Raw genomic sequence first — 72,089 nt, 5'->3', positions numbered from 1 at the left:
GTAAATTTCACTCTTAGGTTACAGGGTGTGGGCCTATTCTTATTGATTTTGAGGGGCGTTCTCTGAACCTCCTGAATTTTGATGCTCATTCCCTTTGCCATATTGGGGAAATTCTCCCCAATAATTCTCTCCAGTATACCTTCTGCTCCCCTCTCTCTTTCTTCTTCTTCTGGAATCCCAATTATTCTAATGTTTCGTCTTATGGTGTCACTTATCTCTCGAATTCTCCTCTCGTGGTCCAGTAGTTGTTTGTCCCTCTTTTGCTCAGCTTCTTTATTCTCTGTCATTTGGTCTTCTATATCACTAATTCTTTCTTCTGCCTCATTTATCCTAGCAGTGAAAGCCTCCATTTTTTATTGCACCTCATTAATAGCTTTTTTTATTTCAACTTGGTTAGATTTTAGTTCTTTTATTTCTCCAGAAAGGGTTTTTATATCTCCCGAGAGGGTTTCTCTAATATCTTCCATGCCTTTTTTAAGCCCAGCTAGAACCTTGAATTGTCATTCTGAACTCTAGATCTGACATATTACCAATGTCTGTATTGATTAGGTCCCTAGCCTTCGGTACTGCCTCTTGTTCTTTGTTTTGTGGTGAATTTTTCTGCCTTGTCATTTTGTCCAGATAAGAGTATATGAAGGAGCAAGTAAAATACTAAAAGGGTGGCAACAAGCCCAGGAAAATATGCTTTAGCCAAATCAGAAGAGATCCCATATCGTGGAGGGGGAGTAAGGGGACAAAAAGAGTTTCAAAAAGAAAGAAAGAAAAAAAAGAAAAAAAAAGAAAAGAAAAGAATTAAAACAAAGAAAACGAATAAAGAAAAATATAAAAAAGAAAAAATATATATATTAGATAAACTAGTTAAAAAACATTAAAAAAGAATAGGGTAAAAGTTAAAAAAAATTTTTTTAGCAGAAGAAGAGAAAAAAAAATAAAAAAGAAAAAATAAATAAATTAACTGCAGGACAAAAAAAATCACCGAGAGAAAGCCATGAGTTCCGTGCTTTGCTTTCTCCTCCTCTGGAATTCTGCTGCTCTCCTTGGTATTGAAACTGCACTCCTTGGTAGGTGAACTTGGTCTTGGCTGGATTTCTTGTTGATCTTCTGGGGGAGGGGCCTGTTGTAGTGATTCTCAAGTGTCTTTGCCCCAGGCGGATTTGCACCCCCCTTACCAGGGGCCGGGCTGAGTAATCCGCTTGGGTTTGCTTTCAGGAGCTTTTGTTCCCTGAGCGCTTTCCGTAGAGTTCCGGAGGAACAGAATACAAATGGTGGCCTCCTGGCCTCCAGCCTGGAGGAGCCTAGAGCCCAGGGCCCCACTCCTCAGTGCACCCTCAGAGAACAGCGCCCAGTAACTCCCGTCTGCCTGACCTCTGGCTGCACCGAGCTCACCGAGCCTGCGACCGGTTCATGGTAACCCCCCGAGCTGGGAGCTTACTGTCGGCTCTGTGTCTGTAGCCGGTTTTTTCCGTTCCAATACCCGCAAGCTCTGCGACACTCAGACACCCCCGATCTCTGTGACCCTGTGGGTCCTGACGCCACGCTGACCCCGCTTTGCCACGGTTTAGCCTCTGGAGCGACGTCCCTCAGTGGAACAGACTTTTAAAAGTCCTGATTTTATGCTCTGTTGCTCTGCCGCTTGCCGGGAGCTGGCCCCTCCCCCCAGGGTCTATCTTCCCGTCGCTTTGGATTCACTTCTCCGCGAGTCCTACCTTTCAGAAAGGGTTGTTTTTCTGTTTCCAGAATTGCTGTTCTTCTTCTCTTTGATCTGCCGATGGATTTGCAGGTGTTTGCAATCTTTATATAAGCTATCTAGCTGATCTCAGCCTGCTACTTCTCTGCCATCTTGACTCCTCCCTCCCCCCAATATCATTTATTGAGGAGAACACCCTTTCCCCATTTATAAGATTCTTGGTTCCTTTGTTGTAAATCAGTTGAGCATATATGCATGGGCTTATTTCTGGGCACTCTATTCTGTTCCATTGATTTATTTTCCTGTTTTTATGACAATACCATACTGTTTTGATTACTGTAGTTTGTAACATAGTTTGAAAACAGGGATAATGATGTCTCCAGGTTCGTTCTTTCTCAAGATTGTTTGCACTATTTGGGATCTTCTATGGTTCTATACACAATTTAGGATTGTTTTATTTTTGTGAAAAATGCCATTGGAATTTTGATAGCAATTGCATTGAATTTGTACATTGCTTTGGGTAGTAGGGACATTTCAACAATACTAATTTTTCCAGTCCATGAGCATGGAATATCTTTCCATTTATTTATGACTTTCAATGTCTTTCATCAACATCTGTAAGTTTTCAGTATACGGGTCTTTAACCTCCTTTGTTAAATTTATTCCCTCTTTCTACCTCTTCTTTCTCAGTGCTTGAATTTGCCAGGCAGCTACTTGTTGGTGCTAGCGATTAGGTGAGGATGCATGGGGCTTTCTATCCAGCAAGTCCAGGGAGCGAACAGGATCCAGGGAAGTTAGGGAAGCAGGGCTAGGTGAGAACGATGATCCCAAGTATAGCATAGTGTCTGTCTCACAGATTTTCCTCTCATTGGTTCCCTAGGCTCAGGCCTGAGTAATATTAAGCAGGTGCTGTATGAAAAGATTAAGAAAACAAGAAGCTGTGCCACTATGGCTGCTATGGGCATCACGAGCATTGGTCCCAGTGGCCCAGCAGCATTTAGAAGTACCCCTGGAGCCATGCAGTGACACCTGGTTGCTGGTTCTGCAGTCTCTGAAGATAGTAACAGCAGGGTTAGCAGTAGTAGCAGACAGTGCCTGGGGATCGACCACCGTAACTTTGACAGGAGACATGAATTAGTCTCCTTGCTGGAGAAGGCCTGTGTGTCAGCTGTAGGGGCTGGGGCTTTGGCAGTCTGGGTGGCATGGCTGCTCTGGACTGGGACTGCAGAAGGAGACAGAGCTGTGGGGAGTCTAAGTGGGTGGGGGGCCCAAGTGGATGGAGCACTCTGCAAGGGAGACTGACTGGTGTCCTCACCATACTTGACCCTTCAACAGGGTAGTTCTACCCAGTGGAAGGATTTTGCATCTTGCTATCAAAGAATGGATCTATTAAGGTGAATCAGGAAGAACTCTCTTGACCCCAGCAACCCAGATCCATTCATCCTCCCAGAAATTAGATCTTTAACTGACAAGGAAATTCAGCATCGACAAGAAGAAATACGGATTTAAACTTCAACATGTCAAATCCCTGTTTCTCTTCTTTGACCTTCTTGTAGTGCAGTTTCTGCATGATTTGGCCTTATCTTAGCATTGACCTTATTAGTCAGAGACACTGAAGAAATAGTGCCGATTCATTACATTTTCAGATAATTCCCAGCTCTTTGAAAAGAGGTTCAGAGGTTACTGACATGGAGAAGCAATTCTTTTTTTTTCTTAAAGGAATTTCATAGTCAAAAGGAGATGGGCATTAGGAGTAACTGGTTGAATTTACTCAAAGTCATACCCAAGAACAAGTAATCTTTAGACATGAAGCAGACTGTTCCATAATATTTCATCCTCTTATTCCAGATCTGGATCAAGATGTGGGACACTTGGAGAGATGTGCAAAGTGCAAGCTGCCAGGAGATAAAGGCACTGAACTACTTTGGAAATGTCCCAATGGACCAGTGTACTTGTCAGGACTCCTCAAGGATGCTGTGATGCATGGCCAGGACATGCACATCACCACATCACCTTCTCTCTTCTTCACTTTGATTCTCCATTAGATAAATGTAGAGGAGCAACTACTGAAAAGGAAGTAAGATGGCTGCCCTGGGCTTGCCCACTCTCACCTCACCCCCCAAGCTACCAGGCCGAGCTGATTCTGGCCCCTCCAGTCTGTCCTCCAGAGGCCAGCTATGGCTTTCCACCAGCCTGCTCTGACTCTTCTTACCCAGCCTTGCAAGACTGCATCTCCCAAAGTTCTTGTCATCTCACCTCCATGTTCCCAACCTCCATTGATCTCCCACTCACAGCTCAACCAGTTCTACAGTGTCTAGAACCTACCCCCACCACCATTTTAACTTTCTTTTCTGTTACTTCCCTTCTGTAACCCTATTCTGATCAAATCAGAATACTTGCTATTTGCTGCACACTATGTGCATTGGGTTTTGTGGTTGGCTCATGAAATGCCCTCAGGTTACATTGCTCTTGGTCCTTTTCCCCCTCACCCCACCCCTGCATTCCACATCTGAATCCATCCCCAACTCCCTTTCACCTCCTCCACAGAGTCTTCCATTTTCTACCACGTCTAACAACTGGACTTCAGGGACATTTCAGCTACACCAATCCCAAGGGATAGAATGTTGTATAGGTTGTGTCATAGCTGATTGATGTTTATCTTATCCCCCCTGTAAAAGGACTGTCAATTCTTGGAAGCTCCCCCAGTAGCCATGCTTTACTTCCTGGTACCCATCTACACCAGTATTTGTAAGGCATCTCACTCCTACTATGGGAGGAATGTTGACAATTAAAAAATATTTAAGGGGCATCTGCATGGCTCAATCAATTAAATGTTTGCCTTTCGTACAGGTCATGAACCCAGGGTCCTGGAATTGAGCCCTGTGTTGGGCTCCCTGCCTCCCAGTGGGGAGCCTGCTTCTCCCTCTCCCTCTGCTGCTCCCCCTGCTTCTCCTTTTTCTCTCTATCAAATAAATTTTTAAAAATAGTTATTTAGGGTGCCTGGGTGGCTCAGTTGGTTAAGCAACTGCCTTCAGTTCAGGTCACGGTCCCAGAGTCCCAGGATCGAGTCCCGCATCAGGCTCCCAGCTCCATGGGGAGTCTGCTTCTCCCTCTGACCTTCCCGCCTCTCATGCTCTCTCTCACTCTCTCTGTCTCAAATAAATAAATAAAAACTTAAAAAAAAAAGTTGTTCAAAAATAAATTAATTAATTAATTTAAAAAAATAGACATTTAAAAGAAATTACTCTGTGTAATTCTCCCTCTTCTACCACCAAAATAAGTTTATCATGGTGAATAATAATGTAACCTGCCCTAATAATATATGGATATCATTTAAAAAGCAGATATAATCACAGGCATAATCAAGGATTGCAGGATGTCTGAGATCAATGAGAAAATTACCTTCTTGCATTTAGTATTTATCACTCTTGCTCAAGTCTAGAACTATATGCCCAAAAGGAGTAGAGAAGCAGTTCAATATGTTCAAGAAAGAACTACCAGTTGACTGGAATACTGACATGAAAAAAAAAAAAAAAGAAGAAGAAGAAGAAAAAAGAACACTGAGTGTCTATGTTAAAAAGAGTATTTCCGTCCTGACTTGGGACAATCAGAAGTGTGATTCTGATCTGTAGGTATGTGAATGCCTGTTGAGTAAAGCAAAGTGAGAAGCCCCCAATAAATAGAGAAAAACAGTGAAGCTGTACTTGCATTACTGTAGGAATTTAGTAGACATCTGTTGTCTTATTCTTGTCCGTTCGTTCGCTATATACATTGTTATTGAGCTCATATTCAGTGTCATTTACTTCTCTAAGCTCAGGGGATACAACAGTGAGCAAGGCCTTGTGCTTAGGGAAGTGTGCTTCCATTCACAGAAGAGAAATGAGCAACGGACAGCAAACTCATGAGCGAGAAAGTTAATCTCTGGTGGTGAAAAATGTTATGAAGAAAATAAAATAAGATGATATGAGGGTGAGTGATCAGAGAGGCTATACTCCAGATGGGGGTCAGAAGAAGGCTCCACAAGGAGGTGACTCTTATTCGGAGACTTGAGTGCCACAGAATGAGCCGTGAGAAGCTCTGAGGAAAGGGCATTTTGAGGCAGAGAGAACAGCAGGTGACTCAATCATGGCACTGTTGACATTTTAGTCTGGATAATTCTTTCTTTTGGGCGACTGTCCTATGCACGGTAGGATGCTTACTTAGCAGCATTCCCATGTACTACCTACTAAGTAAGTACTCGTAGCAGCCCCCTCACCCTACCCACACTTAGGGCAATCAGAATGTCTCCAGACTTTGCCAAATGTCCCCTGGGGGCAGAAGTGTGTTTGAGAGCCACTGAGCTGGAGTAAAGGCTCAGTTATGATCAAGCTTACAAGGTCCAACCTACCGAAGCAAGGTCAAGAGATGTTTTTAACACTTGCTCCCTCTATATGACAAATTGTTTTCTATAAGAATTATGCAGCAATCCACAAGAATCATTTTATTCATTCTTAAGTTATTAAATCACTGGCAATTAAAGAAGAAGAAATTTTGATTTTGCATTTTGAATACAAATAAAAGCTTCAAGTAGACGCAGTAGAAAACAGAACTGAAGCAAGTCAATGCCTAGTTTTCATCTTAATAAGCATTTATGTCTCATTGGGTTGGCTACATACAGTGTCCAAAGAGAGCTTGAATGATCTCAAACTGTTAAAAATTCACTCTTGGAACGAGCATATGTGTGTGGCTGAGTCTTCCCTAACTAATATATCTGGGAGAACTCCCAATTAACTTCCACGTAAAATACAAAGTTCATTAAAGGATAAGGATGAAAATATGCTCATTTACAGATTACTTATGTGTCATCAAAACTCTACATCCTTTCTGCAATTGTTTGGAACTCAGACCAACAAGTGCTTTTTTCACAAGAGTATTTTTAGCATTTAGATACTTTGGAATTGCTGGTTCATGATGATATTAGAAGGCAGAGTAACTGCGTTTTACCATGATTTTTATGTCTTCTTTGGCAAATGCATTCTCTTCCTGTCCACATCCAAAGCTGACCACTCCCCTCACTTGGTCCTTGGGGCAGGCAGGATTGGAGCATATACAACTTTGGAAGCTTGGGGTAAGTATTTGGGATTTTATTTTACTTGAATGTCAAGTGCTGAAGAAAGCCAGTGCGGGGGATGGAGAAGAAGAGTACCTTCAATTTCATTGTGGTTTCTAATACAATCGTGTTAGCAGCAGTAGAAGCAGGGAGTTGAGTGAGAGGCTGAAGCAGGAGGCCAGGTGAGCCATTGCAGTAGCTGAGATGAGGTCAAGGTATCAGACAGAGCCTGGAGAGCCAAGCCAGTAAAGGTAAAATCCACAAGAGTGAAAAGCAGATCTGGAGCCCAGGGGAGAAATCAGTATGGGGGGATTTCAATTTGGGAGCCATTGGCAAGCATTTTGTATTTAATGCCTCAATCATCCAGAGAAAGTACAGCTAAAGGATGGATGGTGGCCTCCTTATAGACAGAGAGGAGCAAGCAAGGAAGGCAGGAGCAAGCAGTGACTGACAGATAAGATGCCCATGCTTATGGAGGAGGGAGTGGTTCTAGTCATCTGGTGAGATGCTGAGACCTACAAGATCAGACTGTGATCTGGCTTTGCACGCTGGAGTCCATCAGAAGCCATTGGTGACCTTGGAGATGCCCATCTGTGAGGCAATGGAACAGAAGCCCACCCCATAGATTATAAGAGGCTGAGGCTGTGACAATAGGCAATTCTTTTGAGACATTTTGCTGAAGATAAGCAAAGAAATGGGACAGAAGCTGGAGGAAGACATGGCACATTTCTTTTCTTTTCTTCTAGTAACACCATTAACTTTTTTCAAGAAACCTTTCCTGTCCCATCTCACCACATGTGGTTCAAGAAAGGCTCAACCCTTATTTCGGCTGAGGGCGGGGGGTGAGGGCGCCTATGACCCAACTTGACCACGTGGAACATCATGTACTGATTGGTTCAGAAATATGTGCCTTGAGTTGGTACACCCAGAACTTCTTTGGAAGTTACAGGAAGTCACCTCCTTTTTCACCTGAACTTGACCTGAGAAGATGTGTTTCTGGGACTACAAGTAACATTACAGGATTTCTTAGAAAATGATGAAATATTCTGAGCTGAGATATAAGAGTCCTTTCCCTGAGTTCTACTCCTTGAGTCAGTAAATTTCCTTTTTTTCCACTTTCTAGTTTAATTTTCTGTTTTCTTGAAAAAGAAAGTGTCCTGACCAGTAACTTACAAACTTTACAAAGGGCATCCATATACAATTTGCATGAAGAAAGGTGGGACAGGTATTAATTGTATTGGTTTCCTAGGGCTGCTGTAAAAGAGTACCACAGACAAGGTGGCTTAAAACAAGACAAATTTATTCTCTCATGGTTCTGGAAACTAGACATCCAAAATCATGGATTTTGGATCCTTGATTTTGGACCTAAACCACCTCTCTGGTTCATCCAAACCATCTCTCTGAGAGCAGAGCTATGCTTTCTCTGTTGCTTCTAGGAAAGAAACTGGGCCATGCCTTTTGCTAGCTTCTGGTGTCACCGGAAATCCCTGGTTGTCCTTGCCTTGACTTGTGGATGTTTCACTGTCATTTCTATTCTGTTTTCACATGGCAGTCTCCTTGTGTGTCTGTCCCTGGTTCTATTCTCCTCTTTGAATAAGAATACCAGTAATATTGAATTAGACCCACCTGGATGACTTCATCCTAACTTGATTATATCTGCAAGGACCTTATTTCCAAAGATTGTCAAATCCACAAGTGCTGGGGGTGAAGACTCCAACATATCGTCATTTCCTCCTCCTCCTCCTTCCTATTATTATTATTATTATATTATTCTTATTATTCCTGTTTTGCCTATTATTTACATTTTACAAAACAAAGACTAAACAACTTGCTCAGAATCATACAGTTAGACTCAAACCTTGGTATTTTGATTTTAAGTTACATATTCTTAAGTGGTGCATCAATCTTTCAGTTTGGATTTTTTTTAAGTGTGTTAAGTTATTGATAGTTTTGTTAAGTCATTCATTATCTCTCTTATGTTGTAGAGATAGTACCATATAGCTGAGTGTGATAAATTTGGGCTATTATTCATTCTTACAATCACCTTTTGCTTGGGGCCTATTTATGATCCTTCTTTTGTACCAATACCATCCAGGATGTAGAGTTAACTTTTTCATGTAGGGATCCTTGTAGACAACACACCTCAAATATACCTGAACAAGCTGGTGCCTCATAGTGCCCTATCAGTGAAAGATACAGTCAGTGGGAGCACATTCTGGGCTCATGGGTGATGCAAAAATATGGCTGTCTTTAACCAGCTTTCCATAGTTCGGCCATCCTCCCCCGACCCCCACCAGGAGATCTGGTGGGTGTTAGTTTGAACCAGAAAATTTTAAGTCATCAAAAAAAAAAAAAAAAGGAATTAAGATTCATACCACTCAGGTAATTAGGATAATTAGAACTCTAGAAAGAAAAGAAGACTGAAAAAAACCTGTTTCTATAGTGCCAAACCCAAGTAAGGACTCAATTCAATTCAGGAATGTCATTCTTACAACTATTCTCTCTCTTTTTTACAAAATACTTCTTTTGCATATCAATAATGAAACACCAACATGTAGCTCATTAAGAAGTTTAAGACTGTCCATGCCAATACAAAAGTTACATGATTTAAGTTAGAAGAGGAAAAAGATTCCTAAAATAATTTAAAATTTTAATCTGTTTTCTGATTACTTTAAGTGAGTGTCACATGCCCAGACGCTAAAAGAATTCAGGAAAAGAGGCAGGAAAGAAGACAGAAACATGAAAGAATATAATCATCTATACTCTGTAAAATCTGTGCCCTCGAGGGGTAGTTTACATGGAAATCTTGATTTGGAACTGGAGGGGGAGGCATCTGGATATATTTGCATCATGTGGTCTCTGATTCTCCTAGAATGGGGAGAGGGGGAAATTAGAAAGCTGATAATATTTTTCAAAGCAGATGAGCCCCGGGAAATATGACCAATAAAAATTCATTGCTTTTAACATAGTTTTTAAGAAGCTCCCTGAAATAGTTCCTGCTTACCTTTCCAGTTCCGTGTCTCCCTCCGTCCTTCCTAGCCTCTGTTCCAAGGACGCTGACCCATTTACAGAAATATCTTTTGCTGCTTTGCATCTCCAAAACTGACCACGAGTCCTGGACCATAGCAGGTACACAATAGATATTTGTTGAACTGGTGGCCAAACGATTGGAAACCTAGCCATTCCGTATAAGCTGGATCTTATTTCTTCTGATTCCTTTGTACTATTGAAGGCAGGATTATTGCCGTGGAAAGTACTAATAATAACTGGAAATGTGAGGAGCGCCATTTTCTGGGAAAACGAGGCCATGTCGAAACTTCTCAGTCTGATCTCAACTTATTCCTCAACTTCCTTTGAGAAGAGAGGGCCTTAGCATTGGAGGCCATTGATTCATAACAGAAACTGAAACGCTCACTCACACTTTACCATATTGGAACATCTATCTATATTCTACGGCAGCTGACAAAAAATGAGCTCACCAAATCTTAGTCTCACCAAATTATATTTGCACTAGAAAATTTTTATTGGTGTTATTTCCCAGGGGCTCTATGCCTAGAGAGTGGGACTGCTTCATTCCTTTGCTGCCAGTTGGGGCAAACAGGATGGACCATGCACTAAAGTCCCCTACAGCATCAGGGAGATGCCACGCCCTCAGACCTCAGCCTGAAATAGCTCCCCCATTTGGCTCCCTCCCTTTAATGTTCAGCTTCCCTCTCTCCAGATGGGTCCTCCCACAAGTACTTCCTTAATAAAGCCCTCCCATTCAAATCCTCACCTCAGAGAGTGACTTCCGGAGAACCTGACCTTACAAGCGTATTTACTTTGTGGGTGTATGAACGTGTATGAAACGCAGCATCAATTCTCAAGGCCCTTTCAACCAAGCTGAACGTGAGTTGAAGCTCTCTATGTGTTTCTCATTGCAAAGTAAACCTGAAGTCTAGAAACAGCAGGATGACATAGGTGTTCTTGGAATCCTGAGGAAACGCCCTATGTTTTTACAAAAAGCTGCCTGCCCTCGTGCCTGGCAGTAGGTTTGACTATTTGGCCTTGCCTCATAAATTAAACAAAAACAAGCATTATCAAATGTTTAGATTTACTGGAGCCTCTGGCTTCAAGGAGCCTTATGAGTCATTCCTGACAAGCTCCCAGGCAGACCTCTAGCTGTGTTCAGGCCAGAACTTTGTGGCAGTGAGGTGGGTTCCCTTTGTTTTATCTTTAATCCAACAATACAAGCAGTGCTGGCCACACCAACTGCAACAAGGAAAGAGTTAACCTCCCAAATGACCACAGTCCAGATGGCAGCACGCAAGTCATCAGAGCCATTTCATCTTCCAGAAGATTTATCACTGTCGAAACCCAAGTCTTTCATGTGGTTTCTGCCACAGTCCTTCCTGCACACTCCCAGAAGGAATCTGGAGTTCGCGGGATCCGGGCAACAAGCAGGCCCCGGGAGGCAGACGGTCGGCCAGGAAAACCACGCAGTTTTCGCCATTAGGCTAAAGATAGGCGCCCTGGTGACAAGAATATTCAGAGCTCCTGGCGTGACTTCAGTCACCCACTGCTTTTTTCTCCTGTCCCCATCCTCAGCTCTTGCCAAATGCCTTCTTTTTAGCTACGACGTGTTCTCTCTCTTGGTTCTGCCCCAGATGTTTGCCCACGCTCTGCTCTAAGAACTTCAGTTTCCCCCCTCAAAAGTTGTTCCTCAGGAATGATTTTCCTTCAGAAAGCCCAAGCATTGGTGTGCTTAGAGCCTGGAAAAAGGGACTTGAAAGTGCTTCCTAGTTCCCAGGCATGAGGACAGCGCACTCCTGTCCTCATGCCCATGTCTTTTTCCAGACACCCTGAAATCAGGTTTAAGAGCTCATTCTCTATGGTCATGAGATTTTACAAGATGCTACAGAGAATCAAATTTAGATGATGTAACCACTTTATTTTCAATACAATGTATTTTTAGCTGAAGGAGGTTTTCAGAGGAAAGTCATATCTTTTATGGGATATCATGCCTGTCAAAAGCAATTAAATAGTACATAGAGGCCTCAGAGGGGGTTCAAGTGTAATCTGGATATGGTTTGGGTATATGAATAAATACAAATTTGACAAAGCCTCCTCATAAAGGAGATGTAGCCTAAAACATACTACTTTTGAAAAAAAAAAAATGAGGTTATTCAAGTACTTTGATTTAAAATTGCTCCCACCAGGGGCGCCTGGGTGGCTCAGTGGATTAAAATTGTTCCCACCAGAGATTGATTTATAAATGTCATTTGCCATGCTATTCCAAATAACTCTACAGATTACAGAGCATGGAACTATTGGGATAAAGGAGACTTCAATGATCTTATGTAAACCAGAAAGATTTTATTTAAACTTTATATAGAGAGATATATTGATTGTTTGGTCCAAGAACCTCTCATTTCAGACATCTGTCACTTAAATGACAGGATTTAAGAGAATGAATGGCATTCCTCTGGAACTGGACCACAGGTGATAAGAAATAAAGAATTAATTTGTTGTCTCTGTAGTCCATATATTTCAGAACCATGGCACATAGTGCTCATTCCTATTAGACTTGTGATCTTAGGTCCACAAGTCAGCCCACAGCCAAACCATTAGGTATGTTGTCTTTCTCTGCATAACCAACTATCCCAAACTTAATGGCATAAAACAACCACCCTTAGATTATGTTTATGAATTCTATAGGTAGAAAATATGGAAAGGGCCCAGAAAAGCATGGGTATATGAGGGCTTTACGATGTCTGTGACCTCAGCAGGGAAGACTAGAGGAGCCTAGCCCAAAGGGTTCAGCTCCAAGATTGCTTCTTTGCATCCCTGTCTGGCTCTGGGGCTGGGCTGCTCAGAGCTAGGCTCCCTGGGGTCTTGATCCAGGTGCTTTATGTGGCTCCTCCATGTGCCATGACTTCTCACAGCATAGCCGATAGGATCCAAAAGGGAACATTGCAAACGCAAGCATTCCCAGAGCAAGGGTTCCAAGAGAATCAGATGGAAGCTGCCTGGCCTTTTCTGATCTAGTCTGGGAAGTCATATAGCATCATTTCTGCCATATGTATTGTGTAAAACCCTCGTAAGCCAACACAGATTCAAGGGGAGGAGTCAGTGAGTGACTGCTTTTAAGAACTACCACTATTAGGGTTTTGGCAAGAAGGGGAAAATATGAGCTGGGTTTTGAATCCTGATTCCTCCATTTCTAAATAGCTGACCTTAGGCAACCCAACCTGACCTCTTCCTCACCGCATAAACACAGAACCTGATCAACCACAGGTTGCTATGGGTAGGCACACATCCATGTTAGAGTGCATCAGTGTTCATAAACAGGTGACTAGTTTTAATCCTCTTCCTTGTTTTCTTAACTACCATTACCTCCTTTCTCAGGGAGGTAATTGAGGGGTCAGGATCACCCTCAATCCCCCTGCCATAATTCCATCAATCTCTGCTCCCGAAGCCATCATTCAGAAAGTGGACTCTCCAGGGTGCTCCTCAGTGGCTTGGGGAAGAAAAAGAGGATGCCCATCGCAAGTTGCCCCTCGAAGAGGCTACCAACTCCATCATGCCTAAGAGCCGGCCCCTCCCTTCTGGCTCTGTTAGAATTCCAACACTCCCTTCTTGTGACACCTGTGGAAGCCATTGACAGACATTCTTTAAGCCCTCAGGAATTTCCTTTTCCTTTAAAGAAAGTGAAATGGAAATCCAGATCAGAGACCCACAGGATGGAATTTTTCTGAAGTATGTGTTTCTGTTCTTTCTACTTCCCGTCCTCACCTGATGTCAAATCAATTGAGAAAAGGCATCCGGAGAAGGTAGAGGACACGTTCAGCCTGGCTTCTCTTTCTGCCTAAGTTCTCTGAGCACATTACCCAAATCTGCTCCAGGCGCCAGAGCAGTTTCATTCATTACTGGAGCCAAAGAACACGGAATATTCCAAATGGGGGAGTTGGTGAAGACAATATTGTATCTAGTTATGACAGAAGATGGGCATGCTGAATTAGTTCTTCATTTATTGTCATCATTCCAATTCCTTGGCCACCTCCCTGGCCTCCTTACTGTCACACATGGTCTCCTGAGACCTTCATAAAAGTGACAGAAATCCTTCTGGAAACAGCCAGGCCACACTGATGTCCTACTCAGAACCTGTGATGTTTCCTGTTATACTTGGAGTAACATCTAAGGTCCCTACAACGGCTTCCAAGACCATCCGCAGCCAGCTCAAATATTTCTCAAACTTCCTTTCCCTCCTCAGGCAGGGCCAGTGGGGCTGCCGTGTGCAGGTGCCCAGGCCCTGAGCGTCGAAGGACCCCACACTTGGTTCAGCGCTCTGCTGTTGATGGTTGAGAGGTTTTAATAATTTTTGAACCAAGGGGCCTGCATTTTCATTTTGCACTGGGTCTCCCAAATCGTGTAGCAGCTCTCACTGCAGGCATACGAGCCTCCTCTGGTCCGTACATGGGCCAGGCACAAGGCCACTCGGGCTGCAGCCATAGGCCAGGTGCTACCCATTCCTGCTTCCAAGAAGGCGCCCCGTGACCCATTCACTTGGCTGCCTCTCTCCTTCACTCAGGTCTCCCATCTCCCCACCGCAGATGCCTTCTGTGACCACCACATGCACACAGTCCCTGCCTCCCCACATGCTGAAGACTTTCCACCTCAAAGCACCCTCTCCACCCAAGTTATGGAGATAGTCACTTAGATGCAGGTGCAAGTTCCTCCAGGGTGAGGAGCACTGGGCGTGGCCATTTCTTTGACCTTGGGACCTAACACACTTGAGGGCACATAGCTATTCCTCGGGACATTTTTGTTAATTTATTCCTCACCAATACCACACATGCTGTCCATCACACCAGGAGCACGTTTTAATTCTATGAATGCCATTGCGAGAAGAGTTCAGAGAACACAGTTGGAACTACATCATTGTGTTTTCACTGTGGTCACTTGGCCTCTCTCAGACAGCCACGCATTCCCATTAAGCTTAATCTCTCTGCCTTCTTTTCCCTCTTTCTCTCCACTTTGCAAGGACTCTGACTCTGAGCCTCAAGCATTTGAGGTAGGAAGAAGTTAAAGGTAGTTTTCTGACTTTGGAGAGAGAAACAAGATAAGTCTTAGGAGGTATCAGAGTGATGCCCTAATTCACCCTGGTGAATTGGTGAATGGTTCTGGGATGGACCATGTCAGCTGGAGGACGTGTCAGCTGCCCCATGTCCCACCCCCTGACCACAGTGTCTTGTCACACCCATACAGCAGGAGGGATGTCAAACCCAGAGGCGCCTTGGATATCAGCTGGGCCAAACTCATAAGATCTTTTGTTCTCTCAGGGAGGAAAAAGCCAATAGAGAGGAGGGAAGGGTGCGGGGGGGGAGGGGGAAGGGGAGGAGAAATGGTGAAGGGAATGATAAAAGGTGTACTTGAGTCCTTCTAGCCCCTGACATGGAAAGTAATTTCTTTGAGGTCACAAAGCTGATTGCTTGTAGGCCAGGTGTAAAAATTCAACATTTTTTACTTTCTCTCTGATGTTAAAATATCCTTTAATTAGAAGAAATGCTGATTGGCATCAGAATTTCCAGTAGAGTCTGGTATCATTACCATCCTCCATGTTCATTTTCAGTGACGTTTTCTACCATGGCTCACTGCACGGACTTGGAGTCAAAGACCATGGTATCTCTGTGCGTGGAGATCAGGGGGCACTGCACACCAGGAAGGCTGCAGAGGTCAGGTGTCAGGTCATTGGGCAGCACAGCAGGGCCTTCAGCGAGGTAAGAAGGGAGCCCAGGTGTCTCATCCTGGGGGTGTCTTGGCAGAGTGGTAGTGATGCACATCTGCTGTACTCTTGTTCTCTCTGCTCCTTAGGTGGACAGACATCTTGGGTTCTTGACCTACTCTCCTCGTTGGTCTGTGCTTGCCCTTCTGTGGTCTGTATGTAGATGTGGTTTTAATAATTTGCATCAACTTGGGTGCCTGGGTGGCTCAGTCATTAAGCGTCTGCCTTCAGCTCAGGTCATGATCCCAGAGTCCTGGGATGGAGCCCTGCATTGGGCTCCCTGTTCATCGGGAAGCCTGCTTCTCCCTCTCCCGCTGGCCCTGCTTGTGTTCCCTCTCTCGCTGTCTCTCTCTGTCAAATAAATTAAAAAAAGAAAATAAATAATTGCATCACGTCACCACCCCACTCAGAAACTAGCTTGCTGAGGCACCTAGGTGGCTCAGTCGGTTAAGCGGCTGCTTTTGGTTCAGGTCATGATTTCAGGGTCCTGGGATTGAGCCCCACATGGGGCTCTCAGCTCAGTGGAGAACCTGCTTCTCCCTCTCCCTCTGCCTGCTCCTCTGCCTACTTGTGTTCTCTATTTCTCTGTCAAATAAATAAATAAAATCTTAAAAAAAAAAAGAGAGAGACGGAGAGAGAAAGAAACTAGCTTGCTGGCCCATCCCAACCCCTTGGCTCCCTGAGCCCCAGACCTGCAGTGGGCACTGTCCTGAGTCCTCTGTTGCCTATTCCCTTTGTCTGCAACAACCGTCTTTTCTACAATTGAGGACATTCCTAGTATGTTATCAAAAGATACAGTCTGGGTTGTTCTTATCTGTGGATAAAAGTATAAGTATCAAGTTGTAGGTAATTTTCCATGGACCAGCCCAGAAAGGGGAACTGACTGTGCGCCAGGACAGAATCCTTTTGCCTCGGGGTGGGGGGGGGAGGGTGTGGAGAGGCCCCAAACATCAGTTGGCTCTGGCCCTGAGCTGACCCACCAACGTGGAGAGGCCTGCTGGACCACTCCTCCCTCCGCAGAGGGAAGCTGACAACACCAGAACACACAAGCCTCTTCCTGGGTTTGCTTTTCTTCCAACAGCCCACCTGCACTCCGGGCAGGGCCTTCAGCCACCCACTTCGCGAGGCTGCTCGCTCCCCCACCTGTGCAAACACAGGGCTTCCTGTCACCACGTGGTCTGAGCCGGGCAGGGCTGGGCTCCGGAGCTTCACGTTTTTAATTTCCTAATGAGAACGATCGTAGGCCTGGAAAACAGCTGTTATCCCAGGGGCCACGACACAACGTAATTCAATTGCACCTTTATGATTTCTGTCTTGTCCTTCGCAATTTCCCACAAACCTGAAGCGTGTTTCACTGCTCGCTTTCTGTCTCTGGGTGATCCTGGCCATTGGCCGGCAGGGAGACTCCTGCACCATGGAATGGCTTCCCCCCACAACCCGCCACATCCCCCCCCCCCTACACACAACTCTTAAGGGAAAATATGAGGATATTGAGTTACGAAATCATGGCACTGAGGCCGCGAGGACAGCCCTGTCGTGGGTAGGTTCCCCTTCCCTGTCCTCTGTCACCACCTATAATTAGGTTATAATGATATTTATATATTTAAGCACTATTAAAAACAAGAGGCTGGGGGTGCCTGGCTGGCTCTGTCAGTAGAGCACGCGCCTCTTGATCTCAAGGTTGTGAGTTTGAGCCCCATGTTGGGTGTGGAGATTACTGAAAAATAAAATCTTTAATGGAAACAAAAAACCAAGTCTGATGTGTTATGACAAACAGAAAGAACAAAGACTTTGACATCAGAAAACAAATGAGTTCAAATCCCCTCTGTGTCATTGGCTTGAAACGTGACCTTGGACTTTCCTGATCTGAAAGATGGAGCCAGATACCTACTCCATGGGGTGCTGGGAGAATTACTTGACAACAGTGTGGAGTGGTGAGCTCACACGGCCTGTAGTGTGCTCACAGCCTAGGTGCTTCATCATTGAGGACCTTTCTCATTTCCTCATGCTGAGCCTGCTGGTCTCTGACCCCCAGGCCTCTCCATTCTAATCCATCATACGTCATGGTCAGATGAATCATGTGTCTATCACATTTCCCCTCCTCCCTAAGCAGACTCACACACCTAAACAACAACAGAAACCTGTGGTTTTCCAATGCCTTCAAGATGTCCAAAACCCTTAAGTTGACCTTCCAGCTCCACCACAATTTAGAATCAGTGCACCCCTTTGCACACACTGCTCGCCTACTCCTTTTTACCAGTATATAATCTATCCTTTCTTGAAGGTATAAGTAAAATCCCTACCTCTCTACTGTCCCCCCTCACTTCCTGTTGGCTAGTTAATGTGTTTTACCTTGTTTTGTCATTAGTCATCTGTGTATGTGGCAGTTGACATCTAGCATGGGCTCAGAAATGTGTGGTGATAATTGCAAATAAAAAAGCACATAATTGCAAATTTCAAAGACACTTCTGTTTAGAAATGCCTGACTACATTCCCTGGAATTCAACTCTTAATTTCCTTACATTAAATTTTTTTCAAAATTTTTATAATAGCCAGACTGAAATGATCAAATATGGATTTTGTGTTGCTGTGTGTGTGTGTGTGTGTGTGTGTGTGTGTTTTAGGAAGCTGCACTGACTGGTTTAGCTTCACATCAGCCCCAGTGAGAAACAGTGATCTTCACTCTGCTCTCCTTGGCTACTCTCAGGTGACAAGCTTTCATCAGACCACACTGGTTATTCAATCATCCAAAAGTGTACTGGAATTTAGGAAAGATAACTGAGGGGAGAATGAGACCAACAATAGTGGACCAGTGTCTACCCATTTTGGGGCAGTTCACCTCCCTGCAATGATTTCATCTTGTAATAATAAAATATGCCAAAGTGAGTTGACTTCCCAGAATTCCCTGGCAGGGACTCAGAGGGGTGGTGGGGGTAATTAGCAGTGTTGGCAGCAAAAGAACATGAGGAAGGGGGTTCTACTGAAGTTCTAAACTTGGTTTTTTAGATTCCAGGCCTTCTTAGTAAGAGTTATACTTAAACCTGAACTTGGACAAAGGCCAAAAAACTGCCTTAGTACCATACCCAAAATATCTGGGGCTGTTGTCAAGTTGGAGGTTGGTCAGTATCCCTGTGCAGTGTGGTAGCCTGAACAATACTGAATTTGAAATAATTAAACATATGACCCTGAGTTAGAGGGTATGTTAGGAGGCTGTTAATTTTTTTTTGCCTAATGCAGGAGGAGTTTTAAGTTTCAACTAGAAAAAGGAAGACACTGATCCATCTTGGAGATTTGCAATGTCTTCCCTGTGCAGAAGGTTGCCACTACTGTCAGAAGGAAGCCTCTACCACAGAGAATATTTGCTTAAAGAGCCCTTCCAGGTCGGAGGCATGCTCTATCACATAACCAGAGCAGCCCTTCTAGGCTATAGAAAGGATTAAGACAAGCAGAGCAATCAATCCAAAGTGGTAGAACTGGTAACTGATGTCTAGTTAAAGGTGGCTGATCAGACACACACCTGAGGCTTAGTGAACAGCTAGCCCAGATGGAGCTGGTCAGAAGACCCTGGGAATATTTCTTCAAAGAAATAAAACTGACTGCATCCCAAGTACATTTGATCATATTCAGAGGAGATCATACAACTGGGGGAGTGTTTGGGTTTGAATTAATGATAAGTCAATGGGAAGCTGAGAAAATTTAAAAAATAAATAAATAGCTCAATATCATCTCTGGGACAAAGAAAGTATTTAAGAAAGGAAAAGCATCTGTACAGCACTGCAGAGTTCAGTTGGGATACCATTTGTACTGTCATAATGATACAACCACTTAGTATTTATCTATCTAAAATGATGACAAAACTATTTTGGAGAATGAGGGGAGAAGGTAGCAGGTATGCAGCAGGATGGGGCGGGTGGGAGAGGAGGAGAAAGAGCAGAATAGTCATAGTCCAAATTGGAGACTCAGTAGAGAAGATCTAAAGATGATATATCAGATAGAAATATGTTATTTAAACCTAGTATGGTTGTTTCTGGTTAAAAGAAAAGACGACTAAAAAACAACCAAGCTAACTGGATGAAAATACAGGCTGTGTTGCTTTAATGAAAAACAAAACAAACAAAAACCTCAAAATACAAATGCTTAAATGATTTAAGTATACCTTGCTCTTCTTTGATACAGTCCAGAGAGAAGCAATTTGGATTAAAGAGTGGCTTCATGATCCCCAAATGGAGCTTCCATCTTGGGGACAATAGCAGCCATTCTGGGTCTTGTGACGCCAGCCAGGGGGAGAGGCAAGCACCTATGCACACCTTGACAGGAACACAACCTGGAAGTAGCTCAGCCAGCAGCCTCTGTCAAATAAATTTCTTTTAACCAAGGGTCTATGTAACTTCAATACAAATGAAAATGGAATTTAAGACATGATGCCTTAAGATCATCTTTTGAACAGGGAATGAATGATTCAAACCTAGAGACAAGGGTCCTGAAGCACATTGCAGGCATCCCCAGAACAGACAGTATGGATGGTGTGGAGCCCAGAAGACGCAGTCCTGGTTGGTACCCTGCTTTAAGTCCTTCCATTTCCAGATGCTTTCAGCTCCTTCTGGGAGTTCTGGAGCTGGGACAGACCGAAGGTGTTAATACAATGGGCAAGACTTTTTTTTTTTTTTTTTTTTTTTAGTTTATTTATTTATTTGACAGAGAGAGAGAGAGAGAGAGATCACAGAAGGCAGAGAAGCAGGCAGAGAGAGGGGGGGAAGCAGGCTGCCTGCTGAAAAGAGAGCCCAATGCGGGGCTCTATCCCAGGACCCTGAGATCATGACCCAAGCCAAACCCAAAGGCTTAACCCACTGAGCCACCCAGGTGCCCCAAGGGGGCAGACTTTTATATACCAGTACTGACCAGTCTGGAAGCCCATTGTCACAGGAACTTGCAACCCTAGGAAGCAACCTTGGGTAAAGCAGCTGTCTTCAAGCCTGGGCGATTCACAGAGGGTCTGAGAGGTTCAGCCTGCCTCTAGCAGAACTCTCAGCAGCTCAGGGAACAAGTCCTTCCTTCCTTCCTGAAGGGGGACAATGTCTATTATATATCGATCAAAGTAGCTGTCTCTGGGTCTCTGTGAAATCATTCATTGGGATCTGGGTTCCAGCAGGAGTGGCTCTTGTATTTCTCCGGAGGAGTAATTCAATGGTGGTGATCTCATTAGACTAGAGAGGGGTTGAGAGGTGCCGGAGGGTTTGGATGGAAGCTGCATGTATGTAGCAAGTATGCTCTTGGACTTAGGTTCTATTTTTACTGGAGGTGGCTTTAGGACAACTGTTGGGGATTAAAGGGAGAGAACCTGAAATATAGGCCAACCAGATGATATCTCTGATTATACTTTACTTTCATCTGTGCTCTTGGGTGATTAGTCAACAGTTGTTGGTTAACATATAAAGAACTCTTATCAGGAATTCAGGCTCCAAAAAAAAAACAAAAGCAAAGGCTTCAATAACCCTATCTCCATTTGCCTCAGAGGGTACGTTCCTTACCACAGGGAGTGTTAGAAATAAGTTTGCTCCGGAGAAAAGAGTGGTGTGAAAACAAGTCATTGGCTAAGATTTCCACGGGCACCTCCTTCTTTGACCTGGCAGTCCCAGCAGTCCAACACCTTCTGGAATAATGCCCTAGGGATAGAATTCTGCCCCACAGTCCCCAACCGGTGGGAGGAGAGAAGGCGGTCTCTGTTACCTGTCACCTGATCCTGATGTCAGAATTTCATGGTGACCACATCAAACTGAGTATTTCCTGCAAGGGGCTTGTCAGCGTTCCTAAAAAGACTAGAGACTGGGGCAAAGAGGTTGAATGACTTTTCTGGGCTTACCTGCTAATACATGTTTGAGTGTAGGTGGCAGAATGTGGTCTGAGTTTCGTTTTCATTTAAACATATGTCTTGGTGGTGAGATTGTCTGGGGGAAGGGACGTAAACTTTTAACTGCTAGAAACTACCAATATTTTTCCAAGGAATCTCATAATTGTGAATAACCAGATTAGCCTAGTGGCTGAGAAAGTGAATGATGCCTCCTGTAATTGCTGGTTAACCGTTCCAACAATTAACCTGTAAAGTAATAACTCATTGAAACAAACCTGATTATCAATACGTTGGTTTAGTGCAATGCTTGATTATAAAAATAAACTACCCTGTTTGAGAAATTCATTATGTGCTATACAAAATAACAAACTAACCCTAACTTGATTATTCTAGATAGTCATTTGACACTTACATGATCTCTGCTACTAGACTTGATCTAGGGCAGGCTCAGTGTATGGCTCGGGCTCTAGAACGAAATCTTTCATGTACCTGATGATCCATGGCATGGCTACAGAAGACTGCGGGTCTCACTCTGCATTGTGAAAATCAAGAGGATTCTAATGGGAGATGATCACAGAAAAATGAATCCAAAGTTCTGCTTTGGCTGATGTGGCCTGGAGGACCCATTTCCAGCAGTCCAACTTGGCCACTTGGCCACTTGGGCAATGCAGAGACAAAATCATACTCTCTCAATACTGACTACAAGAGCATTAAAGGAGATGGGGAGTTAAAGCTGCTGTCGATAAGATAGTAATCTGCAGCTCTTGGAGTCAGACACAGCTTCTCACTGCTGCTTCAACATAAACCTGGAGTGGGGTGATTCTCTCTTCCTCCTGCCCCCTGAGGGCTTGCCCACAGATTTACATCTTGGCTCCGGAATCTGGTTGCTCTTTTCTCTCCACAAACCCTCCCTGCCTTTCAATAATCCCTTATTCATACACAAGATAAAGACGCCTCCCCCAGCTCTGCTGGCCAACATTGATCCGTTTGTCTAAAACTATGTTCACTTGGCTGCTTACATATCTCCTGCTTTATCTCCTAGAGTTCCTATGTCCCATGACACCTCGCTAGGGAGGAACTTGCTGCCTTTGCCTCATCTGTCCGAGCCCTCTCCAAAGTGCCTAACAGAGGTGAGAGCTCAGGGGGTCCTTGAAGGGCGCTTGCTGAGTCTCAGAGGCTGGAATCTCCCGACACTGATCGGGCAGCACTGGGAGCCGCTGGGGCGAAGGCAATCTAGAGAAGGAGTTCAAGTTCAAATGATGTTTTAAAAAGCAGGACTAGGGTGCTTGCATCAGCAGCACAGACACTAAAATTGGAGCAATACAGACATTAGCATGGCCCCTGTACAAAAATGATAGGCAATCCCATGAAGCGTCCCATATTTTTATAAATAAATAAATAAATAAATAAGCAAGCAGTCCTAGCGAAACAGGACTGCCCTTTATTGGCACGCATCAGGTTTGCAAATCCTGGCCTCCAGGTGATTAGCAAGCAATGTCCAGTCCCCTACACTGGGAAAGCCAATCCGCTTTCCCAGTGGAAAGGAATGGAACAGCAGAGAAGCACTACTTGCTTCATTCTGGACTTCTCCCCTTGACCCAGGCTAGTTTCTGGACAGAGGGGCACCCCAGGAAGCCACATTCAGACTGTGTAAAGGCAGCCTGCTGTAAAAGGGTCCTTATTCTCAGGGAACTAGTGTTTTCTGGGTGTCACCCTGACCCTGAGCCCAACTCTCTTTCCTTCCTGGAATCTATGACGGATCTCTGCTTGGACAGTTTGCCTGGAAGCTACAGGGATAGATGGTAGAAGGCAGGTGGGCCAAGGGTGGAAGTCAGCAGACTCTGTCTCTCCGTGCAGTACTGTTTGGGTGCAGAAACCAGCCTGTGCTTCTTTCCTAAAAATTTGGGATGGGGATGTGCGAGACCTAGGTTGATGGCTAGTAGAAGAAGATGGCTGAAATATCCTTCTTCTGAGAAAAGGCTAAATATGAAGTCAGACCCCCAAAGATGTGGGAGAATGGAAGTCTGTTTTTGATGAGAACAGGGAATGAAAGATAATTGAAAGATGAAGGCAAATATCATTCAGTTTGCTTTTTTGAAGATACTCATCTAAAAATAAGATCATGTGGAGATGAAATGACATGTCTGACTGCTGCTAATAGCAGCCCTTTGGGGGCCAGGAGATGTGGAGGAAAATGCATTCAAAAAGAGATTTCTCTCCGAAAGCCATGACTCACCTCCCTGCTGCCAAAGTCACGGAGAGCTGCAGCTTTGCTGCTGTGAAACTGTTTACATCCAAGAAGACACAGGGACACAAGGTCATGGGAGGTAAGCAAGCCTGGAGACCTCAAAGTCGAAAGACAATAAACACAGGAACTTCCAGGGCTTTTAAAGGAGCTTCATCAGGCCAAACAAATTCCCACTTCAGATGGGGATTCACAGCCTCTTGTAGCAGATGGGAATAGGAGCAGAGCAAGGGTTGGTTCAAACTGAAGTACTGATAAGTTTTATCAGGACCAAAAACAGGCCACAGAGAGTTAAGCCCTGGAACGGTTTTTCAAACATGTCTGGACTAGAATGAAAACTCCACTGGCATGGAGCAGAGGAATTAAATTCAGGAGCAAGTTTCCAAGGAGACCCATAAGAACCCAGTTAGAGGAAAACGTCTTCCAGAAAATTCATAAAATGTAATGAGTCGCCACCGAAGCAATGGAAAGCACATTCAGTGCAATGACGGGGAGTGGATGGAGGCCTGATGCAGAAGAGACTCAGCTATGACCCGAATAGGTATTTGGTCAGCAAATATTTGGGTGTATTTAATTGAAATGCATTTATAGCAAGTCAACTCCTACCAAAAAAAAATGTCAAATATTCTTCCTGTAATTAATATGGAATTTGGTCCTCAATTTGACCATGCACATTAAGCAGTCTGAATAAATTTAGTTGGGACTTGGCACCCATTTGAAGCAGTATCTGCTAAGAAAAGAATGCTTTTAAGTCTCCTGGAACTCTGAGAAAAGGTACAGAATTCTTGGTTTCATGGAAGCCTGGTGTGCCTGTCCGCAGCAACACATCCCACTTCTTCCTTCTCTCTCACCCTCCGCCGCTAAAGGTCTTCGGACCTCACAAAAGCAAATCTGACCCACTTCTTTCTTACTAAGAATCACAGCAACTTTTCTTTGAAATTTAAGTTTAACGAAAATGGAAAAGTCTATTTTTAATCAGAGAAAAACCTTAAGCTGAGTGAAAATTTCTTCACAGATCCTATAGAATGTAGACTAGAACCATTTTTGAGGTGATCATTAATTTTATGGAAGTGATATACACCAGAATAAACTTCCATCCCACTTTATAATCAATCAGTTAATCAAGTCTGAGGGGAGTAGGAGTGCCATGCATTCTCTGTCATGTGCTGCATGAGGTTACAGAAAACAGAGTGTCACTGTGTAGTAATTGAATGTTCAGGGCTGGATTCAAGTAGTTTTAAGCACAGAATTGAAATGATCAGGTAGAGAAAAGGAAATGCAAAATTACTTAACCGACTACTTCATGATAAGAAAATATCCAGTACCCATTCCAGTGTCCTCATTTGGTGCTATCTCTTTAAAAACGTGGCGAATAGGGGCGCCTGGGTGGCTCAGTGGATTAAGTCTCTGCCTTCAGCTCAGGTCATGGTCCCAGGGTCCTGGGATTGAGCCCCACATGGGGCTCTCTGCTCAGCGGGAGCCGGTTTCCCCTTCTCTCTTTCTGTCTGCTTCTCTGCCTACTTGTGATTTCTGTCTGTCAAATAAATAAATAAAATCTTTAAAAAAAAAAAAAAACGTGGCGAATAACATCTTTGAGAAAATCTTTAAACTTAACATTTCTAAAAATATGTGTGCAACCACAGAAAATACCAGAAAACAAAACTTATCTATAGTTTTTGCACATTCATTTTATGTATTTTCCTGAAATCACCATGCATCAATATTTTTCAAAATTCCTTTCTAATATTCTTTGAAAAAGTAGTAATTTTTTTCTTGAAAAAAAAAAGTAATTCTAATTTATTACACTTTGAAACAACTTTCTTCACCCAGTTTCAACTGGATTCCAAAGCCTATTTCACATACTGGATTAAAAGTTTTCTTGTACAAGATCATTTCTATTAGACTAGAGTTTATCATTTATAAGTTATTTTTTTAAAAAATCAAACTTTGAAATTTAACCACCTTACTTGTTGTCAAGACTATTCCCATGAACGTGGTTCTGAAAATTAACATTTGCCAGTGTTTCTTTAATGCCAAAAATCATAAAAGGTGTACTGATAAAAAATGTACCTACCACATAGATAGTACCTGATAACATATTTTAATAAAAATTAATTCATGTAAATAATGAAAAATTCAAGCTGTACAGAAAGTTATACAATGAAAGTAATATTCTACTTCCTCATGTCACCCAGGTTATTAGTCATTTCTTAGAGTTCTTCTAGAAAACATTTTTTCTCCCATGTCAAAATATGCATATATATATATATATATATATATATATATATACACACACACACACACACAAACACATGCACACACAAATTTTTATGGGGAGATCAAGCAATCACTACCTGAAGTGCCTCACTTGGCTCGTTTTCACATAATAAGATGTCTTGCAGAGCTTCCCATGTTAGCACAAATAGACCCACCTCTTTCCTTTTAGCAATGGCATAGCATCCAATTCTGCTGGGTTTTATATATATCCAATACAGTCTACAATGTATTTCAGTAGCCCTTTTGTTAACTGGCATTTAAGCAGTTTCCAGGTTTTTCTGATTTTAAAAAATGCTGACTGGGGCACCTGGGTGGCTCAGTGGGTTAAAGCCTCTGTCTCAGATCATGGTCCCAGGGTCCTGGGATCGAGCCCCACATCGGGCTCTCTGCTCAGCGGGGAGCCTGCTTCCTCCTCTCTCTGGCTGCCTCTCTGCCTATTTGTAATCTCTGTCTGTCAAATAAACAAATAAAAATCTTAAAAAAAAAATGCTGACTGAAGATCCTCTTACAGCTTAGCTTTAAAAAAGGGTATCTTAGTAGATTAAATTCCAGAAGTAGAATTTTTTTAAGAAGAAGTTCTCTTTTTCAATCTATTCAAACTTTTAATATTGCCTACAATTTAGAAGGGCAAAGCTTTTTTATTTTGCTTAGGTTAGAAAGAAACAAAATGGAAAACATCAATGACACCAAATGCATAGGTCCAGCTGCCTTGATTCATTTCAAATTCAAACTGGGAGGCCCTTCTCTTGAAGAGATGTTTAAAATGGGGTCCTTAACAATGTTTTTCTCACTCCAGGATCATATAAATGAGCTATCTGGTGAGTAGCATATCCTGTTTAGCATGCCGTGAAGAGAGTTCCATAAATGGCCATCTGAAAGTCACTGGTACCTGATCAGATCTTTGTGATTAAGTCACACTGAAGGCAACAGCTTATCTGGTCTCTCGGGTAAGATTTATGGGCCTGGGCCTCAACTGGAGTCACCAAGGAGATTTCTCTGTATAAAGTAACTGCCCCCCCATATATCATCTAAGTGGTCCCCAAGCTGTATGTAATTTTACAAGACCTAGATGTTGTAAAGGAGAAGCCAATTTTAGAATCTTGCTTTCATTAAGTGCAGAATGTTCATCCTACTGGGAAAAACTCAACTCCTTTTGCCAGTATTAGCAGTCAGACCAAACCTTCTGTATATCAGCACCATATGACAGGTTCAAATTATGCCTAAGTCACTGGGGTTGGCAGAGATTAAACGGGACTGTGTCCTTAAAAAGAACAAAATTGCTGATGTAAGTCTCAATATAGAAGTTTCATTTTAGGAAAAAGAGAAACTTTTCTGGGTGAGGCTAGATTTGCTCCATAAATCAGGCCAGGCAAATCCCCACAAGGCCCAGCCCTTGGGTGTTTTTAAGAAGAGCAGACCACTGCTGCCCCCTTATCCAATCCCAGCCTGTTTGTGAGCTCTACTGGGCTCCCCTAGGTGATTGGCCTTAGGACGTTTCTGGGAGTTTGAGAAAACCAATATTCTATAAGTTTCTTTAATTTAGTTGTGGATAGGAACGATTCTTCTATGGGTTTTCTGTACTCTTAGAAAATGATTAGTCAGAATTTGGGTGGATAGAAAAGCAGACAAAAGAGGTGGTCAATGATGTATTTCTGTCCCTAAGAAATTCCCGCTGAAAATTAGATATTGATCTCAAATGGCAAACAGGAATAAAAAAATATGTCAAATGGAAAATTGCCAACATACATAGGTCAGAACTGAACTGCCTTGATTAGGCATGCTGTTCCATTTATTCATTAATCCTTTTAACAAATATTTTGAGCACCTTTGCACTGCATTCTGCACTCTATGTATATATATAAAAATTATACACCATAGATAGTCCAATTAATACTTTGAGCTTAAAATGGTTTCTATCACAACTCCTGCAGTACAACAGTGGGCTGGACTAACAGAGCAAGAACAGGGACAAAGACATACCAGATAAATGTAAGAAAAAGAAAAAAAACTGGTTTTTTAAAATATAACATAAAATGAATATTTATAGGAGCTTACAAAATAACTGCTTTTTTAGAATGAAAGAATATATATTTTTCAAAATCCAAGAAACATTCATAAAACTAATCACGTACCAGGCACATATATCTCAAAAAGTGTAAAAACATATTTTTTTAAAATGCAGATCACACTCCCTGATCATAATGCAGGGGGAGGGGGCAGGGGAATTAATGAAAAATTTAAAAAAATATACAAAAAAACACAGGAGACATGAATAGACACTTCTCCAATGAAGACATACAAATGACTAAGAGACACATGAAAAAATGTTCATAATCATTAGCCATCAGGGAGATTGAAATCAAAACCACACTGAGATACCACCTTAACACCAGTTAGAATGGCAAAAATTAATAAGACAGTAAACAACGTGTGTTGGAGAGGATGTGGAAAAAGGGGAACCCTCTTACACTGTTGGTGGGAATGCAAGTTGGGGCAGCCACTTTGGAAAACAGTGTGGAGATTCCTCAAAAGATTAAAATAGAGCTACCCTATAACCCAGTAAGTACTGGGTATTTACCCCAAAGATACAGATGAAGTGAAAAAAAGGGCCATCTGTATCCCAACGTTCATAGCAGCAATGTCCACAATCACCAAACAGACGGATGGATAAAGAAGATGTGGTCCATATATACAGTAGAATATTACTCAGACATCAGAAAGGACAAATACCCAACTTTTGCCCCAACATGGATGGGACTGGAGGAGATTATGCTGAGTGAAATAAGTCAAGAAGAGAATGTCAATTTTCATATGATTTCACTTACTACTGGAACATAAGGAATAACATGGAGGACATTAGGAGAAGGAAGGGAAAAATGAAGGGGGGATATCAAAGGGGGAGAGGAACCATGAGAGACTGTGGACTCCGAGAAACAAACTGAAGATTTTAGAGGGGAGGGGGGTGAGGGGATGGGTTGGTCTGGTGATAGGTATTAAGGAGGGCACGTATTGCATGGAGCACTGGGTGTTAAATGAAACAATGAATCTTGGGACACTACACCAAAAACTAATGATGTACTGTATGGTGACTAACATAACATAATAAAAATAAATAGATGATAGATAGATAGATAGATAGATAGATAGATAGATAGATAAAGGAGCCAGAGACCATAGGTCCTGTGAACCTCTGTACCAAACCATACCTGAAAATAATTTAACTTTGGACTTTTTGGTTATTTCCACCAGAACTCCTACTCCACCTTTCTAAAATTGAACTTTCTGACACTTGCAACAAAAATATTCTAATACTAACATCTGGAGATTCTATATTCACTCTAATTATAAATCAAATATGACTAAATAATAAAGATATTTGCAAACCGAGTTTAGCTCTCATATGGCTTTTCTCAGGATGAAAAATACTAGAATCTGAGACATAGGCAATTAAACCCAGGAGAATGAGAAAAAGGGAGGAAGTTCCAGAAGGCAGCTGTGCCACAAACATAGAAGGATCAGTGCGGGAGAGCTAGGTGTCCAGGGATGAGGGATCTTGGAAAAGAAGATTTCATGTATTTGATAGTATTCTTTGGAGAATGGGGGAGGGGATTAAAGATGCAAGAAAGCCAACAATGGCAGAATAAATGACCAGTTAGAAGCTCCAGGAAGACCAAGAAAGGGATAAACACAGAGCATTACTTGGATCTGCAGTGAACAGTACTTACATGGTCATAATACCATAAGCACTTTATGGAGTTTCAGCTTTTAGAATCAAGGTATTGGCATAGCACCAGGGATTTACCATTTCATAGCAGACTCTAAATAATAAATGACATTCGCCTAGACAACGCGGAATTTTCAAGTACAGACCACAGAACGTGGGAAGTAGAAGGGGGGAAATGAGAGAAGAGAGAAAACTATTAGCCCAATATCCTTATCTTAGTAACTGACAAAAAAGGATCAAAATGTGTAAGAATAGTATTCAAAGTTACGAAAGCAACCAACAGAAATAAAAATAGTGACCTGATTGTACGCAAGGAGGGTGATATGAGCCAAATGCTTATGTACTATGGCCAGAAATCAAGAGCTAGCTGCTTATAGGGAAAAACAGAGAAATCAGAGTTCATGTATATTATTGAGAGGTCACGGGTAAATGTAAAGAGATTGAGTCACACCAAGAACTAAAATCAGAAAATATTACAAGAATAACATGGTCATCTCTGGGGATCAGGACCAAGATGGAGGTAGGGACTGATCCTTTCTTCTTTCTTTCTTTCTTTCTTTCTTTCTTTCTTTCTTTCTTTCTTTCTTTCTTTCTTTCTTTCTTTCTTTCTCTCTTTTTCTCTTTCTTTCTCTCTTTCTTTATTTTTCTAAGATTTTATATATTTATTTGTCAGAGAGAGAGAGGAGTCACAAAGCAGAGGGGAGGGGCAGGCAGAGCAGGCAGAGGGAGAAGCAGACTCCCTGCTGAGCAAGGAGCCTGAAACCGGACTCCATCTCAGGACCCTTGCATCATGACCTGAGCCAAGGACATATGCTTAAGTGACTGAGTCACCTAGGCATCCCTGGTCTTTTCATTTTAAATTCTTATGGTCCAGTTAAATATTTAAACCATGTGTAGATGTTTTTGATACAAATAAAATTTTAGTGCTTAAAAAAAAGAAATTTTTTAAGCCGCTGCCTTTGGCTCAGGTCATGATCCCAGGGTCCTGGGTTCGAGCCCCGCATCGGACTCTCTGCTCAGCGGGGAGCCTGCTTCCTCCTCTCTGCCTGCCTCTCTGCCTGCTTGTGATCTCTCTCTGTCAAAAAAAAAAAAAAAAAAGAAATCAGATTCAACCTCACTCATAATTAAAGGAATTCAATCTAATCACTTCCAAATTATCAATTTTGCAAATATTTACTAAATTTGGTGATTTCCAAGGTGGGCCAGAGTGTGGGGAACAAGTAGGAGGGAAATTCAAAATATTTTAACAACGAGGATAGCCGGCAGCAAGCATTCAGAACTGATGGCAGCCATAAAATAACTCATGTCCATCCTGGTGCTTAGTCCTCCCAGGGACGGCATCTGTATATGCTCTTGGTAGGGATGTATGCTGGATGCAGTCTTGCTGGAGGACATCAGTCATGGTCTGTTTTTTATCCAAAGCTGTTCAAAAATGTTTAGAATTTGAATTAGCATATTCATCGAAGTAAAATGTAAAAAGGATATGATTTTTGTAAAAGCTTTATTGAAATATAATACATATATCACACATTTCACCAATTGGAAGTGTACAATTCAACAGATTTTCAGTTACTCCCAGAGTTGTACATCTTTGCCTAATTGATTTTAGGACATTTTCATCATCTTAAAAAGAAACTCCCTTAACCATCACTTGCCTAACCACACCCCCCACCCCCGCGCCATTTCTCCCAGCCATAGGTAATCATTAATTGACTCTCTGTCTATAGATTTCCAATTCTGGAAATTTCATATAAATAGAGTAATAATGTTGTCCTTCGTGACTGGCTTCTTTCACTTAAATGTATTTTTTTCAAGCTTCCTCCAAGTTGTACCATGTACCGGTAGTTCATTTCTTTTTGTTGCCAAATAATAGTATATTTTTATACTACATATATATTATACTATATATTATATATAAACCACATTTTGTTCATGCAGTCATCAGTTGATGGACACTCGGATTGTTTCCATTCTTGGCTATTATCAATAATTGTGCTATGAACATTCATGAAAAGGTTTTAGTCTGGGCATATGTTTTCATTTTTCCAATGTACATAACAAGCAGTGGATTTGCTGGGTCAAGTTTTCCAAAGTGGCTACACTGTTTTACATTCCCACCAGCAGTGTATGGGGGTCCAATTCTTCCACATCCTCTGCAACAGGTGTTAGTGTCTGACTTCATGATTTTTGCTATCTTAGTTTATTGGCCATTTGTAATATCTTCTTTGGAAAAATATCTGGGTATCTTATCCATTTTTAAATTGGGTTATTTGTCTCTTATTACTGACTTGAAACCAACTGTTCTTTCTATATTCTAGATACAAGTCTTATCCAATATATGATGTGCAAATATTTTCTCCTGTAAGTTGTACTTTTAGTTTCTCTTTTTTTTGAGATAATATTATTTTTTTCCATTTTCTTAATTTAAATTCAATTAATCAACATATAATGTTATTGGTTTCAGTAGTAGAGGTTAGACATTCATCAGTCTTATATAACACCCAGTGCTCATCATGTGCCCACTCCAATGTCCATCACTCAGTCACCCCATCGCTCCACCTCCCTCCACTCCAGCAAGCCTAAGTTTTTCCCTATGATTAAGACTTTCTTATGGTTTGTCTCCCTCTCTGGTTTTGTCTTCTTTTATTTTTTCCTCTCTTCCCCTATGATCCTCTGTTTTGTATCTTAAATTCCACATATCAGTGAGATCATATAATTGTCTTTCTCTGATAGATTTATTTCATTTAGCATAATACCTTCTAGCTCCATCCATGTCTTTGCAAATGGCAAGATTTCAATTTGTGATGGCTGGGTAGTATTCTGCATATATATCATATCTTCTTTATTCATCTGTCTATGGGAATATCTGAGTTCTTTCCATAGTTTGGCTATTGTGGACATTGTTGCTATAAACACTGGGGTACATGTACCCCTTCAGATCACTACATTTGTACTTTGGGGTAAATAACCAGTAGTGCAATTGCTTGGTTGTAGGATGGCTCCTTTTTCAACATTTTGAGGGACCTCCATACTGTTTTCCACAGTGGCTTTATCAGCTTTCATTCCATCAACAGTGTAGGAGGGTTCCCTTTTCTTCCCACCCTTGCCAACATCTGTCATATCCTGATTTGTTAATTTTAGGCACTCTGACTGATGTCAAGGTGGCATCTCACTGTGGTTTTGATTTGTATTTTCCTGATGCCCATGATGTTGAGCACTTTTTCATGTGCCTATTGGCCATTTGTATGTCTTCTTTGGAGAAATATATGTTCATGTCATGTTCATTTGTATGTCTTCTGCCCATATCTTTTTTTTTTTTTAATAAAGATTTTTATTTATTTATCAGAGAGAGAAGGAGAAAGCGAGCACAGGCAGACAGAATGGCAGGCAGAAGCAGAGGGAGAAGCAGGCTCCCTGCTGAGCAAGGAGCCCGATGTGGGACTCGATCCCAGGACGCTGGGATCATGACCTGAGCCGAAGGCAGCTGCTTAACCAACTGAGCCACCCAGGCATCCCTCTTCTGCCCATTTCTTGATTGGATTATTTGTTCTCTGGGTGTTGAATTTTAGAAGTTCCTTATAGATTTTGGATACTAGCCCTTTATCTGATATGTCATTTGCAAATATCTTCTCCCATTCTGTCAGTTGTCTTTTGGTTTTGTTGACTGTTTCCTTTGCTGTGCAAAAGCTTTTTATCTTGATGAAGTTCCAGTAGTTTAGTTTTGCCTTTGTTTCCCTTGCCTATGGAGATGTGTCTATCAAGAAGTTGCTGAGCTGAGGTCAGACAGGTTGCTGCCTGTTTTCTCCTCTAGGATTTTGATAGATTCTCACATTTAGGTCTTTCATCCATTTTGATTCCATTTTTGTGTATGCTGTAAGGAAATGGTCCAGTTTCATTCTTCTGCATGTGGCTGTCCAATATTTTTCCAGACACTATTTGTTGAAAAGATGGTCTTTTTTCCTTTGGATATTCCTGCTTTGTCGAAGATTAGTTGACCTTAGAGTTGAGGTTCCATTTCTGGGCTTCTGTTGTGTTCCATTGATTCTATGTGTCTGTTTTTGTACCTGTACCATATTGTCTTGATGATTACAGCTTTGTAAGAGAGCTTGAGGCACAGAATTGTGATGACACCAGTTTTGGTTTTCTTTTTTAACATTCCTATGGCTATTTGGGATCTTTTCTGGTTCCTTACAAATTTTAGGATTCTTTGTTTCAGCTCTGTGAAAAAAGTTGATGGTATTTTGATAGGGATTGAATTGAATGTGTAGTATTTGTTCTTCCCATCCATGAGATGAGCATGGTGTGTTTTTCCATTTCTCTGTGTTTCCCCTGTTTCTTTCATGAGTGTTCTATAGTCTTCTGAGTACAGATCTTTTGTCTCTTTGGTTAGGTTTATTCCTAAGTATCTTATGGTTTGGGATGCAACTATAAATGGGATTGACTCCTTAATTTCTCTTTCTTCTGTATGACTGTTAATGTATAGAAATGCAACTGATTTCTGTGCATTGATTTTATACCATGCCACTTTGCTGAATTCCTATATGGAGTCTAGCAATTTTGGGATTGAGTCTTTGGGTTTTCCACATAAAGTATACTGTGATCTGCAAAAAGTGAGTTTGACTTCCTCTTTGCCAATTCGGATGCCATTTACTTTTTTTTGTTCTCTGATTGCTGATGCTAGGACTTGTAGACTATGTTGAACAGTGGACATCCCTGCCATGTTCCTGACCTTAAGGGAAAACTCTCAGTTTTTTCCTATTAAGGATGATACTCTCTGTGGGCTTTTCATATATGGCTTTTATGATATTGAGGTATGTTCCTATTTCTACACTGTGAAGAGTTTTATTCAAGAAAGTAATTTGTTAAATGGTTTTTCTGCATTTCTTGAGAAAATCATATGGTTCTTGTCCTTTCTTTTATTTATGTAGTGTATCACATTGATTTGTGAAAGCTGAACCACCCTTTCAGCCCAGAAATTGATCTCACTTGGTCATGGTGAATAATCCTTTTAATATACTGTTAGATCTTGTTGGCTAGTATTTTCATGAGAATTTTACCATCCATGTTCATCAGGGATTTTCATCTGTAATTCTCCTTTCTGGTGGGGTCTTTGTCTGGTATTTGGGATCAAGGAAATGCTGGCCTCATAGAATGAATTTAGAAGTTTTCTTTCCAGGGGCGCCTGGGTGGCTCAGTGGGTTAAGCCACTGCCTTCAGCTAAGGTCATGATCTCACGGTCCTGGGATCAAGCCCCGCATCGGGCTCTCTGCTCAGCGGGGAGCCTTCTTCCTCCTCTCTCTCTGCCTGCCTCTTTGCGTACTTGTGATCTCTTTATTTATTATGTCAAATAAATAAATAAAATCTTTAAAAAAAAAAAAGAAATTTTCTTTCCATTTCGATTTTTTGAAACATCTTCAGAAGAATAGGTGTTAATTCTTTAAATGTTGGGTAGAATTCCCCTGGGAAGCCATGCAACCCTGGGCTCTTGTTTGTTGGGAGATTTTTAATTGCTTCTTCAATTTCCTTGCTGGTTATGGGTCTGTTCAGGTTTTCTATTTCTTCCTATTTCAGTTTTGGTAGTTTATGCATCTCTAGAAATGCATCCATTACTTCCAGATTGCTTAATTTATTGGCATATAGTTGTTCATAATATGTACTTATAATTGTTGTATTTCTTTGGTGTCTGTTGTGATCTCTCCTCTTTCACTCATGATTTTATTTATTTAGGTCCTTTCTCTTTTCTTTTTGACAAGTCTGCCCAAGGGTTTACCAATCTTATTAATTCTTTCAAGGAACTATCTCCTAGTTTTGTTTATCTGTCCTACTGTCCTTTTGGTTTCTATTTCACTGTTCTTTGCTCTAATCTTTATTATTTCTCTTCTTCTGTTGGGTTTAGGCTTTATTTGCTGTTCTTTCTCCAGCTTCTTTAGGTGTATGAGAACTTTCTTTCTTCTTGAGAAAGGCTAATAATCCTTCCCTCTTAGGACTGCTTTTGCTGCATCCCAAAGGTTTTGAACCATTGTGTTTTTATTTTCAGTTGTTTCTATGAACTTTTAATTCTTTAATTTTCTGGTTGACCCATTCACTCTTTAGTATGGTGCTTTTTAGCCTCCATATATTTGAGTTCCTTCCAAATTCCTCTTGTGATTGAGTTCCAGTTTCAAAGTTTTGTGGTCTTAAAATATGCAGGGAAATCCCAATCTTTTGGTACCATTTGAGGCCCGATTTGTTACCCAAGATATGATCTATTCTGGACAATGTTCCATGTGCACTTGAGAAGAGTGTGTATTCTGTTGTTTTAGGATGGAATGTTCTGAATATATCTTTGAAGTCCCTCTGGTCCTGTGTGTCATCCAAAGTCCTTATTTCCTTATTGATCTTCTGCTCAGATATCTGTCCATTGCAGTGATTTAGGCATCAAAGTCCCTCATTATTGTATTATTATCAATATGTTTCTTTAATTTTGTTATTAATTGGCTGCTCCCATGTTAAGGGCATAAATATTTACAATTGGTAGATCTTGTTGGATAGTCCCTTTAATTAAGATACAATGTCCTTCTTCATCTCTTACTACAGTCTTTGGTTTGAAATCTAATTTGACTGATATAAGGATTGCCACCTCGGCTTTCTTTTGAAGTCCATTAGCATGATAAATGGTTTTCCATCCCCTCACTTTCAATCTGGAGGTGTCTTTGGATCTGAAATGAGTCTCTTGCAGACAGCATTTCAATGTGTCTTGCTTTTTTATCCAATCTGATACCTGTGGCTTTTGATTGGGGCATTTAACCCATTTACATTCAGAGTAACTATTGAAAGATATGAATTTAGTGGCATTTAAACTGACATTTGGTGACCTGTAAAGTGACTTTTTCTGTATATTGTGTCTGTTGCTTTCTGGTTTGTTACTTGTGGGTTCTCTCTTTGCTTAAAAGATCCCTTTTAATATTTCTTATAGGGCTTGTTTGGTGACCACAAATTCTTTCAGTTTCTGTTTGTCCTGGAAGGTTTCAATCACCCCTTCTATTTTGAATGGCATCATATCTGGATAGATAAAGTATTGCTGGATGCATATTTTTATCATTTAACACTCTGAATATATCATGCCAGTCCTTTCTGTCCTGCCAGGTCTCTGCGGGTAGGTCTGCTGCCAAGCGAATGTTTTTACCTTTGTAGGTTATGGATCTCTTATCTTGAGATGCTTCCAGGATTTTCTCTTTGTCTCTGAGATTTGTAAGTTTCACTATTATGTATCAGAGTGTTGACCTATTTTCATTGATTTTCAGAGGTGTTCTCTGTGCCTCCTGGACTTAGATGCCTGTTTCCTTCTCCAATTAGGGAAATTCTCCATTATAATTTGCTCCCAAACACCTTCTGCCGCTCTCTCTCTTCCCTGTTCTTTTGGGATCCCAATTATTCTAATATTGTTTTGATTTATGGTATCACTTACCTCTCAAATTCTCCCCTTGTGATCCTGTAGTTGTTTATCTCTCTTTTCCTCAGCTTTTTTGTTCTCCATCATTTGGTCTTCTATATCAGTAATTCTTTCTTCTGCCTCATTTAGCCTAACAGTTAGAGCCTCCTTTTTTTATTGCATCTCATTAATAGCCTTTTTATTTTGACTTGGTTAGATTTTCGTTCATTTTTTTTTTCCTCCAGAAAGGGATTCTCTAGTGTCCTCTATGTTTTTTTCAAGCCTAGCTAGTATCTTTATAATCATTATTCTGAACTCTAGTTCCAACATCTTACTTATGTCCATACTAATTAAGTCCCTGGCAGTCAGTGTTGTCTCTTTTTGAGGTGAGTTTTTCCATCTTGTCATTCTGTCCAGAGGAGAATAGATGAATATGAGAATATAATACTAAAATGACAACAATGATCCCAGAGAAATATACACTAAACAAATCAGAAGAGACCAGAAACTAAAAAAAAAAAAAAACCAATTTTTTTTTTTAAGAGAAAAAGAGAGAATATAATCAGACAGGTGAACAGAATAGAGCAATACACTGGATGCTGTGTGTATTTTGGTCTTTTTGTTAGAAAATTAGATCCCAAAATTTTAAAGAAAGAAAAACTTACATATGTACAAAAATAAAACACAATGGAAGGATAGACTGTAACTGTAAAAATGAAAATTAAAAGACAAAAAAAAGAGAACAACAAAAAGGAATGGATATAAACAGACAGGTGAACAGAACAGAGCAATATACTATATCTTGAGTGTATTTTGGTCAGTTTGTTAGAAGAAACTACATCTCAAAATTGTAAAGAAAGAAAAACTCATATATATTTATATGTATATAAAATTAAATACATTGAAAGGAGAGAATGTAACTATAAAGATGAAAATTTAAAAAGACTCTAACAAAATGAAAAACAAACCAAAAAAAGGAAGGGAAACATAGAGAGAATATGATCAGAAAGATGAATAGAACAGAGCCATACACTAGATTTTGGGTGTATTTTGGTCTGTTAGAAGAAACTGCATTGCAAAACAAAACATATATAAAACCATATATAAAGAAAAATAAAATTAAATACAATGAAGATATAGACTGTAACCATAAAAATGAAAATTAAAAGAGTTTTTTTTTTTTAAAGTTGATGAGGGGTACCTGGGTGGCTCAGTCAGTTAAGTGGCTGCCTTCAACTCAGGTCATGATCCCAGGGTCCTGGGATTGAGCCCCACAACGGCTTCCTGCTCAGCAGAGAGCCTGTTTCTCCCCCTGCCTGCCCTCTGCCTACTAGTGCTCTCTCTCTATCTCTCTGTCAGATAAATGAAATCTTAAAAAAAAAAAGAAAAGAGTTGAGATAAAATATTGGTTGAAAAAGGAAAGAGAAAAAATTTAAAAATTGAAATTGAAAGACAAAAGAATCACGGGGAAAAAACCATGAATTCTATGTGCTGTATTCCCCTAGTGCTGGAGTTCTGCAGTTTTCATTGATCGGTAAACTTGGTCTTGGCTGGATGTTCTTGCTGATCTTCTGGGGGAGGGGCCTGTTGCAGTGATTCACAAATGTCTTTGCCCGAGGCAGAATTGCATCACCCTTGCCAAGAGCCAGGCTAAGTAATCTGCTCAGGTTTGCTCTGGGTAGCTTTTGTTCCCTAAAGGCTTTCTGTGCTGCTTTAGAGGATGAGAATGAAAATGGTGGCCTCACAATCTCTGGCCCCAGAGGAGCTGAGAGCTTGGGGCCCTACTCCTCAGTGCACCCTCAGGGAAAAGCAATCAATCCCTCCTGTCTCCCTCGTCTCTAGCCACAATCTGTGCTCACCTGGCTTATGACTGAATGTTACTATCTCTGGCACATGGCCCTGTTTGGAGTCTCCAAAACCAGCAGATTACTACAGGATGTTCCTCCTGGGGGAGGAAGGGCAGTCCCCCCATATCTGTTGCTTTTTGGGGCCCCTGCTCAGGGAGCAGTAGCCTGACTGTGCCCATGGTTTATGGCAACCTGGAGCTGAGAGCCCACTCCTGGACTCAGAGAAGAGAGGGAAGACAGGGAGAAGCAGGCTCCTCACTGATCAGGGAGTCCCATGTGGGGCTCCATCCCAGGACCCTGGGATCATGACCTGAGCCGAATGCAGATGCTTAACCGACTGAGCCACTCAGGTGCCCCATCCCTATTTCCTTCTAAGAGTTTTACAGTTTGGGCTCCTCCATTTAGGTTTTTCATCCACTTTGAATTCATGTTGTCTATGGTATGAGGGAAGGGTCTGACTTCATTCTTTTGCATGTGGCTATCCAGCTGTCCTATCACCATTTGTTAAAGAGACTATAATTTCCCTCAATGAATGGCCTTGATACTCTTGTTGAAATCAATTAGCCATAATTGTATGGGATTACTTCTGGACTCTCAAATTTTATTCTGTTCATGTCTATGTCTATCCATGTGCCAGTTCTATATTGTCTTGGTTATGATAACTTTGTGAATAATTTCTGAAGTCAGAAGGTGTAGGTCCTCCACCTTTTTCTTTTTTTTATTGTTTTGGCTATTGTGGGCCGCTTTCACTTCCACAAAGAATTTAGGATCTGCTGCTCAATTTCTAGAAAGAAACCAATAGGGATTCTAATAGGAATTATTAGAATCTGTTTAGAATCTATTAGATCTGTTTACATCAGTTTGGAGAATTTTAGACATTACACAGATGCCCTTCTATGGTGTTGGATTGAACTGAATGTTCCAAACTTTGAGAAATATACCATTATTTTTCATGATTGCCTGTATGGGTCACAGACTAGCCAAGAACTCGAATGGGGAGAAAAAATATTGCTGTCTCTGGGATTGGGGGCATAAGCTTGGACCCCAGGTCAGAGAGAATTGCTCATGAACATGCCTTTTGTCTAGACTTAAGTTAGCCATTACAACCTGATGAATCTGATTTTATGTATAATGGCTTAGCCACTAATCTTCCTTTTTTTAAAAGTGTCCTTTCTCTTTGCCCAAGTATTCTTTGTAATGGCGATACCAAGAAACAGTCTAGGAAAAAGTCATTGGCCCCTCTTTCCTCACATCCTTTTAGTCTCTACCCATTCTCCTAAGTCCGAAGTATAAAAAGCCATAATCAAGGCTGGCAACGACAGAAGGTCCTGAGAGTAATGGGTTGGAGGCAAAGCACAATAGGCAAAGACCAACATTCTTCTTGGGTTGGGACTGTCTCACATCAATGAATCTTATCTCTGTGATTCTAGCATGGCTTCCTACCATAGCTCTGAATAAGTACAAACCTTTTCTTCCTTCTTCTGCCTCTGCTGTAGGTTCCTTGAGGACAAGGATTTGTTCAGAGCTGTATCTCCAGTACTAAGTAGCATTCATGGCAGACAAACAGGCACTCAAACACTTGTTGCCTGAATATTGGCATGTTTCAGATGAGAGTACCACATGTGGTTGTAATGGCCATCAAATCAGATGCTGCATGGGGAAAAGGTAATGATTTTAGGTACCCAGAAACATAGCACATACGTTTTCTTTTCTTTCTTTTTTTTTTTTTTAAGATTTTATTTATTTATTTGACAGAGATCACAAGTAGGCAGAGAGGCAGGCACAGAGAGAGGAGGAAGCAGGCTTCCCGCTGAGCAGAGAGCCCGATAGCACATACTTTTTCAAAAAGAATTTTAGAGAAGCAAAATATGAGTAGGATATCACCTGAATATGGTGTCAGAAACACTCCTGAGCGAGAAATGAGAACACTGCTTCCAATGCTTCCAATGAAATATCAGACGCAGAATCTTTGTGATTCTTAAGATGTCTCGTGCAGATTCCCCATTTCAACATATTGTGGTTAAATAAATGAAGAAAGGTCAGATCTTTTATGACTAAATGTTTATAACAATGTATATTTTAAATCTTATCTTCTCTTGACTCTCTTTTCATACAAGTTTGTTTTTATTGGACCACCAGCAGCAAATTCCTGCAGTTTTATGGCCATGTGACATTGTTGTCATTGCTTTTAGCACACGCATCTGTTAGTAAAGAGACTAAAAGTATTCTCTTATGAGTCACTAAAATACACTTGCCAAGACCAATTAAACTAGTGCCAAATATGACAAGTCACAAGAAGACTTTTAACAATTTACAATGTTTTTGTTGGGGAAGGGAAATAAAGAAGAGAAAGAGGTAAATTTGCATAACACTTTTTTTTTTTCTTTCTGGTGAGCTTCAAGAGTTATAATCACTGAAATTCAGTAAGGCTAACTGCATTACTATTTATTCTGGTATGTTTTATACCATAGACCAGAGAAGATAAGTAAGATTTTTGGTGATTGATCTGTTCCATCTCCACAATACAAAATATTCCTTGTTCTTCCTGAGTGGGAAGTACTAACCAACATGAAAGAATAAAAATAAAGGTGAAGCAATGCTAAATTTTAGGTTTCAGAATAATTCAAGGTTGGCCATATACTCAATAGGCAATAAGGTAAACTAGCAGTTAAATTTGCATTTGTAACAGTCTGAAGGTAGGAAATTTAGCTCAAATAAAAGTTTGAGATATAGTTAAGAGGACTTACAGGGGAGGTATGTTGCCTCATCAAGGTCAAAAAGAGTAACTAAAAAAAAACAAAAAACAAAAACAAAACCAGTAACTAATTGGCAGGACTTTCAGGAGAATGGGGCATCTCAATAACCTAAGTCTTAAGAAGAAACCATAGAAATTTGTCACACTGTAGAATGTAAAGAACAAGAAGAATTCTTGGTTTATCTTTTGTCTTCCCATTGAAATCGTGCATTCATCAAGTGGAGAACTGAAAAAGTTATGTCAACAAAACTGGGGTTCTATTATTTTTTTTAAAAACACTCTAAAAGTAGAGGGAAACATATACCCTTGGAATCCTGGGACCTGGAGGCATCCTTGGCTGCTCTGGTAATTCCTGATTATCCTTAGAATCCTGGCCTAAGACTCTCCACATCAAACTGGCACCCCCAGTAAACATTACCCCAGAAGACCCCTCTGGCAAATTCTTTAGGATGGTCAAGTGTTATGAAACAGTCCCCCAAAGTACAGTTTGGCTGAGACTGAATTTGGAAACATGAAAACTGTTGCAAAAAATACTTTGGGTTAATGTTCTTTATTTTAACAAAACATTTCATTTTGGAATAATTTTAGACATGTAGAAAATTTGCAGAGATAATACAGATAGCTCTTAAATATTATTTCCTTAGCTCTCCCTAATATTAGCATCTTATGTCACCATGGTACATTTGTTAAAACCAAGAAAATAACAATGGTTAACTAGCTCACAGCCCCTGATAGGATGGTGTAGCTTAGAATAATTACCAAACCTTTTAGAGGTCAAGAAGAAAAATTTGTCACAGGGACAAAATAAGCACTATTTTCTCATGGAATGAGCCCAGGAAAAAGTAAAAATTTAGCACCTTTCAAAGCCCAAGTTTCAAGTCTTTGGCAGGGTGTAGCCAGGTGAACTGGAACTATGCTTCTCAAATTTCAATGTGCTCATGAACCATCTGAGCATTCTCTTAAAATATAGATTTTTGATTCAGTAGGTCTCGGCTGGAACTGCTCATCAAGCTTTCTGTTGAAGCTGATACTGCTGGTCCCAGACACACTTGAAATAACAAGAATCTAGAGAAGTGCTTCCAATAGAACTTTCTGCGAAGATGGAAATGTTCTAACATCTACACTGTCCAATGTGAGCCACTAGCCACACATAGCTAGTACCACTGAGGAACTGGATATTTCATTTTAATTAATTCAAATTTAAATAACCACATGTGGCTCATGGATACCCTATTGGACAACACAGAATTAGAGTGTTTCATAATCAAAAATATATACCCTCATTCAGAAAGTCTAGGTTTTTTAATACTTCCAGGAGGGCTAAAAGGAAAAAGAGAAAAAGGGTCAGAGAGGGAGAGATGGAGCTCTGTTTGCATGTGTTGCAAATGACAATAACCAATAAACTTCAAAACAAAGCTGCCTGTTGAGATTAATCTGGATGGGCAGTGACAGGGGCTTGACATCACCACCTGTGCCAGTGGATCAAAGGTGCCTCATCCCACGAGCGGCTGCACTGAGCAGACAGCCAATGACAAAATTATCTTTCTTTTCTAATGAGGATGTTACATAGTGCTCAGCTGAACTGGGGCTCTCCCCTTGGTCCCAACGTCTCCTGTGGTGACCTTGCAGAGGAAACTTTTGTTCATCTGCAGAGGCAAAATGGGCATGCTAGCCACCTATCTCTTCATGAAAGTCATCTGAGTCCCTTTTGGCCCCAGCTAAATCATGGCAGCAGTTGGAACTTGGCGGAAGTCTATCCACTGAATAAAATCCTGCCCCAGAATCTAGCCTCAGATGTACCATTCTGCGTTCATTTCATACACACTGAAAACTGAAAACTGCCCTCAGTCAGTCCCTTTCCTGCTTCTGGACCCCTTTGGTTCTTTATTGAATCAATTCTCCAAGACTATTACATGCAATATGCTGTTCCCGAGCACTTTGTGATCTGAAAATGTAGACCTTTGCAAAGAGGACTCACTGGTGTCACTAACATGATGAGGGTCTTAAACCGGCCTTTCATGACTATCTGTAGAATAGGTCATGGCAAGCTAGACTGTCCTAGGGCTTCAGTCAGTCTTTGCCAAGAGCCAAGGGAGGTGTCAACATATAAAGCTCTTGAGTACTCAGCGGAGGCTGAAGGGTTTGGGGCCATTCTCTCTGAGAACACCCAGGACATTCCACAGGCAGCAATGCCCCTTGGGAGGGTCATCGGGACCTACCGCTTCACTTTAGGTATCCTCTACAATTCTAAGAGTAGTTCTACTTGAGAACATGCATTACCATAAGTTGACCCAGCTATTATTCCTAGGTGCTGGGGACATAGCAAGGAACTGAGCAGACGAAACCTCCTGTTCCTACAGGCCTCTGATTACATACCTTTCAAAACTTAGAAGAATCATAAAATATAATTCATATACATTCACTAATAAATACTAACAAATGTCCATTTCAAAATGGGACAATTTGGCTCCAGTTAGGAACATCAGTGCTCTCAAAGCAATTTCAGAATGTCAGTGTTTATTTTGCCAGAGGGAAGATTTTGACATTTCTTGTAAGAACCGGGAAAAAAGAAAAAAAGAAAAAGAAAAAAAGGCTAATATTGAATATTTCCTTGTGCCAGGAGCTACACTAGGTAACTTTGCATAAATTATCTCCTTTTATCCTCATAATAATCCCATGAATTAGGTATCATAATATCCCCAGTTTACAGATGAAGAGTACTGGGGGAATAATAAATCAATGAATTTATGGCTCCAAAAGCAGGAGCCAAGACCAGTAGACTTGGAGCACAGAGACTCTCCGGTGGTGAGGGAAGGCAACACCACATTGCCCCAGGGAAGTAAAGTACAGTGTAGGAAGACTTCTGTTCAGCCAAGAAGAAAAAGAAAGCCAACCAGAATGAAGGCCTGGCACTCAGCATCTTTGCTTGGGGAGAGGTTTTGATTGCCTTTGGGCCATTAGCGAGCCCGCTGACCACCTGTGACAGCCATGTGACTGGGTCTGAGAAGGGAGAGCAGCTTCACGGTGAAGATCAGAGGGAAGGAGAGAATTTACTACCTCTTGAGTCCAATGTACCTCCAGCCTGCCATTGGACTTGTTGAAAGATAATACATTTCCTCAGCGCCTCAGACAGTGTGAATTGAAATTCTGTATTGTGACTGGAAGCTCCGAAATTCTAATTGATACAGGGATTTTGGATAAGAGGCTGCAAACAGAGCATCCTATCCGGGGGCCAGATGGGAGGTAGGCAGAAGTTCAGAAGCATCTGGGGCATCAGTGAGAACGGAGAAGAAGTCTAATCAAGGAGGACTATGGGATCTTCACCAAGCCAGAAGAACAAACCGTGGTTACCTCTCTGAACTCAAAGGGCTCCAGGGCCAGAAGACAGCCTGATGTGGAGAGCACAAAACCCAAATCCCAGGGCAGCTCCCGTACCAGGCTCCTCCCCTCGGTTGCCAGGTCATCACCATATCTGCCCCCACCCTTACCTATCCACGTATCCTCTGTGGAAGAGCAAGGTGAGGAAGAAGAAATACGGAAGGCCAAATTACCCACCCAACCCCAGAAAGACTATTTCAATGAGAAAAAAGTGAAATACAAAAATTGGCAAATTATTATCATTATTATTATTATTGGTGGTATTATTATTATTATTATTATTAAAGATTTTGTTTTTTAAGTAATCTCTACACCCAATGGGGGGCTCTAACTCACAACCCCAAGATCAAGAGTTACATGCTCTACTGATTGAGCCCGCCAGGTGCCCCCAAAATTGGCAAATAGAAGTAGATCCCACTGCCTCCTTCCTCTTCTTGCCACCCATCTTTTCCAGCTATCCAGCAAGGTGAGTGCTTGCAAGGAATACTAGATCCCTTTAGAAAATAAAGAAGAAAAAAAAAAAAAAAAAAAAGAAAATAAAGAAGACTTATTTTTTTGTTGTTCATCTGAAATAGTGTGTGTAAATCTGAGCCCCACAACATGTGAACCTCAGAAGTCACAAATGTGCAGCAGGATTTGAAAATAAGCAAGGTGATTAAGCCTGGCTGGTTTCCACTCTTCTCACCCACACGGGACGCAAATATCTGGCCTGTGTGCTCCGTCTTTCCTCTATGGGGACCCATGGTAGACCTCGATGATTGATCCTTCATCCTTTGAGGCCAGACATGGCTTCCCAAGCCATCCTTAACACAATGTTCCATGAAAACACTACCAATTGGTCAGGGCTAGAAAATAAGTGGAAATCTATTTGCAAACAGCCCTTGACTCTTACTCTCATTTCTTATTAGAAGGCAGGGGAAAGAATCCAAAACTCATTCTGAAGGACACCCCTGCCCTCCAACACGGGGAAAAAAGCCTGTGGAACTCACAGCTTTGCTTAAAGAACCTGGGCTTTCATACTGACTCCTTTTATCCAAGCAATGAGCTGGCCTTTTAGTCCTCCTTCCTCCCGCTTGTCCCCAGGCACCATAAAACACACAGGGTAAACTCTTCTTCAAGGCTTTTCAACCGGTTCCAGGACCATACGTAACACCGTTGCTTTTAAGACACCTCACTGCAGCCAAAAGTTTAACCTTCTGGTGTGGGCTTCCCCTGACTTTCAGTGTGGTTGAACATCTGACAACCATTTGGTGAAATAAGTGAAGGGATTAGAACAAGAAACACGACCTTTTGTTGACTTTTCTGCTGAACCATTGGAAATTCATTTAGGCCCACACAAGCTTGCCTATTTTTCCTTTAATATTAAACATACAATTTTACAGAAGTCAGTTCCCATCTTGGAGGTCATAGATGGCTGTCAACACAGGATTCATGAAGAGGAGTCCTCTCTCACCCTTGCCTTTGCCCCATCACCTTTTAAAGCTACCCCAGCATTCATGAGAAGGTGCCTGGTGGATGGCCTCAGCTGATGAGGTCATCTGTCCAGCACCAGGGTGACGCACCTTGCCAGGCTCTTGTGCCACAGTGTGGGGGGTTACCTCCCCAAGGGAGCAGTCACAGCACTGCTGCCAGGCGGCCTCAGTCCGAGGGAGGCTGATCCTACCAGGTCTATGGCCCGGAACTGTCCACATGGTGGCCGTGCCATGATTGGGTTCTACCTTCCCTGTCCTCCCCTCTCCCTCTCTAATGCAATGAGCAGTAGTGCTGTGACCCAGATCGCCCCAGTGCTGAGCACATTCAGTCTAAAACATCTTGTCATTCTCTTGGCCCTTCTATAACTCTGAAGGCTCCCGCAAACCTAGAACAAGCTCGGGGAAATTTCCTAGCCCAGGGGCTCTGTCTTCAGAGAGACGGGGTTCAAAGTAGAATCAAGAGCATGGCTGTGTGTCCTTAGCCAGATTGCTTCATCTCCCTGAGCCTCAGTTTCTACATTTCTAAGAAGCAATGTAGTAAAACCTGCTGCTTGTGCTTTTAGGATAACTGAGAAAAATTAGGGGAACAAATCTCTTTTCATGGTTCTTTGCTCCCCTCCTCTTCCACCCTCCACACATACGCATAAGGCAGGAAATCCCCCAGAGAGAAAACCCCCTCATATCATTTCACTGTTGTTGCTTTCTGGGTGGGAAGAAGGGGTTGCTGTCTGGGTGAAGAGGATCTGTTTGCAGCAAAGTAGGAAAACAGAGCCTCAACATCTTGCGCCTGCTTGGGGCATAGCTTCTTAAGTCCTGGAGCCCCTACGGAGCCCAAGTGTGGAGCTTTTCAAGGACCTGCCCCAGAAGGGGTCTTCCCATCCCACTGCTCTGCCCCTTCCCCTGGAGCCCAGCTCACCAGCGCAGCAGCCAGGGAAACCTGAAACACAGTGTGCTATTGAGTTCGGCCGTGGGATTTTCACACAGGTCTGGTAACAGGCGACCTGGGAGCCTGCTGACCCGGCGACATGCCAGCATGGCTGGCCTGGGTCGCATTACCACACGCTGGCCCTCCAAGCCACTCCCTTCCTTCCTGCAGGCTGGGCTGTCCTCGGAAGTCCGCCCTGCGGATGGCACTGAGCAGGGCGGACTTCCAAGGACCGCCCAGCGCCATCCTCGGGCCCCACCCCGCTCCCAAGGAAGGCCGGTGGGAAAATCAGGAAAGCCAACTTTCAAAAAGTGAAGTCAAATAATGAATGGCTCCCTGGGTATATTTTCAGCACTGCTTTCGTCTCGTTTAAGCAGTACATACATTTGAAACCTTGGAAATGCGGAGATCCGATGAAACAGCAGGAGGCTAATGGCAACGGCTGTGGTCCCCGGGCCTGGGCCCATCAATGCCAGGTGCAGGGAGCTGGCAAAGGAGAGTGGTGGTGTAGGCCGGCCCCTCATTTTCCAGATGCTCAAACTAAGGAACAAAGAGCTGAGTTAGTCGGGGAATGGAGGAACATGGCTCATGCCCAACTGCCCGGCTTCTCTCTCCGGTGCCCTCCCACCAGCATCTCTCAAGGTGTGTTCCATCTGGTATGTGCCCTCGGTGAGAGACAGCTCTAGCTGTTCTAAACAATGGACCCTGTGGTCAGACAGCCGCAGAGTAACACTGCCTCTTGAAAGAAACAAGGCACCTTCACCGACAGGGAAGCATGGCTATTCGGAAACTATGAATGGCCTGCCACCAACTGGGAAACACTGGGGGAAATAAAAGGAAAAGGTGGCTTCTTTGGGCTGTATTCCATTCTCAGACACCAGAGGCTCAAACCCTTCAAACAGATCAACATTTGTTGATCAGCAGGAAGCGGGGTGTGGGGGGACAGCTCCATGTATCAGGCACTATGTCTCAATTCTCATGGCCCTTCCCTCCTAGTCACAAGATGGCGGCCACAGCTCTAGGTATCCTGTACTCACACAGCCTCATGTAAAAGCAGACAGCAAGGAGGTGTCAAAAAAGGAAGCATACCATTCCTGCATTTATCTTTTTATTCCCAGAAGCCCCCATCCCCTTAGTAAGTCTCAATGACCAGAAGAATTAAGTTATATGCTTTGCTTTGTGGCAAAGAAGACCACAAGCCCTGTGACCTGCCTTTCCCTGAGCCCGGGCCCATTATCTCTCAGTTCTGACAGCAAAAAAGGAGGAATGACTATTTGGGGATTACTAGTGGGGTCTACCATGATAGATGTCTTTGCTCCGGGACTTCTGAAAGCTTTTATTTGTGACTTTTTATATGTTTTATATTTTATTTGTGTATATGTTTATTTGTCTTATATGTGTACTGTTTGTCTCAAGGGGCAAGCTAACATACAGTTTCCCAAACTTATGTGACCACAGAACAGTTCTGTCACTCAGCATCCCATGAGACTTGGTTCTATGGAGCCTACTTTGAGAAACATTGCCCAGTGTGTCCTCTCAGCATTTCCCTTCGTCATCTGCATGACATCACTTTTAGGCTAGACAGAAACCTCCTCAACCTTGAATAAATACAATTTTCGTAAATTTCTGTGTTCTTGATGTTTTCTTAAGTCTTTCCCTGTCCAAGTCAAACTTAGATTCAGAATGATGACTTTTTTTTGGTCTCTGCCAAAAGCCTTGAGTTTAGACATTTATCCTGAAATGTTTTCAGTCCCGACAAAACTCTTCAAAGTTTTAAAAATAAAAAAGGCAAGATGAAGTCCTGAAACTTGAATTCCAGCAGCTATGCTAGAATGTTCTAACAAGTCCATCCACCCACGGATGCCACGCTCATCGTGTGTAAGTGCCATGTGTCTCTGTCTTTTCTCTCAAACGAATTAGCTATTTAAGTTTCCTGTCTTCCAGGAGCCAGGCCATGGTGCACATGCAGAAATAGCTGGGAAAAGCTGCACAGTTCAGGCTCAGAGGCAAACTTCAACGTGTATCAGCTAAGGTTTCAGAAATGCTCTCACCTCGGCACAGTGATCGTGAACCATTATGGCTCTCACCAGGCAGCACCCCGGTACAGTGCTAAACATCTCACCTACATGATTGCCATTCTTCCACCAAGCGGTGAGCCAGGAAGGACTATCAACCCCAGTCTTGCTGACAACACCAAGCCTGGGTCTGCCTGACTTCAAAGCCTGTGCGCTCCATAAAGCCTGAGGGCTTGCTGGAAAGACGACCTATCTGCCTACTGTTGGGAGAGACCCGGGGTAAATCCTTTTCTATTTGGAAGTAAACCTAGGCTCACCAGCTTCCTTCATGAAGGGGTAACCACATGGCTAATAAAATCTGTTCATTGCTTTAGAGAAATTTATCTAGAAGTTGTATTTTTTTTTAATTTTAATAAACATATAATGTATTTTTATCCCCAGGGGTACAGGCCTGTGAATCGCCAGGTTTACACACTTCACAGCACTCACCATAGCACATACCCTCCCCAATGTCCATATCCCCACCCCCCTCTCCCAACTCCCCTCCCCCCCAGCAACCGTCAGTTTGTTTTGTGAGATTAAGATTCACTTATGGTTTGTCTCCCTCCCAATCCCATCTTGCTATTTATTCTTCTCCTACCCCCTTTAACCCCACCATGTTGCATCTCCACTTCCTCATATCAGGGAGATCATATGATAGCTGTCTTAGAAATTTTTTTTTTTTTAATTTTTAAGGCTGGGCTTGGTACAAATTGCTAAAAAGTATAACCAAGCCCTCCTTGAGGAAGATTTGGTGTCTATGCATTTGTATGTATTAGGAAAGTGGGGTGTAATTACATTTTCCCCCTATTAGGTAAAGCCACCTCAGAACTCACATTAAGGGCAAGCTTCAAAGGAAACATTTCTAAAAGGAGAGCTTGTCTGATGCTTGCAAGGCATCAGAGTACCAATTTGACTTACTAACAAAATAGAAATATGTAAATTCACCATTTTCTAAACATCTCCTCTATGAGATTCACAGGGCTATGTACCTTACACATTTTTCCTCAAGTTCTTACAACCATCTTGAGAAGTGCCTGTTATTGCCCTTGCTCCAATTTAATAAATCAGGAAACCAGGGTTTCAAGAGGTTAATTGGCAAGGTGACATCACAAAGCTAGATTTGGCAGCAAATTCAGAATTGAGAAATACAGGATGATTATGGGCAGAGGAGTCTAGGCTCCAGTAGCTAAGGCCATGACCTTCCTCTGCCAGGCCAGCGGGGCCTCCCGGAGCCACTAGCCTGCAGCTGAAGAGACATCAAGATGATGAAGTCCCAGAACCTAAGTCCGGTTCGGTGGGGTGAGGAGGTTCGGAGCCGACGACTAAGAAAGAATTCTTAAGACGTCGTCGGTGCAAAAGGTGATTTATTAGAGCACGGGGACAGGGCCCGTGGGCAGGCGGAGATGCAGCTGCTGCCCCGGGTTGTGAGGGTAGGCATGTTATATACCCTGCGGTTGGGGGAAGGTGAGGGGAAGGGAGGTTTCAGTGGAGTTTTCATATGCTAAAGAGGGCCTACAAGGTGCCAGGATGTTCCAGGCCTGCCGGAGGCCTTGCCCTTGCCTTGAGGCTAGATCAATGTTGTCTTTAGACCAGCCATTAACATTAAGATAGTTGGGAGACTTTTTGGTGGGGTGTCACAATCCTGCTATCAATCGTCTTTGTTAGTGAGATTTAGGACATTTGTAAGCCAATCCTGTCTAGCAGGATTGTGAGCTCTGCAAGTTAACTATTTGCTTATTGTTCCTGGCAGTCAGGGCTGCCTGAGGGATGCTACACTTATGGAGGGGAAAGGGTGAAGAGGGGGTGCAAGGCGCCAGCTTTTGCTTTGTCCTCAGCCAGCCTCCTGCTCCCTCATCAAAGACAACCTTTGGTCGGTGCAGCTGTGGCCCCTCAGCTTAGGAGCAAGTCCCAGCAGAGTCAGACTGGCCTGTACCATGTCTGCACATTTAAGCGGAGATGCCAGGAGCTTGAGGGCATCCAGTGGGTCCTCGGTTCCCCATCTGCCCGGAAGAATAAGTCATTACTGCTTGCTTAACCAGCTGACGACATACTCGCCTTGTGAATTACCAGTGCTTGCAAATTACCGTGAGCTCCTCGGAGGAAGGCACCAAAGCATTGCTGAACTATTATTCTCCTTGATTTTACCATGCGGCCTGTATTAAGAAAATTGAAGTGGACTGTCCTTTTCGATGGATCATTGAAAATGCCCATGGACTTGATCTCACAAGCTGCTTCATCTGTGCCATGAAATCTCTTAAAAAGGAGAAGCCAGCAACTAAATTTGCCTCGACATGGTGAAATAAAAGAGAATGTGTGTTTCATATGATCATGCTCAGGCTTGGCTGCTTTTAAGATGGTTCAAGGGATTGTCTGTCTTTCTTTCTTTTTTTTTTTTTTTCCTCCTTCCAAACTAGCTTCTTTGTTTAGGGCTCCCTGTTTGCCCTCCTACCTTTTCTACAGTGTCACTCCTTGCTTCGCCAGAGACTAAATGAATGCGAGTACACAAAGGGACAATGAGACTCGTTACCTGAGGCAAGAAGCCACCTGCATGTATTCAGAGACAGTTCCTTCTCATATATCTTGCCAGTTTGTACCCAAGGGATTACCAGGAAGGCCACCGCCCAGCTCTCTTACTCAGGTCAGAGGAGGGAGGGGGAGAGGTTATCCCCTTAGCCCTCCAGAACTGAGGAGCTCCAAGAAGTCAGGGAACAATGAACCTGAATTGTTGTTGTTGTTATCACTAATTATTATTGTGCTTATTCATTCCAGTCCCTTTCTACTACAAAGAAATTACAAAGAAATAGAGTAACTGATCCATCCTGATTGACATTAAATTCCTCTGATTATAAGCTATTTTTAGGGGTAAAGAGGCCACTGGCCAGATTGAAAGGGCAGAGACCTTAAGGATCCACCCAGTCATTCCTCACCACCTTTATCCACTATAACCTGGAAAGTCAAAACAACAAGAAAATTCAAGATGTCTGGCTCCCAGTAGTCAATGGTGGCAGACCCTTCTGCTTCTCAGCAAAACTGGTTTTGTTTCCGCCTTCCATTCCTTATTCTCCCTTCTCTCCACTCCTCGCATGATTCTACAGAAAGGAAGTTTGGAAATACTTAGGCAGAAAGCACCACACAAAGGCCACACACTGAATAGATTCATAACCACTGCTTTCAAAGCCAAAATATAAAGGAAAAGCTAACAGGGGAAGTCTCAGGGTAATGAAAGACCCATCTGGGCAGGGACAAATGATTGGTGTTTGGGAAGAATACATGACCAGAGCCATTATGGAGTCTGGCTCATAGTAGGTGTTTAATATCTCCTGAATATATGAATGACTACGATCTCAACTGTGACCTATGTAAGTTTTGGTCTGATGTTCTCAGTTATGCTGATTGTCCAGACAGTAGCTATCTTAGAAATTGCTAGTTTGTATGATCTTTCTATTTTAAGTTTTTTGAGGAACCTCCGTACTGTTTTCACCAATTTATGAACCTCCGTACTGTTTTCACCAATTTTTGTTCTCAGCTACAGTGTACCTTTTCTCCTCATCCTTGCCAACACTTTTATTTCTTGTAGTTTTGATACTAGCCATCCTGACTGGTATGAGGTGATAGCCCAGGGTGGTTTTGGTTTAAATTTCCCTGATGGTAAATTAGACTCATGTGTCTGTTGGCCATCTGTATGTCTTCTTTGGAAAAATATTTTTTTCTGTTTATGCCTGGGTCTTGCATGGCTTCTGCTGTCTCAGGCTTGAGCTGCCTGCTTGGACCTCTCCCCATAGGCTCTGCCCTGACCTGATTATGTGTAGAATATGAAGAATTAAATGAATTTTGTATAAAACCTGAGGACTTGACTGGAAGAATGGGAAAAACCAAGCTTTCAGATTAGACATGCTATAAAATGTAAAAAAAGTTTTAAAAATAATTGATTTTCTTTTGTATTCCCTAATCCTATGTTCTCTCAACGTTTTATTATAAAACATTTCAAATATATAGAGAAGTTGAAAATCATACATTGAGTACTCCCACCACCTAGCTTTTGTACTGATTATTCCATGATATTTGCTTGATCACACATCAATTCATTTTGTTTCCAGCATTTTCCTATGAAAACGTAGATCTATTGTTAAATGCTCATTATTTTATTATATCAAGGTGAGTGTAGAATGGGATAGCTAATTGTCCTACAATATATATTCTCCCCTATTTCCATAGTAACCGAATTTTAAACATTTGTATGGAATTTCAGTACAAAAACAACATTCCTCCTTTACAGCTAGATATAGCCATGTGTCTAAATTCTGACCTATAAAATACAATAGGAAATGTTCGTGTGACAGCTTTCAGGACCTTTCCAAGAGGCAGCATGCCAGTGCCTATTCCTGATTTGCCTTCAACCACCCTGCTGCCTGGAACATGGCTGTCACCATCTTGGGCCACGTGGACAAGGACCCCAGCCTAGGGATGGCATCGTGGAGGTGTGAGCTGGATGAAATTTGCAGCCTGAAGACAGCACAAAGCAGAGCTGCCACAGCAGTCCTGGACAGCCTACCCTGGACTAAATTTATATGAGAAGGAAATAAACATTGTTCTTGTTGGCACTACTGTTATTGCCAGTACTCTGTCACTTTCAACTAAACCTAATCCTAACCAATACAACAAGACAAAAAGCAAATAGTATAGAAGGGCTTAAAATGAAGCCCGGTACCTCCTCAGCCCCAGCTAGAGCAGCACTTTGAACTCTTTTAATTAGTTACTTCCACATCCCTAAATAATGTTCGATTCTGATTTCTCCATTTGTCTGTGGCAGACACCGTCTCTTGACTTCAGCTCACTGAGCCACTCCTCCATTCCTTTTTCTTCCTGTCAATAAAGATTCATTGCTATTTGGATTTCTCTATTACTTGTGTTTGTAAATGTAGTATTATTTGCACTACTAAAGGTGAAATTTCTTGTCCCCTGCTTTGTAGAGGAGGTCATGAGCCCATCTACCTCCAAGTCTTTCCACTTCTCTCCTGCCATCTCCGTCTCCATTGTTTTTGAGTTTCCATTGTCAGTGTTGGTGCCATTTCCATGCTTTGACTGACAGTTTCATTTTAGAGTGAGGGGTGCCTGCCTTGATTCTTTTGGACCCTGAAATGCCAGAATGTAGAAGGCTTCACTCTGGGTGCCAAATCCTACCTTTGGTGTTCTAATTTGGCTATAGTCCTACAGCCTTCAATATAGAACTCACATAGGGTATTGTAATTATGTGTCTGCTTGTCTATCACGTCCAGGTCCTTTATCCTTAGGAACACACAAGTGTCTGGCACATGGAACTTAATGAATGACCAAAGTGTTTTGAGTGATAAAACTGAACCAAAACACTAGTAATTTACTTCCTATCCATTGCTCCTGAAGATTTCCTGGCAGATGAAAGCTTGCATAGACACATTTAGCATGTTTCTCTTTCTCCACGTCTTGGGGGCTCTAGCCCCACAGTGGGCACCCTGGAAGCACCATGCTTGAGCTGAAGAACCATACCTCTGTAATGTTAGGTTCAAGCTGAGAGTTCGAATGCCCACCACGAATGCCCGTTTGGTGGCCACAGACAGAGAGGCTTTTGAAATCTTATAAGACACCGCTCCAAACATGCTGTTGGTTCAATGCACATTTTGTCCACAAAGAAACAAATAGGAACTCACATTCAGACGCATTTAGCCTAGAAGAACGGCAGCTAAATGTGTATTTTAGGCACAATACTTCAAACTGTAGTAAACACAAGATACACGCGTTTGTAAAGACCACCTCTGGCTTCATGCTGTCATGTCAAAATGAGAGTGGAGATAGGAAATCTAAAATTAAAAATACGTAAAATAATTCCTTAATTAATTTAACTTAAAACATACATACTGATATGTCTTCCCTACTCTGTTTCATGCAAGTTCAAGCCTGTCTGACTTCTTGAATTGTCAAGAGCTCTGTGGAGATCTCTGGACTGTAAATTTGGATTAGACCATGAAAGATGGCGGCATCCATCCTTCTCATCCCAAGTGAGACAGCCTCTAGACCGCTTGGAAGTCTTTAGTCCAATCCTACGTCCTTCCTTGCTGATATTACATCCAGACTGTAGGCAGGAGTGATCAGTGGCTAGAGCTCAGAGAAGAAAGTCAAAACCTGAGTGGTAAGTCAGTGAAGTGAGTTCAAAATGAATGAGGCAAATGATTCTAGGAGCTGTGATCCCATACAGAGCCAGGCTGTGCCAGAAGAGGCACCGTGGGGATGATGTGCTAGTCCTCAAGTCACACCTTCTCCTACAATCCCATGGAGTTGGTGTGCCAACCATCCACATGGCTACACACACAGCACTCCACCTCCTACCACGCTGTCCTCTTTACAACCTCCTAGTCCACAGGAGCCTCTGTGGTCAATGGCTCAACTCCCCCAGGCAATCAGCCACTGTTACTGCCCTCTTGTTCACCACTCTCCCTTATTTGGCAAAACTGTGTTCATCTGCTATGCTGTCTACTATATTACTATCCCTCTCAATCTACCCACTAGAAGGTTAGCCGCTCCCCCAAGAACCTCTCCTCCTTGCAGCAAAAAAGTCCCCAAATTTTAGTTGGCCAGATGGTAACCTAGAATGAAGACTACATTTCCCACTAATCTTGGTTAGCTGTGATCACATGACCTAGTTATTATAGGAATATGTGTAATTTCCAGCTCATGTCCTTAAAGGGAATGGTTGTGCCTTCCCTCTTCTCCTTTCTGCTGGCTGGAATGCAAAACCATCATAGGAGTCTGGGAGCTAAATGAACCAGATGAACACCCTAAAAGAAGGCAGAGTAAAAAGGTGGAGAGAGTCTGACTCCCTGACACCATCAGGCCCACTGCAGACCTGGACTCCCAACCCAATCCTCGAGTAAGCAAGAATAAGCTTCTGTCTTGTTTTAGCCACTAAATTTCTGAGTCTTTTTTCTCTGCAATCTATCCTGTCTTTGAATGCAGCACTACTCCAGATCATTTTTACTGTGTTCAAAATCTACTCCAAATGCCAGAGCTCTGTTACCACCCTCCTAGCATACCACTGAACTCCTTCATTAACCTCAACCAAGTCTTAACTCTCCCTAATCCTCGAGTAAGCAAGAATAAGCTTCTGTCTTGTTTTAGCCACTAAATTTCTGAGTCTTTTTTCTCTGCAATCTATCCTGTCTTTGAATGCAGCACTACTCCAGATCATTTTTACTGTGTTCAAAATCTACTCCAAATGCCAGAGCTCTGTTACCACCCTCCTAGCATACCACTGAACTCCTTCATTAACCTCAACCAAGTCTTAACTCTCCCTATGTTCATCCTCCTTTTGTGCACTGCAACTGGAGTTCTCAGTATTAGAGTACTGGGTAGTACTTGGTTAGGGCGGCAGCTCTTCATTAAAGGACCAAAAAAATGGGACACCTGGGTGGCTTAGTTGGTTAAGCATCTGCCTTCAGCTCAGTTAATGGTCCCAGAGTCCTGGGATCAAGTCCTGCATCAGGCTCCTTGCTTATGAAGGAGCCTGCTTCTCCCTCTGCCTGCTGCTCCCCTTGCTCATGCTCTCTCTTTCTGACAAATAAATAAATGAAATCTTTAAAAAGTAATAATAATAAAAAAATAAAGGGAACCAAAAATGTTTTGAGTTCATAGAAGGTATTCAGTAAATGTTTGTCAAATGAACCCATGACCAGTGGAAAATCCTATCACTAAATGCAAAGGACCAGTTGATAGAAATTTTCTTCCTCATATTCTTTAATAATTATCATCATCATCTTACATTCATTGAATCAATGTGCTAGATCCCGTAATATTAGGCAATTTGCATGCATTATCTTTTAATCTCACATGAATTTAATAAGATATGTGGTTTTTTATTTTAATTTTTCTTATTATACCCATTTTATAGATGAGGAAACTGGGCTCAGAGAAGCTAAGTAATTTGCCTTTGGCAATGGCAGAGCCAGATTCAAACTTCTGTCAGTCTTATTCCAATGCCACCTGCAAACCTAACCATTGTGCTCACTGTGATGGTTTAAGACAAAGAAATAGCTAAGTGAAGAACGTGTTTCTGGAACTCTTTTCTTCGTATTTGCTGCATTGGGAAATCTCCCCAAAACTCTTGAGAAAGCAGCTGTCGCAGATCATGCAGGGACCACTGTTTACCACTGGAGAGCAAATGGCCCAGATAGGGTTCTCTAGATACCCAGACTTCCAGAAACACTTAATACTATTTCAAATTATTTTTTTAAAGCAAAGTAACTCGCACTTGTTGTACTTTCTGGTGAATAAATGCTTTTACAAACCCTGACTCCCTTGATTCATAAAACCATCTTGTAATACATTCAGGCTTAGAATATTATTCTTCCCATTCTCCGGAGGAGACCCCAAAAGATTCTTGACTGAGCCAGTAAGTGGCTGAATAGGGATATGAACCCAGGACTTTTGCTGCCTTCGTGTCTCATGCTCTTCCTAGTTAGCAGGCTAACACTCATCTGTCCTTTACTCGCCCCCTTCCTCGAAATAAGCTATGCAGAAATTAAGAGGTATTAGCCCTTCCAGAAAGAAAAACAAATAATGCTAAGTTTTGAAATATTATTTTGAAATGTTTTTTTAAAGGCATCCAGTTCCCATAGCTAGGAAAACTATAGAAGGCACAAAGTGGTGGTGTGAATTCAGCCAAGACTGAGAGAAATACCAACCATGGTTTTCACTTAGGTGGCCAAGCTACCTACAGTTTTTTAGTACCTTCAGGGTCTGGCCAAAGTCCACATCTGACAAACCGTCCTGACTGCTGAGAAGTCTCCTGCTTACCCACCTTCACAGAGAACAGGGTGGATGAGATCCAGGTAACAGGAAGCCAGCGACGCAGGGGCCACGCAGTGACGCCAGCAGGGACTGGCGCCGGACACCCACGGGATGCTGGTATCCACTGGTGCCAAACACACATGAAATGCCCTGTCTTTTATTTCTCAATATTCAGGACGGTTGGATCCAGAGCCCATTCACCTGGACACTGATCTTTTGAGCTGAGAGCTTACCAGAAGTTAACAGGGAGTTTTTGTCCTGGGTATCTTGGGGGCCCATGGGTCCCTAAGGGTGAAGGGGGGGTGACAGGGCTGTGAGCAATGGCAGTCCAGCCTTGGCCTCCGCCTTCTGGGAAGTCCCTCAAGGCCGCTGCTCAGGACGACCATAACACTGCTGGGGACTGAGCTGGCAGGGGAGAGCCAACGCAAGCGTGGAGATGACAGCCACCAGAGGTGTGGGTTGTTTTCGGGAGCAGCTTATGGGCTTTGGCTGGCCTGCTCTCCAGGCCGCAGGGCCATGGGCCACAGACTTGAGCAACACGGGGACGTGGGGCCTAGCTCAGGCTCAGAGGCCAAACAGCCTTCTAAAGCCAGAGTAGTGCTGACAAGAAAGAGAAGGGCCAGGCCACAGCACCAGCCCAGGGCAGAACATGGGGTGAGGGAGTGACAGCAGCTGGGGGACAATGAGCTCCTCGCAAGAATGTGTGTGTGTGTGTGTGTGTGTGTGTGTGTGTGTGTGTAATAGAGAGAGAGAAAGAGAGAGATCAGACTATTTCTGTGAGGGAGGGGGACAACCAGGTGAGCTGTTGGCCCTGTAGAGTGGCTCGCATTACTTCCTCTCTCACTCAGGCCAGTCTCTGCCCTCAGCCACTGCCAAGAACCACCCCCACCCTGCCATCCCCCATCCCTGCCACCTTCCTGGCCCCCAGTGCCCCAGGGATTACTCAGCCCTTCATCCCTACTTACAAACCCCACTTTCATTTGCCCAACACTGCTGAAGAAGGTTGGGACACTCCAGACTGTCCTCTGGGCACCTCTCAAAACTATGCCTCTAAAAAGAAACAGGAGTTGTAAAAGAGGCCTTTTAAAATGAGGGCTCCCCCACCTCACCTTCCTTGGGTAGGAACAGACCCAGAAATCTCTGCAGCTCGCTGCTGTTCCTCTCTTTGGAGAGATGTTCCCCCTGCCGCGCCCCCCCACCCCCACCCCCAGCTGTCTGTCTGCGGGGAGGGAGGTTTGGAAAGGCTTCAGGATAAGCAACAGTGGGAACACAGCGCTTTCACCCAGAGAAGGCCACACACGGAGACTGTGCGCAAAGAAACACACACACACACACACACAAATACGTGCAAACAAAAAGAAATCTCCATTCAGTCCATCTTTCAACATGAAGCATACGCACACACGGCAAACATTGCAAAATATGGGCTTGGCTGGAGGTGGCCACAGGGTCTTTCCGTGGGTATTCAAGCAACGGGCGGACATTAACCCTTTGTGTGCTGCCTGCCTTTGTAGTCTTCACAGGAGAATGAAAGGAGACACTGGGTTTCAAGAAAGCCAGTGTCTAGCATATGCTCTTAAGGAAAAGAAGCAGGACACTAAGCTGAATATTTGAATAATATTACAATAAAATTGAAACAACATTTTAGAAGTCGACCATGGCCATCTTAACGATTGCATATTTATCCCAACTTCAGTAAACGGATAGAAGCCTCCCAGGAAATGAACCTAAGTGTAATTGTGGGATTATCTAGCTCAGGGCTTCTTACACTGGAATAGGCACACCACCCACGGAGGGGGGGGTTCTGGGGAAAATGCAGGTACCATCCCACACACCCCGTGGAACAACCACGGCTAGAGCAGGTGGATGTGGGTTTTTGTGTTCTTAACGTCCCCTGGTATTTTCGTATCTTCTATAATGAACGCTTTACTTACTTCGACCAACAGAAGGGTGCTTTCCTGCTTGAGATAAGATCGCTGTATTTGGAGCCCAGCGCCTCCTCTGACAAGAGCCTGGGAGATGGGACTTCTCGGCAGGAAGCCCTGCTTTGATTCTCACACTAGAGTGGGGGTCGAGGGGGAATCCCCAGGAAGCTTTACAAAGCGTTTGCCCCCTGGGGACTTGTCAGAATGGGCGGGGGAGGGGGGTTGTGTAATTGGAGCTCCCCGGACCACACACCATGCGGTTCCCCAGGGCGGAGAGCCACCACGCAGACACTCCCGCTCAGACTTTCCACTTTGCTCTCCTTTGGATCCTGGCCTGTGTGTGGCTCTGGCTATAGGGGCCCGAAGTGGCAGAAGAGAAACATACTACATTTTATGTTCAGCAAAACCCACTGCTTATATGCTTATCTAGAGAAGTAGGGCCATTCAGCACTCCTACTCGGTGTTTGTGCCATCTCAATTTTATATATAATTGAGAAACAGAAAAAGCTGGCAATGACCAAGGGGTGATGGGGTGTGGGAGGCACAAACTTTCAGTAATGGAATGAATAAGTGGGGGGAGGAAAGGTACAGCACAGGGAATACAGTCAAGCGGGGGAAATCAGTATGAGCTTGTCACTGTCACATTTGCAGACTGAGGCGAGTAACCCAACAGGACCCTGTGTTCTAGAGGTTTCCAAAGTGGGTCAGCAGCACCAAGAACCTGATAGTTATAAATACCAGATAAATGGGCATCTTGGTGAGTTCTTCTGGCAGTAGGATAACAGAAACATCCTTGCCCAAAATGTTCCCCTTATAGAAGGGAAGCACAGAGAAATTTTTTTTGTCAAGATGCTATCATTGCAGATGGTAGCTACACTTGGGCTGAGCATACCATAAGCATAAACTTGGGGAACCACTATGTTGTACTCCTGAAACGAAGGTAACTCTGTGTTAACTATAGTTCGAGTTCTTAAAAAAAATTTAAAAACCCAACTAACTCTACAGGGCAATGAAACTTACGGTAAAACAAGACCACAGGTTCAAAATGGAGTCAATTATGCTAAGCCCTACGTCACCAAAGTGAGTTTGACTTAACTGAAGTCTCAGCTCTTACAGAAATGAAATTTCATTATTATTTTATTTATTTATTTATTTATTTATTACAGAGAGAGAGAGAGAGAGAGGGATCGCAAGTAGGCAAAGAGGCAGGCAGAGAGAGTGGGGGAAGCAGGCTCCCCGCTGAGCAGAGAGCCCGATGTGGGGGTCGATCCCAGGACCCTGAGATCATGACCTGAGCTGAAGGCCGAGGCTTTAACCCACTGAGCCACCCAGGCACCCCTAAATTTTATTATTTTTTAGGGGTTTTATTTACTTTCTGAGACAGTCTGAGAGAGAGAGACAGGCAGAGGCAGAGGGAGAAGCAGGCTCCTCTCTGAGCAGGGGGCCTGATGGGGGACTCAATCCCAGGACTCCAGGATCATGAGCTGAGCCAAAGGCAGGCGCTCAATGACTGAGTCCCAGGCATCCCAGAAATGAAATTTTAAACCAGTCCATTAGGAATCACATAATCAGCCCTAGTTAGATAATCTGTCTAGCAGACTCTTGCCATTCCCCAAAGAAAGGAAGAGAAAAGGAAAAAACCTTGTAATAATAACCCACTTTTTTATCTACCATAACTTCCTTGTTCTTGCTCCCCTATGCCTATAAAAGTCTTCAATTTTGTGCAACAACTAAGACCTCCTCTTTGCTATATTGAATTTTGCCCAGTTTGGATCAAATTTTGCTCAAATAAACTCTTAAATTTTAAAAAAAAGTATCACAAATACAGCAATATTAGCTTAATCATCAATAATATGCACATTTACGTGACAGATGTTGCTCAGGCCTGGGGCAGGTGTCCATGGCAGATCCAGACATAAATATAGTCAGGGATTTAAGAGTGGAGAAGTAAAAGGTTTTCCAGAAAACTATGGATTCTTTGATTAAAGGAAAGGAAAATAAACCCTAGACAAGAAGAAGAATGTGTCCAATTCACTATATAATTACCAACATACTAATATTCACAGAATGTTCTATTTTGAACTTTCCCATTCATGTTGCTGAGGACGCAGAGAAAGGGGAACCCTCCTCCACTTTTGGTGGGAATGCAAGTTGGTGCAGCCACTCTGGAAAACAGCATAGAGGTTCCTCAAAAAGTTGAAAATTAAAAAAATATTAAAAAAAGAAAAGTTGAAAATAGAGCTACCCTGCAACCGGCAATCACACTACGTATTTACCCTAAAGATACAAATGTAGTGATCTGAATGGGCCCGTGCACCCAAATGTTTAGAGCAGCAATGTCCACCATAGCCAAACTATGGAAAGAACCTAGATGTCCATCAACAGATGAATGGATAAAGAAGATGTGGTGTATATATACAATAGAATAATATACAGCCATCAAAACAAATGAAATCTTGCCATTTGCAATGACGTGGATGGAATTAGAGGGTATTATGCTGAGAGAAATAAGTGAATCAGAGAAAGACATATGATCTCCCTGATATGAGGAATCTGAAAAGCAGGGCAGGGGTTGTGAGGAGTAGGGAGGGAAAAAATGAAACAAGATGGGATCGGGAGGGAGACAGACCATAAGAGGCTCTCAATCTTACAAAACAAAAGGTTGCCTGCGGGGTAGGGGAGGAGGGCGAGGGTGGCTGGGTTATGGACACTGGGGAGGGTATGTGCTATGGTGAGTACTCTGAAATGTGTAAACCTGATGATTCATGGACCTGTACCCCTGGGGCAAACAATACATTATATGTTAATAAAAAAAAATTCTAGACTAAAATGTTGCTAAATGTGAAAAAAAGAAATGCATGTTTACATCTTTTTGTTGTCTTGCTTCAAAGGTAAGGAAAATGAGATGTGTTGGTTTTTGTACTATATCCTCTATGTTTTATTTGATCGGTCAGGATTCTTTGAACTCAAACCAGTGTAAAGTAAGAAAATGGGAATATATTGAGTTATGTAACTTAAAGTCCTCCTTCAGGCATAGCTGGATCCAGAAACTCCAGTAAGGCCATCTGAACTTAGCCTCATTCTTCCCCTCTCAGTTCAGCTTTCCCATGTTGGCTCTTTTATCAGGCAGGTCCAGGACTCGAGACAGATACTAGGAGATTTAGGCTTATGCTTCATCCTCTTGAAACTGCATAAAAAGAAGAATCTCTGTCATAACAATTCAAACATCCCCTAATTGACTCTTATTAGGACTTGGATCACACACAGGAATTTAGACCAATCACTCCAACAGGGGAAACCTGTTTCTCAGGCCTGGGGCAGGTGTCCATGGCAGATCCAGACATAAATATAGTCAGGGATTTAAGAGTGGAGAAGTAAAAGGTTTTCCAGAAAACTATGGATTCTTGATTAAAGGAAAGGAAAATAAACCCTAGACAAGAAGAAGAATGTGTCCAATTCACTATATAATTACCAACATACTAATATTCACAGAATGTTCTATTTTGAACTTTCCCATTCAGGTTAAATTAGCTGGAGCAGGGGTTCCCAAACTTCTGTATGTCTTGGTTCTCATGTGTATAATGTGTGTAGGCAGCCTGGGGGGTGGGAAGTTAGGATTTGGGATCCACCCCCTAGTGCCTGCTGATCCCCTGGCCAGGATTCCAGACATCCCAAGTCCTGAGAAGAACAGTAACTTGTATTGCGTTCTTTTGGGACTCTAAGTTTGGGCACAATACGGTACTTAAGGCCCAGTGTGGCCATTAAAGAAAAAAAAAAAAGTTCTAAGGCACAGTTCTAAGTTTATTGCTAACTACCCTAATACCTTTTCTTGTCACCACACCCTACCTTACCTCTAAACAAACAATCCCTTACCAAGCGATTATTTACTGAGCATCTGCTGTGTGTCAGGTAGTTTTAAGCCCTTGGAGTACATCCTTGAATAAAGCAAAGATCCTCATCTGGCAGAAATTCTTTTGAGTATATGTAGGTAGGTGGAGACAGACAATAAGCAATAGAAAGAATAAGTGAGTAAAGTATAACGTGTATTAGAAGGTGGTATTAGGGAAAGAAAAAAAGTAGAGCCAAAGAAAACTCTTTCAAAAAGAATTCAAGAGGGCCACCTGGGTGGCTCAATCCATTAGGCAGCTCTTTGGCTCAAGTCATGATCCCAGGGTCCTGGGATCAAACCCCACCTCGAGCTCCCTGCTCTGCGGGGAGCCTTCTTCTCCCTCTGCCTCTGCCCCTACTTCCTGCTCATTCTTCTTTCTCTCAAATAAATAAATAAAATCTTAAAAAAAAAAAAATTCAAGAAATGGTTCTGTCTCAAATAGTTTCAGAGTCTTTCCTTGTCTACAAATTTCAGGAGACCAGAAAAGTTACCTCACTTACAATGGATGTCAGTGGCCACATTTGGGCATCACAGCATACCTGGAAGCTCTAAGCTCTAAACCCCGGTCTACAGTGGCAAGGAAGGGCAAGACTTCTGCCCAGGAGAAGTACAGCTAGTATCAAATACCGATATGGGCAAGCCATCACCTTTTTGAACATCACACCTGTAAGGAACTCTCTAGAGTAAAATCATTCACTTGTGCTGTAGATCTAACACACCAGGCTCACCTCTGACTCGAGGTCTCGAATAAGGGGATGTAAGTCTCAGCTGGGGACTACACAATTGTCTCTTGTTACATAATAAATCAACCCACAATTCAGTGGCATGTAAGAATGACTTGTTAAAATGTCACGGTTTCTGTGGGTCAGCAACCTGGGCGTGGCATTAGTGGAGTCCTGACTTCCAGGGTTCCTCTTACATAGACTGCGATCGAGGTGTTGGCTCCAAGGTTGCCCATGAACTTGTAACAGAGGTTCCGCAGGGGCAGGATCCGCTCCCCAGCTCTCTGGGTGGTTGTCTGCAGGACTTGGTTCATCCAAGTCTGTTGGACCGAGGACCACATTTCCTTGCCACATAGGCCTCTCCAACGCAGCAGCTTCTTCATCAAAGCCAGCAAGAGAGAGAGGATGCTAACCAGAGGGAAGGCATGATCTTTTTGCAACCTGATCATAGAGCAAGTCAGAGGTCCTGCCCTGACCTCAGCAAGGATGGCACCGGGCTATGTCTACCAGGAGGTAGGAATTACTGGGGGCCATGTTCAAAGTCACTTACTCCAAGGACCCTGGGCTCCTCCTTCAGGATTTCTCTGTCCTGTTTCCTTCTTCCTCACACTCTGTTTCTACCAAGTGATGACACAGCCAGTCCCACCACAGAATGGTTTTGAATGCCAGGGCACACTTTCATTCCCTCCCTCCAACTGCTTTTCCAGGTTTCTCTTCTCTCAGTGAAGCTCCTCCAAGAAGGCGGCCTCACTCAGAAGTTGACTGCACCTCAGCCAGGTCCACATGGCCAGACGCCTCTCACTTACTCAGCTGGCTTTAACTGCGTCGCAAACCTCGTAGCCCCAGCCAGTCCCAACACCCACCAAACCCACTGAGACACTTGGGAAGAAGGGGTTTTCCCCACAAGGAATTTGGAACAGGAAGCATTTGTCAGACTAAGAAGTGAGGCCCCAACAGGGAGGACCAGGGGAAACATTTGGTCCATGTTCATGGCTCTTGGGTGTTTGCTGAGAGGACCATTTCTCACAAGCTGGCAGATAAATGAGGGTAATGGATGGTTCTAAATAAAGAAAATTCTAACAGCTCTGCTCCAGCCCTGTCTATGTAAGCCAGATTTCATTGTCGAGAAAACACAAATGAGCTCTTCTTCTGAGATCTAAATAAGACAATTCCACAATTGATAGGGCACAGATTTGGGGAGTGGCTCTCATGGTCCGTTCATAATGGGGCACAGAGAAACACAGCTCAGTGCTGTCTGTGGTCCACAAACCAACACTATTCTGAACACATGCAGGTTGGAAGTTCAGTGTGCTAACTACCCTTCCTTTGCCCCTCCTCTTTAGTTCATTTTTCGTATTTTATGATACACGTTCTTTAAAACTCCCCTTTTCTACCTTGGCATCTACCCATAGTGGCCATTTTGAAACTCCGTCTGCTAAAACATTTGAGTCACTTGGGTCTTTTGTCTTCTTTCCTTCCTTCCTTTCTTCCGCCCCTTCTCCCCTCCCCCCTCCCTTCCTCCTTTCCTCCCCTCTCTGTCTCCTTCCGTCTCTCGACTTCCCTCCTCTCCTTCTTTCCTTCTTTCTTTCTCTTAGAGCCATGATGCCACGCCTTTCATAACCTTGAATGCCTTTTGTGAACTCAACTTTGGACTTTTCCAAAGCAGTTTTTAACTAATCTGAAGGAGAGAAGTAGTGACTACAATGCATTCCCCACAGCCCTCAGGTGAGGGCTCACTTGAGCCCTTGGTAAGTTCTCACCAAACTCAATCCCTTGAGAGCTGGGTGCCTTGAGATTGTGCAGCCTTCACTCCAAGATTAGTGTGTCCGGCCTTCTGGGGCAGGATGCCACTGGTATGTTCTCTTACTTCCATACTTCTTGGGGTACCCCCATTTTTTTCAATGATTTCTTTTTTTATCCTTAAAAGCTGGTTTTTAAAGAAAGCTTTCATTTCTACTTGGAGTCTCAGACATGTTGACAATGTCTGCTTGAGTTATTCTTTTTAAAAGATTTTACTGCGTGTCTTTTTTCTTTAATCACTGGTTTGTGTGCACACTTTCCTCTCACTGGAAAACAGTCATTGTGTTAGTGTGCCAGAGCTGTCATAACAAAGTACACAGACAGGGTGGCTTAAACAACAGGAATTTATTCCTCACAGTTCTGGAGGCTGGAAGTCTGAAATCAAGGTGTCAGCGGGATTGGTTTCCTCCGAGGCCTCTCTTCTTGGCTTGCAAAGGGCTGTCTTCTCCCCGTGCCCACACAAGGCCTTCCCTCTGTGTGTGTGTCTGTGTCCTAATCTCCTCTTCTTATAAGGACACCAGTCGGATTGGATGAGGGCCCACCCTAATGACCTCATTTTAACTTAATCACCTCTTTAAAGGCTGCATCTCCAAATACAGTTACATTCCATGGTACTAGGATTAGGATTTCAACATGTGAGTTTTGTGGGGGGAGGGGGAGGGAGGACATGATTTAGCCCATAACAGCCATAAAATACAGATAAGGAAAAAGAAGATAAAAAGCCACACAGAATCACAATTTTGGCTTTCCAGTGGCTTCTGACTGTACTTAGCATAACTTTCAGCCCCTTATTTCAGCTATAACTCCCTACCTGATCTGAGCTTCTCCCTCTCTCACACCTCCTTGGTCACTCACTCCCATCACACTGGCCTGTTTGCACACACCCAGTGTCCATCCTCCTCAGGACTTTACATTTCCTATTCCCAAATATGTGCATGTCTGATGCCTTCTGATGCCTTCCTATCATGGGCTCAGCTCAAATAGAGAAGATTACAGGTCCTTCTGTGATGCCCCACGTGATGTTGCCCTCTTCCCAGACATTCTAGAACAAAGCTTCTCCACCTCAGCACTATTGACTTTGATGTTAGCACCATGTTTGTCCTGTATACACTAGACAAGTTGTGACTATCAAAAGTGTCCCTAGATATTTTCAGATTCTCCCTGGGGGGCAAAACTGATCCCAGTTGAGAAGCACTATGCTAGGGAAACAGAGTAGAGTGGTGGTTAAGCGTAGACATAGAAGCCCTACTCCTCACTCTCATCTCCGCCTCAGTTTTCTCATGTATAAAATGAGAATAATAATTATTAATAATATATTCATGGGGGCACCGGAGTGGCTCAGCCGGTTAAGTGCCCAAATCTTGATTTTGGCTCAGGTCATGGTCTCATAGGTCATGAGATCAAGCCCTATGCTAGGCTCCTTGCTGAGCGTGGAGCCTGCTTGAGAGTATCCCTCTCCTTCTCCCTCTGTCTGTCCCCCAACTTTCTCTCTAAATAAATAAGTACGTAAATAAAATCTTTATGAAAATGCAGCCACTCATTTAATAGGAATTAAGGTAGTTTAACACGAGGCAGATAATAGTGAGGTTCAGTGAGATAATTAGCCTCAAGCTCTTTGAACAGCACCAGACTTAAGTAGACATTCAATAAGCATTGGCCAATATTGCTCTCCCATTATCCTGATATTTTCCTGTCCGTGTGTTTATTAGTCTGTAAATGCCACAAGGTGCCTTGAACAATGCACAGCACATAGTAAGTTCTCCATAACTACGTGCTGAGGGAGGGACCAGAAGTCTGTCCCCCTGAGAACAGAAAGCCATCATCCACTGTGTTCTGGACACACCTCGAGTGCAGGCAGCCCTTAGCACGTGGCACGTAGTAGATGTTCAATAACTATGTCTGCTCATTTATTGGATGCATTGAATGAACTGGGAATTAATTGTAAACTGGCCAAACATATTGCCTCAGTTTGCCTTTCAGTATTGAATGCTCTTCCCATCATACTTTTCTCTTTTTACACCATGAACTTTGGAGGATCAAAGAACAAATCTGTTCCCTTTTCCTTCTCTGATGGGACTCCTATGCCAAGATGGTTTTTACACTAGCTCAAGGGTCTAAATCTATGCTTGACTTCCCCTTCCTCAGCCCTGACCATCCCCTCAGGTCTCCTCTCTACCCATGTCTATCCAGGCCCCAGGCAGTGACGACCCTCTTACCTGTTTTCCACAACAGCCATACCCTCCACTTCCGTGGCTCACAGGTGAGTCTGTGGTTACCCTACCAGGAGGTGGAGTTACAGTCACCCTGGGAAGCATAGGGGTTATCCAAGCCCCAGTGTCATGACTGTCACTGCATGGAAGACACCAAAGGCTGGTTTTATAAGCATCTTACACAGCAAAGGAAGGTGCCAGCGGACTGTTCACGACATCCATAAGTGCTGCCTGTGGTCTGGTCATTACACCACATTAGCTCTCTGAAGCCTGTCTGTAGCGTGACAGGTAGAACAGGCCATTTCTCACGTCAAAGTGATGCCAGGGGCACCTGGATGGCTCAGTCCTTAAGTGCCTGCCTTCGGCTCAGGTCATGATCCCAGTATCCCAGGATCAAGCCCTCCATCGGGCTCCCTGCTCAGCGGGAAGCCTGCTTTCCCTCTCCCACTCCCCCTGCTCGTGTTCCCTCTCTCACTGTGTCTCTCTCTCTGTCAAATAAATAAATAAAATCTTAAAAAAAAAAAAAAAAGTGATGCCAAATACGTTGGGTTTGCTGTAGGTCAGACGCAATTCCAAGTGCCGATCGTCCCCTGGAAGCCCTAACCTCAGCAGGTCAGTTACTCCACTAGTGCCCCCGCTTTACAGACAGGACACCGAGGCATGGGAAGACAAAAGAACTTCCCCAGGTTTAGGATGGCCAGCTTGTCCCAGTTTGCCCAGGATGTTCCTGGTTCCAGTGCTATAAATCCCACAATCCAGGAAACCGCTCAGACCTTGGCAAACCAGGACAGCTGGTCACCCAACTCAGGTCACCCAGCCTTAAAGCAGCAGAGCTGGGATTTAAATCCCATTGTCAGTCAGAGGACTGTGGAATTCACACTCCACTGCTGGGGAATGTGGCCTTGAAGGTATCAACTGAGGACAACTCTGCCAGTCAGTTAATCAAATCCAGGGACACACTCTGAAGTAAATCTTATATTCATCATGACCAAAAAACAAAACAAAACAAAACAAAACAAAACAAAGTGGGTCTACTAAAACTGGAGGCTTGCAGAGGAAATAAAGTTGATATTAACCCTTTGCTAAAATGATCCAGTGTTTGCCTCAATTCCCCCCCCCCCCCCTTGTCCTTGACCATGAAGACCTAGTCACTTATTTTATGGTCTTGATCCAGAAGATGTCCCCATGTCTAAGAGGATGAATCAGTGATCTCAAGTGTTGAGATTAAGTGAACACAGACCACACCTAACTTGTTTCTGCCCTGCCCTGTTACCTGGCAGAAACTAACAAGACCTCTGCTGAGAGTTCGCCTCCGGCCAACAGCACCATTTCCTACGGCTGGGGATATGGCTTACAGTAATAAAATAGGAACTTGAAGGTCAGCCATTGGCAGAGTTGAAATCTGTCTTTAGAAAGGACCAGAAAACCAATCAGCATATCTTGATTGTTGTTATTTGTTTTTTGTTTTTTTTTACTCAGCAGGTATTAAGCTCATCGCGAATATGCAGCCACATCCCCTGGCTTACAGCCTTTTTCCTTAAGGTGAACAGGGCATTCTTGAACTCTCTCTGACCTAAAAAAATCTACTCTAAAATCTACTCGGGGGTCTTGGGCTGCTTGGCACTCTCCTTTCAGCCAACTGCCCTTCATAAATCTGATTTTTGAATTGCCCAGGAAAATGGGGAAGCGATGCGTCCCCCTCAATTCTGAGTGCTCCTGAGCTCTCCTCAACTGTCAGGAGGGTATTTGTGATGTTTGAGACAGCAAGAAAGCTGGGAGATTAACGAAGAACCACCCTCTTTAGGAGTTGACCAAACTTTACAGCAAGTTTCTGCGTTTGCTCTGCAGAGGTACCTGCCAGGGACTTGATCACAATTCTCTCTGCCACACCTGGAGATTCTGAGGCAGGAACCCCAGAGTGGGCCCAGGCCTCTTCATTTTTAGCAAGCTCCCCAGATGCTTCTGATGGGTTTTGCAGTCTCACTGTGAGAAACTCTGCACTGAGATGTCAATTAAGGTTTGTCTCAAAAGGTGCTTTCTTCAAATCTTCCATTTGGAAAGAAATGGAAATCAAAAATGTGAAGGGTTTCCCCTATTTTCTCTTTGATGTACATTTTGTGCAACTCCCTCACCTCTGGTGTTGGGACAAGCCAATCATCACACCACACACTTCACACATACAGGTAGACCCATTCATTGTCACTGCAGTATAATATTCCAGAACATGGCCACACCACAGGGTACATCTGGGTTGTTTACAGCTTTGAGCAATTAGGAACATTGCTACTATGAATATTTTTCTACATGGGAGCTTTCTTTAAAAAGACTAACCATGGAAGCCCATCTCCACAAAGGCCATCTCCAGTAAAGGCAAGAGTCAAGGACAGACTTCTTAGAGATGCTGGTGGGGACAAAGGACCAGCAGGGCAGAGCACGGACCATGTCTACAGCATCTCCTTTTAAAAACAAAATTTTAGTGAATTCCTATAAGATAAAAAGATAAATACATAAGAGACTTGCTTTAGGGTCAAGGAATGCCCGAGTTGGGTCGGTAATCACACTCTAATTTCCCAGATGTGGTCCTGTGGAGTGATTTGCGCATGCGCAGAAGAGGCATGCGCAGAACAAGAACAGAAGTCACCCCAACCGGAAACACTTTTAGAGGTCAGTGCAGCTGTGCACAGGTGCTGGAGGTCGAATAGTAGCTATCGCCCCCTATTTCCTGTGTACGTTGGATTTTCAATATCCTTGCATTCGAAATGTATAGAGAACATCGATGTTCCAAATATTTTTTCAAATGCTGTGTTTGATTCCTGCTGGCTCAGTCATCTCAGCCACATCAGTGATGGAGAGCGATGTCGGCCACAGGGTCAGGCCACAGCAGCTGGGGCTGAGTCTAAAGTGGGTGCCACGATGTACACGCCCCTCTCCAGGCCCCCCATGCAGGTGCCCGCACAGTTCCCTTATTTTATTGGAAGTGGGGACGATCACTCAGCCATACTCTCCTTTTCTTTTCTTTTCTTATTTTATTTTATTTTATTTTAATGTAATGTCCACACCCAACGTGGGGCTCAAAGCCACAACCCCAAGATCAAGAGTTGCATGCTCCACTGACCGAGCCAGCTACTCACCCCAGCCACACTCTACTTTAATAAGGCTTCTCTTCCTTCACACATTTGACGCCAATTCAACAGGCACTAGGCATCTATTAAGGGTGGGCCCTGTGTACACCAAACGAAGATGACAG

The 72,089-nt window shown here is 42.9% G+C and overlaps 1 protein-coding gene across 1 annotated transcript; it reads right to left on the bottom strand.

Annotated features, from left to right (window-relative positions):
* Positions 1 to 47,765: 47,765 nt before the first annotated feature.
* Positions 47,766 to 65,215, bottom strand: LOC309846305 (uncharacterized protein; the record flags this gene model as incomplete). Its single annotated transcript, XM_082695181.1, has 5 exons — positions 47,766 to 47,962; positions 58,307 to 58,420; positions 59,262 to 59,346; positions 60,231 to 60,355; positions 65,030 to 65,215. The coding sequence occupies 5 exons, from the start codon at positions 65,213 to 65,215 to the stop codon at positions 47,852 to 47,854; spliced, it is 621 nt and encodes a 206-aa protein (XP_082551307.1). The 3' UTR covers positions 47,766 to 47,851.
* Between the last annotated feature and the right edge of the window lie 6,874 nt (positions 65,216 to 72,089).

Source organism: Mustela nivalis (genome assembly GCF_964662115.1).
Source record: "Mustela nivalis genome assembly, chromosome: 13".
NCBI lineage: Eukaryota > Metazoa > Chordata > Mammalia > Carnivora > Mustelidae > Mustela > Mustela nivalis.
Note: the sequence above shows the minus strand (reverse complement) of the source record. Positions and strands in the feature narration are given on the sequence as shown.